This window comes from Sesamum indicum, linkage group LG10 (assembly GCF_026168435.1).
Source record: "Sesamum indicum cultivar Baizhima isolate 11 linkage group LG10, ASM2616843v1, whole genome shotgun sequence".
Classification (NCBI taxonomy): domain Eukaryota; kingdom Viridiplantae; phylum Streptophyta; class Magnoliopsida; order Lamiales; family Pedaliaceae; genus Sesamum; species Sesamum indicum.
The window spans coordinates 16,014,281-16,086,078 of record NC_142666.1 but is presented as its reverse complement, the minus strand read 5'-3'; the positions used below and the strand labels follow the sequence as shown (position 1 = coordinate 16,086,078).

At 33.7% G+C, this 71,798-nt stretch overlaps 6 protein-coding genes, 1 non-coding gene and 1 pseudogene across 10 annotated transcripts; 4 read left to right on the top strand and 4 right to left on the bottom strand.

Moving 5' to 3' along the window:
• Positions 1–2,877: 2,877 nt before the first annotated feature.
• LOC105172084 (uncharacterized) lies at positions 2,878–6,205 on the bottom strand. The gene is made up of 2 exons (XM_011093422.3): positions 3,547–6,205; positions 2,878–3,405 (listed from the first exon to the last, which is right to left on the bottom strand). Exons 1-2 carry the CDS (start codon positions 6,197–6,199, stop codon positions 3,062–3,064), a joined length of 2,997 nt encoding a protein of 998 aa, XP_011091724.1. The 5' UTR covers positions 6,200–6,205; the 3' UTR covers positions 2,878–3,061.
• Positions 6,206–12,805: 6,600 nt separating this feature from the next.
• On the bottom strand, positions 12,806–16,146 carry LOC105172085 (uncharacterized). Its single transcript, XM_011093423.3, has 2 exons — positions 13,378–16,146; positions 12,806–13,292 (listed from the first exon to the last, which is right to left on the bottom strand). Exons 1-2 carry the CDS (start codon positions 16,034–16,036, stop codon positions 12,940–12,942), a joined length of 3,012 nt encoding a protein of 1,003 aa, XP_011091725.1. The 5' UTR covers positions 16,037–16,146; the 3' UTR covers positions 12,806–12,939.
• A 2,793-nt stretch (positions 16,147–18,939) lies between these two features.
• On the bottom strand, positions 18,940–22,192 carry LOC105172086 (putative LRR receptor-like serine/threonine-protein kinase At3g47570). Of its 2 annotated transcripts, XM_088885671.1 has the most exons (3): positions 21,883–22,191; positions 19,504–20,589; positions 18,940–19,419 (listed from the first exon to the last, which is right to left on the bottom strand). In XM_088885671.1, the coding sequence occupies exons 1-3, from the start codon at positions 22,166–22,168 to the stop codon at positions 19,067–19,069; spliced, it is 1,725 nt and encodes a 574-aa protein (XP_088741797.1). In that variant the 5' UTR covers positions 22,169–22,191; the 3' UTR covers positions 18,940–19,066. The 2 variants fall into 2 exon arrangements, with proteins under 2 accessions (XP_088741797.1, XP_011091726.2); XM_011093424.3 differs by having other exon boundaries at positions 19,504–22,192.
• An 801-nt stretch (positions 22,193–22,993) lies between these two features.
• On the top strand, positions 22,994–23,066 carry TRNAR-CCU (transfer RNA arginine (anticodon CCU)). Its single transcript has one exon. It is a non-coding gene; the product is annotated as a tRNA-Arg (tRNA).
• Positions 23,067–29,247: 6,181 nt separating this feature from the next.
• Positions 29,248–32,609, top strand: LOC105172087 (receptor kinase-like protein Xa21; annotated as a pseudogene). The gene is made up of 2 exons (XR_016067901.1): positions 29,248–32,043; positions 32,129–32,609. The product of XR_016067901.1 is annotated as a receptor kinase-like protein Xa21 (transcript).
• Positions 32,610–36,763: 4,154 nt separating this feature from the next.
• LOC105171967 (Eukaryotic translation initiation factor eIF2A family protein) lies at positions 36,764–44,273 on the top strand. Its single transcript, XM_011093265.3, has 13 exons — positions 36,764–36,947; positions 37,764–38,173; positions 38,239–38,425; positions 38,952–39,186; positions 39,286–39,354; positions 39,914–40,015; positions 40,088–40,128; positions 41,617–41,750; positions 42,491–42,554; positions 42,633–42,729; positions 42,820–42,938; positions 43,818–43,840; positions 43,918–44,273. The coding sequence occupies exons 2-13, from the start codon at positions 37,782–37,784 to the stop codon at positions 44,003–44,005; spliced, it is 1,551 nt and encodes a 516-aa protein (XP_011091567.1). The 5' UTR covers positions 36,764–36,947; positions 37,764–37,781; the 3' UTR covers positions 44,006–44,273.
• Positions 44,274–47,527: 3,254 nt separating this feature from the next.
• LOC105172089 (putative disease resistance protein RGA4) lies at positions 47,528–53,187 on the bottom strand. Its single transcript, XM_011093426.3, has 4 exons — positions 50,096–53,187; positions 49,301–49,371; positions 48,650–48,747; positions 47,528–47,897 (listed from the first exon to the last, which is right to left on the bottom strand). Exons 1-4 carry the CDS (start codon positions 53,002–53,004, stop codon positions 47,679–47,681), a joined length of 3,297 nt encoding a protein of 1,098 aa, XP_011091728.2. The 5' UTR covers positions 53,005–53,187; the 3' UTR covers positions 47,528–47,678.
• Positions 53,188–57,199: 4,012 nt separating this feature from the next.
• On the top strand, positions 57,200–62,759 carry LOC105171968 (uncharacterized). Of its 2 annotated transcripts, none has more exons than XM_011093266.3 (2): positions 57,200–57,357; positions 59,801–62,759. In XM_011093266.3, exons 1-2 carry the CDS (start codon positions 57,330–57,332, stop codon positions 62,398–62,400), a joined length of 2,628 nt encoding a protein of 875 aa, XP_011091568.2. In that variant the 5' UTR covers positions 57,200–57,329; the 3' UTR covers positions 62,401–62,759. The 2 variants fall into 2 exon arrangements, with proteins under 2 accessions (XP_011091568.2, XP_088742287.1); XM_088886161.1 differs by having other exon boundaries at positions 57,218–57,357; positions 59,793–62,759.
• Positions 62,760–71,798: the final 9,039 nt, after the last annotated feature.

Sequence of the window (71,798 nt, the reverse complement as noted above, 5' to 3'; positions counted from 1 at the left end):
TATCAAAAGTATTATATTTTTCTAACGAAAAATTACATTAATACCTCTTTAAGTTAAATCAACTTATATAAACACACCCTATATTTTACAAAATTATAGCTACACTCTCTGTGTGAGTTTTGCATTTCAGATGGAGCCGTAATTTTACAAATTATAGCTACACCTATGTAAGTTTTGCATTCATCCATCTGACTTTACAAATGAACACTTCTATGACTTTACAAATTCGGATTTTTGGGTAGATTTCTTTCCTCTAAGTTCGATAACTGAATCGAATCGAATCGAATCAAAATTTAATTTTTTTAAATTTTATATAATATATTATATATTTTACTTTTAACTTACTCTTTGTCCTCTCTCTCTTCTTCTAACACGTTACTCAATCTTCAAATTTTCATTCTTCAAATACTTAAAATATGGTACTTTAATTTATATTATCTAATAACAATTTAGATCAACAATTTAGTACATTTCGATAATTTTTTGTAAATAAATATTTAACGTAAAGCATATGAATTTTATCATTACAATTTCAATCCATTACGACAAAATGCATTTGTTCACTGTATATTAGAGTTATTAGTCAATATCTCATATTTTAATTTTACTTGATGTTAAAATATGGTATTTTAATTTATATTATCTAATGACAATGTTAATCAATAATTTAATATCTTTTGATAATATTAATATTGGATTAAATGTTCTTTTGATGTGTAATTTGAATTGCATTAAATATTTTATTCACTATACATTTTATTTTTTAAATTTTGATATTTTTGTACAGGTATTTTTCCACAAAATTGGAAGAATACTAAAATTATTCATATAGATATATATAATTTTATTTTCAAAAAAATTGATATTTTTAATAAAAAATAAAAAAAATTGAACCTAACCAAGCATGTTCAGTTCGATTTTTGGTTTTAAAAAATGGTTAACCGAATTCGATTCGATTAATCAAACTGAACATTTGATTAACTAATAACAGATCAAACAAATTGAACCCATTTAGGACCATATACAACCTATAACATAGCTGAATTTAATTAAATACAACCCAGATTGAATAAAAAAATTAAAGCATTTCAAACTCAACCCAACTCAAAATTAAGTAGATTGATTCTTTAACAAAAACAAAAACTACCCGTAAAATCCATCTCTTGTCCCAAAGGAGAGATGATCCAGCAGAACCGGTACAATTCAACCCATCTCACAATGGAAGACCCATCCTCTCTTTTCTTCAGCCCATAAAGCACTCCGCGGGTTTGCATGCTACGAATAGAGATGGCAATTGAGCCCGAAAATTTGGGGCTACGGCTCAGACCTGTCTCGTTTGAGGTGAATTTCGTATTGTTTTTGATGGGTTTGGGGCCATTGGGTTGGGATTGGACTGGGTCCAGGACAAGATATGGATTTTGAATCGGATTCCTCTTGGAGCCGCCCCGGACTCGACCCGACTAATATTTTATATTTTTTTATTTTTTATTATTAATATGTATGACGTTACTATTAAAAATTATAGAATTATGAGTAAATAATTAAATAATTTTGCATATATCCAATCTATATAAGAAATACAAAAAGTAGGAAGTTAGTTAATGGGAAAATTCATAATTTAGATGACGTTTAATTTATCTTATATAATTTTGTTTAGATCGAAAATTATGTTAAGGTATTTAGATCTAAACCGATATAACTTACTAAAAAAATAAATTATTAGTTGAATGTATTTAAATTTAATTAAATAATAATTTAAGGTATTTAATTTTAATTAATAATTATTAATTAAAAGAACAATAAAAAATGTCAAAAAAACTTAAAATAACAATACAGAATGACGGGGCGGGAGCGTTATGGGACGGGCCAGGTCAGGGTTTTAAAGAAGTGGGTTGGGGCAGGGCAGGATGAAATTATTCGGGGCGGGTCTCGAGTTCGAGCAAACCCGCTCCTATGTGAACAAGAATTTTATTTACACTTGATAATCCTATTAGTAGATTGGGTTGGAATTATGGGTTTTAATTCATATAGCCGCCCCTGAGGTATATGATAAATTGTCTTAAATACCCTTGAAGAGTTTGTTTACCCTTTTATATGTTGGGGGAAATTTGATTACATTATTTTATTAGTTGAGTTGATGCGACACATTTTATTAAGAAAAAGAAAAAAGAAAAAAGGAGCTGACACAACCTTGTGATTACAAAATATTTGATATTAAAGCAAAATATGTTTTTTCTTTAGGTTTGATTTTTATGATTAAAAGTAAAAAATTAAGGTTAATATTAATTAACTATTGGTGCACAATAATTATTAGTTATTATTTTTACAAGGTCAAAATATTAACTATAATTAAAAATCATAGCAAATGTGTTGACTATAGATAAAATTATAATATTGATAACTGTGATCAAAATTTATGTTTCATGTTTTCGCATGATTTTTTAAGCTTTAGTAATTCATATGCCGGAAATAAATTAGTTTTTTTCAGTGCAAAAAATTGATTGATTGCTGAAGGAGTAAAGATTATTTACGAAAAAAGTTTAAATTCATCGATATTTAACAAAATATAATTTAAAATTAGAATGATGAAGTTTAAAATTCTTTAAATTTATAATTATTTAAATAAATTTAAAGGATTAGTGTTAAGAATTTAATTTAAAATTCATAATATCAAATCTTTCGATCTAAGTTCAACATAGCATATCTTCAACGATCAAGATTTGGATGCCTTTTGGGGCTATTAAGATAGCTGAATGCTGTAGCGGGTTGAATTGGCTTCACTTTCTGGAATGCCTCCCAATACTGGGGTTGGGGTTGAACTTTATTTCTTTTTTTAGATAAATGTAAGTTTCATTAATAAAAAGGTACTTGCGTACAATAGGTTGAACTTTATTTCTATTTGTTCTTTGTTTTCATAGCACAATTTCTGTATGATATATATTTATATCATAGCAACATACATCAAACATGATATCTTACATTAAATAGAAATTCAGAAAAGGAGATATAAAACATATACATACCACATACATAACTTGAACAAGTTCATCAGCATTGATCTCTAGTGAAGATAACAGTCTCTGATCTTATGCAATTCAATAACGACATCTGCCATCGACATTCGATCCCTTGGCGATTCCCTCGAACAAGCCACTCCTATGTTTAGTATAGAAGTTATACAATCCTTGATCTTATTGATCATACTCATATCATGTTCTATTTGAATGAGAGGATTCACGATTTCCATTAGACAATCTGGCAAGGCTGTGCTGACGAAATTGTGAAGATTTATGTACTCCATAAATGAATTATCCGTTGGTCTTCTATTCGTGAATATCTCCAGAAGAAGGACCCCATAACTATATACATCACCTTGTGTTGAAACCAAATTGCTCATGCCATATTCTACACACAAGCGTAAAAAAATTGAAATAGGGTATTTGTAATTTTTCAAAACAATAAAGGGGTATTTGTAATTATGTCAAATTTTAGGAGAGCCTATGATAATTTATCATATAATTTATTGATAAGACAAGTCGCACATACCTGGAGCAACGTAGCCGATGGTACCTCTAATCCCGATTGAGCTACTGTTTTCTTGAGTTGGACACATGCTTGAGATAATCTTGGCCAGTCCAAAGTCACCAACGTAAGCGGTCATGTCATGATCCAAAAGAATGTTACTCGGCTTCAAATCACCGTGAACGATTGTTGAATCAGTACCGCAATGCAGGTATTCTAGAGCTTGAGCAACATCAATGGCAATGTTAAGTCTCTGAATCATGGTAAGACTCCTATGTTGTTCTTGTTCTTTTTCATGGTACAACCATTTTTCCAAACTCCCATTAGCCTTAAATTCAAAGATCAACGATTTGAAATCTTCGCCCTGATAGTCTATGCTTTCACAAACACTCAGTATTTTCAACAGATTTCGATGTCTTACGCCTCTTAAAGCATTGCATTCTGCTAGAAAGCTCTTAACGGCCCCTTTAACAACATGATTGAGCACTTTTACAGCAATTAATGTCCGCCCGTCCTCTAGAATACCTTTGTAGACCGTCCCAAATCTTCCTGAGCCAATCAAATTAGCCTCCGAGAAACCATCCGTGGCTCTTATTAGATCTCCATAGGAAAGCCTCATGAATAGAGTGCCAACAGATGATGCTGTAGAAGCCACATTCTTTCTAGGCCGTCCACGCCTATAAACATACAGGATGAGGCATATTGAAAACGCAGCGAATATGCCTCCAGAGATCAGGCATGGAATCAATATTTTAAGTAGGCTTGATGAGTTTTTCTTTGTGCGAGTCATCAACTTGCAAGGGGGAAGATTCAACTCACGAATTCCTCCACACAACTCTTTGTTCCCGTCAAGTGAAAACGCTGTCCTATTTCTAAAAATGCCTTCTTGTGGGACTTCCCCTTGAAGCCTATTATATGAGAGATTCAATTTCTCAAGACGTAGCTCCGCTAAGAAACTTGGGATTGGTCCAGACAAATTATTTCTTGAAAGATCCAACTCTACCAGGCCTCTTAAAGCCTTTAATCCCGAAGGTATATCTCCTTGAAGTTGGTTCCCTTCCAGAAAAAGTTGCTGCAAGCTTAAGCATTTGCTTAGAGAACTTGGAATACGTGCGGACAATCGATTGTGAGACAAATCCAACTTTTCTACGTTTGTTAAGGATTCGACTTCAGTTGGAATCGATCCTATGAAGGCATTGTAAGATAGATCAAGTGAAGTAGAAATGGACGAAAGCCTCATAATTTCTTGAGGTATCAGACCACTGAAATTGTTGCTGGACATGTCCAAATTTAGCAAGTAGGTGCAATTACCGAAACTCTGAGGTAAATTTCCAGAAAAGAAATTTTCTCGCAAGGACAGGATATTCAATGAAGTCATGTTTCCAAATGATGATGGCAGCTGGTTCTTGAATCTGTTTGCTCCCAAATAGAGCTCTTGCAAACTAGAAAGTTTCCCCATGTCCAAAGGAATAGGGCCCTCAAGATTATTGTTGTAAAGGGCCAAACGTCTTAGACCAACAAGGTTTCCAATACTTAAAGGAACTTCTCCATGTATTTGAGTTCCCGATATGACCAGGTAAGTAAGGTCACTAGAAAAATTCCCTATCGAGCGTGGCAACGATCCAGACAAATATGGATTTTCATATATATACAGATCTTGCAAGTTCGTACAATTTGTCAATGATGAAATAAAATTTATATCATCTTTTATAGGGTTTCCTCCAATCTGTAAGACAGAGAGATGAGGGAGCTTCCCAAGTCGTGGAACCGGTCCACCAAAGAAGTTGGACGTCAAGTCTATTAATTCAAGAGAAGAAATATTCGAGAGACACGTTGGAATTAGCCCGCCAAGTTGGTTGTACGACAACTGGAGCCACCTTAAATTCGGGAGAGTAAGGCCTATGCTATCAGGTATGGATCCTTGAAGTTGGTTACAAGAAAGTTCTAATTCTGCTAGAGTAGAAATGTTAAAAAGACCAGACGGGATAGTACCAATCAAACTGTTTAGAGCCAAGAAGAGAAACTTTAGTCTACCAAGTTGGACAAGTGATTTTGGAATTTCTCCGGTCAAACCGCATGACAATAGACTCAATAGTCGAAGAGATGTTAGATTCCCAAGAAATGGAGGGATAGGGCCCGAGAGCTCGTTGTAACTCAACCGAAGAACCTTAAGTTTGTATAGAGAACTGAGCTCTTGTGGTATGGTACCAGAGAGGTTGTTATGCATCAAGTTAAGATGATAAAGATTAGGGTTTTGGGAGAGGTTTTTCGGTATTTCACCTGTGAAAGAATTATGACTCAGTTTTACAAACTCAAGTCGTCTTAAGCGACCAACTTCGTGGGGAATTTCACCCGAAAAGCTATTCTTTTCGAGAATTATACTTCGGAGATACGACAAATTACCTATATGAGGCGAAAGGCGTCCCATCAAGCCTTGGGATGTCAAATTTATTGCGACAACTCTGTTGGGGTGCCTCCGATCACATCGGATACCGTTCCACTTGCACAAGTGTGTGGTTTCGTTCCATGAACTCAGAACTCCCAGTGGATCGTTTAGGACAGCCTTGAATGACAGCAATGTAATTACATCTGTCTCATTGTTCCAACATGTTGTTGGAGGAAATAATGCAAAGCAAGAGAAGATGAAGAAAGAAAGAAGAGTGATGGGATTTGCCATAGTCTTTTTCACTGGACCTCTCGTACGTACCTGCCTTGGGGAACTCTGTGTATATTTATATAGTGCCTGTGAAAGCATATATGGTGTTTAAATGGGACACTGTTAACTCCACCAAATTGCTTGAAACTTGCTATGGTGCTTATATGATTGGCCCACATTGATGACTCAAGACAGAGACTTTGACTTAGGTTCTCAATTAGGCTTAAATGTTTTTTGAGTTACCTAATTTAGGTTATTCCACGTTTTCATTCTTTTAACTTTTTACGATAGTATTTTGATTATAAATTTTATGAATTTTCATGATTTAAGTTTTTTTGTCTTTTTTTACTGAAGTTCACCATAATTTGGACCAAAATATTTGAGTAATATTTATTTTGAATAAATTTTTATAATAATTCAAATTATTTTTAGCAGAGTGATTAATGTAATAAATATATTGTAAATGGATACACAATAGGGGTATTTTTATTATAAAACTTTTGATCATATTATAGGTGGAATTTTTGTTAAATTTTATAGTTTAGGGGCGAATGCGCCTATATATATGCTTCGGAGTGGAAAGTGTTAACCCAAAAAAAAAAAAAAAGAAATCACCAATATGTTAAAAGTTAATTAAATACATCAATAAATTTAAATGAAATTATAAGTTAAAAAAATTTAACAAACAGTACACTACTATTGACGATAAATCTGCACCCAAGTTTAATTAAATTTGAACCTATCTTATACATATTAACTTTGTAAGGTTTAAATTTTTAAAAAGTTTGATTTGAGGATTGGATAGTTTAGATAATTAATTTTATCATAAATTCTTATAGGTTTAGTAATAAGAATTTTTATTTTATGAACATTATTAACAAGGATTAGCGACAAAAAAATTCACATAAAGTTGTTGCAAAAATAATTTATGACACATATATAATGATAACTTAGTGATAATAAATAATTATTGTCATTATATATGTGCTACTATTTTCTGCCACGACGACTCTATACACTTTAATTTATATCACTAATAATATCATAGTGACAAGATCAAAATTTTAATATATATTTTATAACGATAGTTTTAAAATTATTACTGATATTAAATTTTGCTGTATAGTGGGAAAATAGAACATGTTATAGTATATGGTTAATTACACTTAGATCCCCTCCAAAAATGCGAAATTACACTTTTTCTAAAGAAGTTCCAAAATTACACTTACACCCCTCCATTAGTGGAATATTTAACGGTCATGAACCACAGTGTGATCTACTTAAAAGATGAAGGACTATTATGATATATTTGAGAGATGATGGACTAAAATGGGGAGAATTTTCTCATAACTTTCATCACTACAAAAAAGGAAAAAGATTAGCAAGAAAAACATTTAAGTGACAATTTAAATACTATCACTAATTAATGATAAAAAAAATTGTCACAATATTGAATTTTATAATTTGATTAATCATAATTATTTTGTAAAAATTATCATTAGCAAAAATTGTGTATAATTAAATTTGTCACTGAAAGGAATTATCAATTAGTGACAGATAAGTAGTGACACTAGTGACAATAATTATTTGTTATCACTGCAGATGTGTCGCTTATTATTTATAATAACAACTTTATGTGTAAGTTCTGTTGCTACCAATTATTTTATGACAAAATCGAAATTATTGTTACTCTGTGTATATTTTTAATGAGAAATTTTAAAATTATCATCTGATATTTTTGTAATTGATATTATATTTTTGTTGCAAAGTCTTTGCTAGAGGTGTTTAAAATTCGGTTAATCAATCGAAAATCGAGAAAATTGAATTTTTTTTATTTTTTTTCAAAAAAATTCGATATAATTCAGTTGGTACGATTTTTTTGGTTCGATTATTCAACTTTTAATCGAACCAAATCAAAAAACAAATCGATTATAGAGACCAAGAAAGAATAAGACATGGAAGCCCTTGACTTTTTGGGTACTCAAAAACTCACATTCATTTATAACTTTCGGTGACCATTCGTTATTTAAAAAATAACAAAATTATTTGGAGTTGTTGCTCTAAGTAACGACTTAGTGACTACTCAAAAAAGTTAAAAACTTATAAAAAGTTAAACAGGATGAATGAAAAAAAATTAAAAATTATAAAAGAATTATCCACTTAGTCCATAAAAAAATAAATAAATTATAAAATTTTTTGACACTATAAAAAATAGATGAAAAGCTAATGGATTGAGCTAATTATTAAACGGCAGTTAAAATCAAGGGGTATTGGTAATATTTCAAATAATAAAGAGATATTAATAATTTTGTTAAATTTTAGATGAGGTCTTTGTGATTTATCTTTATTTAGAATAATATTATAAATACATATTATGATATACTTCTGAAATCTACTAGATATTAGTATACGCCTAAAATTATACATAAGTGCACCACTAACTCTCCCCTGTAGATTTCAACGTCTACCACTACATAATGACGGTCATGATCAGCACATTCTCTGTCTCAGTGTTGGTGAAGGTCAAGTCTTTATAATTCACACCAAACTTCCATTTTCATTTGTTGCCCACAAATGAACTACAAAAGGTGTATTTCCAAAATAGGTATTATTGTTTTGATATATCTCCTATGTTATTCGAAGGGAAATTCTAGTTCGAATTCGATTTAGTCGAATATGAATTAATTATATGGTAAGTGTAATAAAATTACAGTGTAATTGATGTATAGTTTAAAGAAAATGACCAATTACATAATAAGTACGATACACTTGCTCTGTGATTGATTTGATTCGACCAAACCTGATTTGGGTAAGAATTTTTCATTATTCGAAATATTTACATAAGTTTTTATAAAAAAATAAAATACCATTTTACCCTTCTGTTTTTATTAAAAAGAACACATAACCCTTATAGAAAGCGGTAGGAAAATAGTATTTTATTTTTTGTTTGAGCTTATGTGAACGTTTCGAATAACACATGAAGGTAATTTGTAATTTACCCTTTGGAAATATGTATATGCATATATATATATATAATTGAAAAAAAAAAGAATTTGATATCAGGTTGCATTCGGATTCATGGATTTGGATTTGAATGAAGGATTTGGATAAATGATTTCAAATAACTCCATTTGAAAGGAATTTAAAACCCATCCATATTCATCAAAACTTAGTCCATAATTAAAATGGAATGATATGAAATTCTTTACATTTAAAACTATCCAAAAATGTCTAAAAGATTTGTTATGAAGGACTTAAAATCCATTATTTCAAATCCTTCAATCCAAATGCAACCTCATTTATTTCTAAATTAGTACGTACAGAAAATTTAATGTCTATGTGTTTTCATCATTACTTATAGAACTAAAAGTATAATTTCACTGTATTAAGCAATGTGTCGAATTTTTATTTATATTTTAGAATTATTTTAAAAATTTAATTAAATAGAGGACTTAAAATATTAAACCTCTATTTTATTGGACTAAAAATATAATTTTAACAAAATTTGAACACAACAAAGAGAATACTACATCATTATGTCTAAGGGGAAGAGTGAAAGTACACAAACTTACCACCACAGTGTTTGTTTTTATTTTCAAGTTTTCTCTGGATTAACTTAAAATATACCCAATGTTTGTCATCATACAAAAATACTTTATTTGGGTATTTTTAATTATTCTGGTATAAATACATACATTTATAAACACTCATAAATATATAAAAAATACATAATTTGACAGTGATTTGACAATTAACAGTAGTTTTTGTCTCATAAAACTCAACATTAAACGTACAATACTTTTTTAAATTATCTCCAAAAATAAATCCAAACATACTTACTATTTCTAACACATACTTATTTATCTTTGTTTTTCTCTCTTTATCTCCAAAAAAAAAAAAATACTTCGAAAACGAATTCAAACAACATGATTATGTTTGTCTTCGTTTTTGGGCCATCTCCGAGATGGCCCAAAACCGAAGCAATATTTGGCATTCAGTATTTTGCTAATTTTTGTCTCGTTTCTAGGTATTTTATAACAGTGAGGCGGGACAAAACTAAAATTTCTCTCTCTTCATTTACAAATAAATTATATACATTTTTATACATATATATATAAATATATATATAAAAGACATGATTTGACAATAAACAGTACTTTTTATCTCTTCACTACCCAACATCAAATATACCAAACTTATTTTATATTATCTCCAAAAATAAATCCAAACATACATACTATCTCTAACTTATTTTTATTTATTTTTGTTTTTCTCTCTCTATCTTCACAAAATACCCAAAAACAAGTTAAAAACAAAACCAACATTATGCATGTTTCTGCAACATCTCCCTCACCTTACCGTAGCATGCATATGTTACAATTTCACTACCCACAAAACAAAAAAAAAAAAAAAGAGAGAGAGAGAAGATTAACAACACAAAAATAAAGAAACAATTTTATTAATGACAACATAAATTTAGTTAGTTAATATACAGGTGCCGTTAATTGTTTTTATTGACAACCTCATGCATAATGTTTTATCATTAATTGCTGCTAATTTTGCCACGGACATACATTTGCAAAAACCGTCACGAAATATAAAAAAGTAATAAAAGCTTTTAACAACTTAATTTTATAATGGATTTGAACCCGTGACAAAATTTTAAAAGTGAAACTGAAATAAGATGGTTTAGTGATATTTAGGGCACTATTGGTTGTCCAGGGTTATAATCATGTAGAGGAGATTTACTGCATTGAAAGTTTTTCCTTTGTGGCTAAGAGAATTATAGTTCGAATTTTTTGGCTATTGTTTCGGAACACGGTTGGTCTATTCATCAAGCTGATATAAACAATGCTTTTTTGCACGGCTATCTGAACGAGGGCATTTACATGCTTCCTCTTGAAGGTTATGAGGTTCCAGCAGGTAAGGTATGTAAACTGTAGAGGTTTCCATATGGCCTTAAACAAGCATCTCGCCAATGAAATCATGAGTCACTTCTTAGTTATTGCTATTTGGTTTCACACAGTCATCAAATGATCACTGCCTGTTTTTAGAATCTGATGGGGCAGGATTGATTATTCTTTTGGTTTACGTTAATGATGTTCTTATTAGTAGTTCTGGTGAGTCCTTAATTGTACAAGGTAAGGAATACTTGCACCAATTTTTCACCATTAAAGACCTTAGGCATGCAAAATATTTTTTTGGTTTGGTGATCGCACGATCTTCTTCAGTTACATTAGTCAGTCAACATAAACATATTCACGACATCATTCATGATACTAGACTTGAGCATTCCAAACTAGAAGAAATATATATGTGCGTATATATATACACTACAACAAATATAACTTTTAATCATAGAAAATCCCATAGTTAATAATAAATAATTAGAGAAATAGCATTTTTCTTCTCGTAACTTCGGAATTGATTACTTTATTATCACTTTTAGTTTCATAACTTTAAAAAAATAACACTTTTTGTTCTAATGGTAGTGCATGGGACTAAAATGCTACTTTTTTAAAGTGATGAGACCAAAAGTGAGAATTTAGTAATCAATAGGAGCAAAAGCATAAAGATCCTAATAGTCACGTACTAAGCATGTGGCATTTTTCATTAATATATTTAACAGAAAGATGCCATGGGACCAAATATGCTACTTTTTAAAAATTAAAAAATCAAAAGTGAGAATCCCGTAATCAAGAGGATTAAAAATGAAAAGACCCTAAGTTGTGGGACAAAAAGTGTTATTTTCCTTAAATAATCTATACACGCTACAAAAAATTTCAGTTTTCACTACACTATAAATGATCATAACTTAAAAATTATGGTAAATCAATACTATTAATCACGGTTAGACAAAATCAAAGTACAAATTTAAATTTTAGCCACAACTAACCAATATTTGTCATTGCTTTTAGCTATAGCCAAAACATTTGTCATGGTTTTGGCCACACCTGCAGAAATAACGGCTAATGGTCGTTGCAAAGCCATGATTGATTTGTATTTGCCACGTTAATCGTAACAAAAAATTATATATTTTCTAGTGAAATTAGGCTTTTAATAGACTTTATATATATATCCTGGTGATGAATTGTTGAATTATATGTATGTTAGAACCAAAAATTTGTATTCTAAAGATAATATTATGTTATTTTATTTTATTTTTTCTATCATATTATGTTTGGTGTTCATACAACTTCTCTCACTTATCTTTCTTATACTTGTCCATTTTTTGTTTTCTTTTTCTAAAAGCTCTCCTTTCTCAGGCTTTCAATTGAAAGCAAGCTGGGGAGTGTGAACAGAAGACTAGAACAAGTGGATGGTTACTAACACCAACTTGATAACTTTCGATTTTCCAGACTACTTAGAGAAAAACTCAAGTAGTTCAAGAAAATGTATATATTTTTGTAATAATTACGACAGAAAATATATATTTGATAATTTATAAAAATATCCTCTCAAACTTAATTCAATTTATATATATATATATATATATATATATATATATTTACAATGCGTTTTATTGTGAACTAGACACATAAGAGTGGAGTGTGAGGATGATAACACATAATTGGTATAAATATTAAAACTTATCATATATTTTTAGTTCAACAATTAAAAACAGAAAGGATATAGACATTCTCGATTTATTTTTAACATGTAAGCAAAATAACAACATCAATACACTTTTAATCGAAGCAAAACTAAGGAAATAAAATACATAAAAACACATATATACACATTTTTGTTAAGAAAGATTATTAGCTCCTGTTTGCAGAGAGATAGCGATCTTTTATCTTATGCAACTCACGAACAACATCTGTCATCGACATTCGATCTCTTGGCAAATCCTTTGAGCAAGCCACTCCAATGCTCAATACAGAAACCACGCAATCTGTGATCTTATTGATACTTTTATCATTTTCTATTTGAATGAGAGGATCGATAATTTTCAATATACCATCTGACAAGGCAGCACTAACGAACCCTTGAAGAGTTGCGTATTCCTTGAACGAATCATCTGTTGGTCTTCTATTCGTAAATATCTCAAGAAGAAGGACCCCATAACTATACACATCCCCTTGAGTTGAAACCAAGTTACTCGTGCCATATTCTACACACAAGCTCAAACAAATTAAACTACAACACGAGATTTGTTGAAGTGAAAAGTATAAGGAACATAATGAAGTGATGTATACCTGGAGCAATGTAGCCGATGGTACCTCTGATCCCAATTGAGCTGCTGCTTTCTTGTGCTGGAAACATGTCCGAAACAATCTTGGCTAATCCAAAGTCGCCCACATAAGCAATCATATTATGATCCAAAAGAATGTTACTCGGCTTTAAATCACCATGAACAATAGTTGAATCAGTACCAAAGTGTAGATACTCAAGTGCATGAGCAACATCAATGGCAATATCAAGTCTTTGAATCAAACTGAGGCGCCTAAGTCCTTCTTGCTCCACATGGTGGTACAACCATTTGTCTAAACTCCCATTTGCTTTGAAATCATATATCAATGATCTAAAATCATTACCCTGGAAGTCTATGCTTTCACAAACACTCAGCAATTTCAACAGATTTCTATGTCTGATATCTCGCAGTGCATTACATTCTGCCATGAAACTCTTGAACGCTCCTTTAACAAAAGGATTAAGCACTTTGACAGCAATCAATGTCTTTCCATGATCTTCAAGAATCCCTTTGTAAACAGATCCAAATCTTCCTGAACCAATCAAATTAGCTTCCGACAAACCATTAGTTGCCTTTAGAAGATCTCCATAAGAAAGCCTTGTAAATTGGGTACCAACTAATGACTCTATAGAAGCCACATTCTCTTTGGGCCGTCTACGCCTGTAAAGAACCAGGACGAGGAACACTAAAAATGTAATGAATACACCTCCAGAGATGACAACTGCGATCAATACTTTCGGTAAGCTTGATGGGTTCTTCTTCGAGGAAGTCTTCGACGAGCAAGGAGGAAGATTCAACTCAGGAATTCCTCCACACAATTCTTTGTTCCCATCAAGTGAAATTGCTGTTCTGTTCCTAAATAAGCCTGTTCTTGGGACCTCACCATGAAACCCGTTGTATGAGAGGTTCAATCTCTGAAGATGTAGCTCAGCTAGGAAGCTTGGGATTGTCCCCGACAAATTATTTCTTGAAAGATCCAACTCTACCAGGCCTCTTAAAGCACTTAATCCTGGAGGTATTTCTCCCTGAAGTAAGTTTCCCTTCAGGAAAAGATGTTGCAAGACCAAGCAATTGCTTAAAGAGTTTGGAATAAGTCCGGACAATCTGTTGTTAGAGAAATCCAAGTTTTCTACATTTGTTAATGATCCTATTTCACTTGGAATGGACCCCATGAACGCATTGAAAGATAGATTAAATGAAAGAGAAATGGAAGAAAGACTCATAATTTCTCGAGGTATCAGACCACTGAAATTGTTGCTGGACAAGTCCAAGCCTAACAACTTGGTACAATTACTAAGACTCTGAGGTAAATTTCCAGAAAAATTATTCTCTTGCAAGTATAGGTAAGACAACAAAGTCATGTTTCCAAGGGAAGATGGTAGTTGATTCTTGAATCTATTTCCTTCCAGAAAGAGTTCTTGCAAACTAGATAGTTTTCCAATGTCGGAAGGAATAGGACCCTCAAGATCATTGTTCGAGAGGACCAAGCGATTGAGCGCAACAAGGTTTCCAATACCTGAAGGAATTTCTCCACGCACTTGAGTTCCTGATATCACCAGTTCAATAAGGCCACTAGAAAAATTCACCACCGAGTGTGGCAATGGACCACCCAATAATGGAATTTCATAGACCAAGAGCCTCTCCAGATTCGTACAATTTGTCAATGATGCAATAAAACTTATGTCATCATTAACCGGATTGTCCCCAATGCTTAAGCTGGAAAGAAGCGAAAGACGTCCAAGCCGTGGGATAGGCCCAGTAAACAAGTTGCTCGTAAGTTGAATGCGTTCAAGAGAGGAAGCGTTGGAGAGGGACATCGGAATTCCTCCACTAAGTTGGTTTTGACCTAAATAAAAGATCCTCAAATTTGGGAGAGTAAGACCTATGCTACCGGGTATGGATCCTTGAAGTTGATTTCTGTTAACTACAAATTCTCTCAGCATGGAAATATTGAAAAGACCAGAAGGAATAGTACCGACCAAATTGTTAAAAGCTAAGGACAGAAATGTTAGCCTATGAAGTCGGACAAGTGAGTTTGGAATTTCTCCTGTCAAGCCACATAAGGTTAGGCTAAGAACTCCAAGAGATGTTAGATTCCCAATGGATGGAGGGATAGGGCCGAGGAGTTCGTTTCCACTTAAGCCAAGCGCCTCAAGTTTGTATAGAGAACCAAGCTCTTGTGGTATGATTCCTGAGAGATTGTTATCGATCAAATTAAGATAAAAAAGATTTGGACACTGGGAGATGTTTCTTGGTATTGCACCGATAAACGAATTATTACTAAAGTCTACACTCTCCAGTCGCCTTAACCGACCAATTTCATTGGGAATTTCACCACGGAAGCTATTGTTTTGGAGATTTATACTTCTAAGAAAGGATAAGTTACCTATATGAGGCGTAAGGGTCCCCATCAAGTCTTGGGATCTCAAATTTATTGCGACAACTCTATTCGGGTGCCTCCGACCACATTGGATGCCGTTCCAACTGCAAAAGTGTGTGGTTTCGTTCCACGAATATAGAGCTCCCTGAGGATCATTCACAGTATTCTTGAATGATAGCAACGAAACCAGATCAGTTTCGTTGCTCGAACATGTTGCTGGAGTTGATAACACAAAACAAGAGAAGATGAAGAGGGAAAGAATTGTGAATATGGGACTTGCCATAATCTTCTCCACTGATATCTTTTAGATCTACTTGAGTTTTGTGCCTTGTCTGAATTTATACAGTCCATGCAACTGGAGATTGTAAGCATACCAGTTAATTTCATGGAAATTGCCTTAGTTTGATGTAGTTTGGTTGGATGGTTTAATTAATAAGGACCATAGCCCACCTTCACTTATGAAAGAAGACTTAGAATTGGAGTTTTAATTTATGTGTTTGTCATCATTTCTTTGTTTCTATTCGCTTGCTCCGTTTCGTTCGTGTGTATATATATATATATATATATATATATTGTAAATTTATAATTAATTTAATATTTTAAAATAGTATTTCTTAGAATTTATGTATGTGTTTTCTTTTTCTCTTTATAATTTCATTACAATTCACGGAACATATAAACAAATTATAAAGAAAATAGTATCCTATTCTTAATCTTATTTTTTCATTTTATACCAAATATAAAAATAAGATATCAAAATGATGTCATTTTTATATTTATTTCATTCCACCCAAATTCATTTATACGTACCAATCACGCTCTTATTTAATTATAAGCATGACAGTTGACTCATTATTCAGTGAATGACCATATTAATAAGTCTTGGGCAGGTCAATTTTCAGCAAATTTTATTAATTTAGTTAGAGCATATGTGAGGAAGCCGGTCGTTTATGTATTTGCCAAAGCTAAATTACTCTTTTGTCCTTTATGCTTTGAACCAATGATTATTTTAATTTGGTTCCTAAATTTTTTAAGACACAATTTTTATCTCTGATTTATACAAATTGTTACGATTTTAATTCAATTGTTAAAATTGAGATTAAAAATATTAAGAATAAGGGGACCTAATGAAGTAAAATCGCAATGATTTGTAAAGATTAGGTCCTAAATCATAGTTTGAGAAGTTTTTAGGGATCAAAATTGCAATAATTTTACTAAAATCGTGTTTCGAAAAATTTAAGGAGCAAAATCAATTTTGATATGAATTATAGGAACCAAAATTGTAATTTACCCTATTATCGAAATCTTCACAAGTACTCCCAACTTAAAGGTCATGTGTTAATATTTGAAAAGTCACTGTTTGATCCAAACCATGTTGGTTCAATACATTTATATGATTTCAAATGCAAGACTTTTTTATATTCATAATCAAAGGGTCGTGCTGATATAAATATAAGTACATAAATTTATTTTTTTATAATAATTTATGATTTGTTCGGTTTGAATATATAAAATTGAAATTAAAATTTATCCATATATTATATAAATCCAACATATTAAATTAAATATATTTAATGATGTAAGAACCGTATTCAGTAGGAAAACAAATTGAAGACCTCTTGTTCTCGAAACAATCCCATAGATGTGTAGGCATAATTGGGTTTTTTATAAACTTTATATTTTGGGTGGGGCGAAAAATAAATTAAATTACTTAATACTCAATTGTTAGTGGGCGTTGCACGTGCTCCTTTCGTAAATAATTTAATAAAAATGGGTGACGAGACGTACATTGCAATGTTTTTCAACTTGTGAAATTAAATCTACTAAATTGTAAAATAGTATGATCAAAAATCACAAATGAGTAAATTATGGATGATAAAATTGCAATATTCCCAACAATTACACATAACTGGAATAATCATCAAAGCTTGTCATATATATTTTAGTTCAACAATGAAACAGAGAAATAATAGAAATTGTTGTTTTATTTGAACATGTAGCCAAAATAACAACATCAATATATTTTCAATTAAAGCAAAACTAAGAAAATAAAATGTATGAAACACAAAGCACATATGTATCATCTTTGTTAAGAAAGATTATTAGCTTCAATCTGCATCGAGAGAACGATTTTTTATTTTATGCAACTCACGGACAACATATGTCGTCAACATCCGGTCTCTTCGCGTATCCTTTGAGCAAGCCACTCCAATGCTCAACACAGAAACCAAGCAATATGTGATCTTATTGATATTTTTATCATGTTCTATTTGAATGAGAGGATCGCTAACTTCCAAATGCAATTTGACAAGGCAGTGCTAACGAAACTATGAAGACTTACATATTCCTTGAATGAATCATCTGTTGGTCTTCTATTCGTAAATATCCAGAAGAAGGAAGGAAGAGAGACGAGGAGTAGAGAAAGACAAACTTAATAGATGCACAAATTTAGACTTTCAAAATAGCCTAATAATTATCTCATAAGTTTGTGCCAATATTTAGTTTGGTCTAATATATTTTTCAAATTATATTAACTATGAATATTGACCAACCTATTGAAAGTATCAAATTACATTTAACAACAGCTCCCCTTAATTTGACATTTCTTGCTTTATTCCAAGATATGCTCTTAATCCTCGGAAATCATCAATCTTCAATGGCTTTGTGAAAATGTCTGCAACTTGATCTTGGGTCTTCACATATTTGAGCTCCACCACATTATTCTCAATGCATTCTCTAATATAATGATACTTTGTATCTATATACTTGCTTCGATCGTGGAACACTGGATTTTTAACAAGTGCTTATGCTGATTTGTTGTCAACGCAAATCTGTCTCCTTTTCTTCATAGAGGTGAAGCTCTTTCAACAGTTTTCTAAGCCAAACAACATGGCAAGTGCAAGAAGTTGCAGCCACATATTCAGACTCACAAGTTGACAAGATCACTATAGGTTGCTTCTTTGAGTACTATGGGATAGCACAATTACCCACGAAAAATTATATTTTTTCTAGTAAAATTGAGCTTTTAATATACTTTATATATATATATATATATATAGACACAATGTGTTTTACTATGAACGAGACCCATAAAAGTGAAGTGTAAGGATGATAACATATAATTGGGATAAACGTTAAAGCTTGTCATATATTTTTTTAGTTCAACAATTGAAAACAGAAAGGAGATAGACATTGTCATTTTATTTTAACATGTAACCAAAATAACAATATCAATACACTTTCAATCGAAGCAATACTAAGGAAATAAAATACATGAAAATACATATATACACATTTTTGTTAAGAAAGATTATTAGCTCCGATCTGTAGCGAGATAGCGATCTTTTATCTTATGCAACTCACGAACAACATCTTTCATCGATATTCGATCTCTTGGCAAATCCTTTGAGCAAACCATTCCAATGCTCAATATAGAAATCACGCAATCTGTGATCTTATTGATATTTTTATCATGTTCAATTCGAATGAGAGGATCGATAATTTCCAATACACCATCTGACAAGGCAGCACTAACGAATCCTTGAAGAGTTGCGTATTCCTTGAATGAATCGTCTGTTGGTCTTCTATTCGTAAATATCTCCAGAAGAAGGACCCCATAACTATACACATCCCCTTGCGTTGAAACCAAGTTGCTTGTGCCATATTCTACACACGAGTGCAAACAATTAAACTATTACACGAAATTTCTTGACGTGAAAAGTATAAGGAACATAATGAAGTGATGTATACCTGGAGCAATGTAGCCAATGGTACCTCTGATCCCAATTGAGCTGCTGCTTTCTTGTGCTGGAAACATGTCTGAAACAATCTTGGCTAATCCAAAGTCGCCCACATAAGCAATCATATTATGATCCAAAAGAATGTTACTCGGTTTTAAATCACCATGAACAATAGCTGAATCAGTACCAAAGTGTAGATACTCAAGTGCATAAGCAACATCAATGGCAATATCAAGTCTTTGAATCAAACTGAGGCGCCTAAGTCCTTCTTCCTCCACATGGTGGTACAACCATTTGTCTAAACTCCCATTTGCTTTAAAGTCATATATCAATGATCTAAAATCATTACCCTGGAAGTCTATGCTTTCACAAACACTCAGCAATTTCAACAGATTTCTATGTCTGATATCTCGCAGTGCATTACATTCTGCCATGAAAGTCTTGAACGCTCCTTTAACGACAAGATTAAGTACTTTCACAGCAATCAATGTCTGTCCATCTTCAAGAATCCCTTTGTAAACAGATCCAAATCTTCCTGAACCAATCAAATTAGCCTCCGAGAAACCATCAGTGGCTTTTAGAAGATCTCCATAAGAAAGCCTTGTAAACTGCGTACCAACTAATGATTCTACAGAAGGCACATTCTTTTTGTGCCGTCTACGCCTGTAAAGAACCAGGACGAGGCACACTAAAAATGCAACGAATACACCTCCAGAGATGGCGACTGGGATCAATACTTTCCGTAAGCTTGATGAGTTTTTCTTTGAGGAAGTCATCAACGGGCAAGGAGGAAGATTCAACTCAGGAATTCCTCCACACAATTCTTTGTTCCCATCAAGTGAAATTGCTGTCATGTTCCCAAATAAGCCTGTTCTTGGGACCTCACCATGAAACCTATTGTATGAGAGGTTCAACCTCTGAAGACGTCGCTCGGCTAAGAAACTTGGAATTGGTCCAGACAAATTATTTCTTGAAAGATCCAACTCTACCAGGCCTCTTAAATCACTTAATCCTGGAGGTATTTCCCCTTGAAGCAAGTTTCCGTCCAGAAAAAGTCGTTGCAAGCCCAAGCAATTACTTATAGAGCTCGGAATAACTGCAGAGAATCTATTGTTAGACAAATCTAAGCTTTCTAGGCTTGATAATGATCCAATTTCAATTGGAATCGACCCGGTGAAGGCATTGAAAGAAAGATTAAGTGAAATGGAAATTGAAGAAAGACCTACAATTTCAGGAGGTATCAAACCACTGAAATTGTTGCGAGACAAGTCTAAGTCTAGCAAGTTGGTGCAATTTCTAAGACTCTGAGGTAAATTGCCAGAAAAGTTGTTTTCTTGTAAGTACAAGTAATTCAACAAAGTCATGTTTCCTAGTGATGATGGTAACATGTTCGAAAATCTATTTCCTCCCAAGTTAAGTTCTTGCAAACTCGAAAGTTTCCCCATGTCGGAAGGAATAGGACCCTCAAGATTATTGTCAAAAAGCTCCAGACGAGTGAGGCCGAGAAGGTTCTCTATACTTGATGGAATTTTTCCATGTACTTGAGTTCTTGACATCACTAGGTCGAACAATTGACTAGACAAATTGGCGATCGACAGTGGAAATGAGCCACCTAACAACGGATTTTCATAAATATTGAGCTTTTGCAAGTTTGTACAATTTGTCAACGACGAAACAAAGTTTATGTCATCTTTAATGGGATTATACGCTATGTATAATCCACGAAGACGCGAAAGCCTTCCAAGCGCTGGGATCGGCCCTGTAAATAAGTTGTCGGTAAGCTGTAGTTGTTCAAGAGAAGAAGCATTCGAGAGGAACGTCGGAATTGCTCCGCTGAGTTTGTTATACCCCACCTGAAAAAACTTCAAATTTGGAAAATTGTGGCCTACGGTATCGGGTATGGATCCTTGAAGTCGATTATAGTAAACTTCAAATATCTCAAGAGTAGAAATATTGAAAAGACCGGAAGGAATTGTACCAGTCAAATTGTTTTCACCTAAGATGAGAGAAGTTAGACTATGGAGCTGCGTAAGTGATTCCGGAATCTCTCCTGTCAGCCTACAAAATCTTAGACTCAGTAGGAAGAGAGATGTTAGGTTCCCAAGAGACGGAGGGATCGGGCCAGAGAGATCGTTGTCCCCGAAGCCAAGTGCTTGGAGCTTGTATAGAGAACCGATCTCTAGGGGTATGGGTCCGGATAAGAGGTTATCGATCAAGTTAAGATAAACAAGATTCGGACATTGAGAGAGATTTCTTGGTATCGTACCTACGAAGGAATTATTGCTAAACTCTATAAGCCGAAGCCGCCTTAAACGACCAATTTCTTGAGGTATTTCACCATGAAAACTATTATTTCGGAGAATGATGCTTCGAAGGAAGGACATGTTACCTATATGAGGCGAAAGGGGTCCCACTAAGCCCCGGGAGCTCAAACTTATTGCAACAACTCTATCGGGATGCTTACGACCACATCGGACGCCCGTCCAATTACAAAATTGTGCGGTTTCATTCCACGAATTCAGAGCTCCCTGAGGATCATTTACAGTATTCTTGAATGATAGCAACGAAATCAAATCTGTTTCGTTGCTCGAACATGTTGCTGGAGTTGATAACACAAAACAAGAGAAGATGAAGAGGGAAAGAATTGTGATGGGATTTGCCATAGTCTTTTGCATTCATATGTTTTAGATCTACTTGGGTTTTGTGAGGTGGGTGTATTTATGTAGTTCATGCAAAGGTACGTGGACATTGCAAGTCCACTCATCTGTCTGATTTAACACCTCAATCAATAAGGACCCACTTTGAGCTAATGAAACTAGACATTGATGGAATTTTTTATTTAAATTGTGATTACATTGTTGTCTCGAGATATTGTTAGCTCCATTTTTACATAAGCTTCAAGGGTTTTTGTATATACTTATTAATTAGCTGAATGCTAATTTGTTTTTGTTACTATTAATTAATTTTCTTGTAGTGATAATTGAAAATTTGTGTATTAATCACGTAATAAGTATATTATATTTTTTTGTATAATTTATTTAAGTTTGACAGAATTCAATGAAGACAAATATTTCCCAACTTTGACTTAGTCTGTGAATTGTATGTGTTTCATCCATTTCTTTCTAACTTATTATTTTTCTTTATCAAATTAAATTTCTCAAGGAAAGCAATATTTATAGAGAGATCTTGAAATATTGACTGAATTGAGGGCATGCTTATTTAATTTCTCTTCATTTTTTAAACCGGTCATCTGAGATGGTTTATAATATTTCATGGGAAAAATGCAAACAATCTCCTTATAATATTGTAAATGAACAAATTAACCCTTATGGAAATCAAATAGCGATTTACCTTCCTGTATTTTTTAGTGTATTTTTTAGTGAAAAATAGTCAGAGGGATTAAATTAAATTATAAATATTAAAGTCAAAAATATGAACTTGGGGATTGAAATATTTTAATGGGATCGATTCATTGCTAAAGAGGAACGAAAGAATGTGAAGCGCCTGTAGCTCAGTGGATAGAGCGTCTGTTTCCTAAGCAGAAAGTCGTAGGTTCGACCCCTACCTGGCGCGAACTATTTCTCTGTAGTGTAATTTATGTAAAGGTGAAATATATACATAAAGATTATGTAAATAGATTTTTTTTTTTTGTTTGTGATATATTCAGTGCAAGTGCACAAAAAAATTAATAAATATCAATAATTGAACATCATTTGCTAATAATTTTATTTTAAGGAAGATGATAATATGAAAATGATTATGTTAAAAAAATAAATAATTTTGAAAATGATTATTTGGAGCAGGAGAAATAAAACAAATATAACTATAAAATAAATAACTATTGAAAAAATAGTCTTATTACTTATAGATAATGGAAAAAATATGAAAGTTAATAGCTAGAAAAAGAAAATAATTAAAGAAGTTGACTTTAAAAAGGAAGACGCCAAAACGATAATTTCCTTAATATATAGTTAGATACGAGTGAAAAATTGTTCATTTGGGTTATATTTGACCTGAAATTTTTGGGCCTGATCTTTACAAATCTTGAAATGGAGACCTGCAAAATATACGTTATCACTGCGATATTCAAGTCAGTAAGCAGTTGCGAAAATAAAGCAATAGGAAAGATATTGTAGTAGTAAAATGCTAAAAATATTGAATTTCATGATTTTAATAATTACTGTTGTTTGACGTACAGTAACAACTTAGTGACAACATATAATAGTTGTCACTATATTGTGTTGTCATTAATTGTCTTTAATGACAACTTTATGTATATTTTTTTATCACAAAAAATTATATAGTGACAAAATAAAAATTGCTATTACTTAAATATATATTTTTAGTGATACTTTATTTCATCTTTTGAAACAAAACAGATAATTTGCTAAAAAAAATTTTTAGACATAAGGTTATTTGCTCATTTCACATATCACGGGAATAAATAACATTGAACCCAATAATTTTCCCTAAAAATCTCCAAAAATTGAAGGTCATTTGAGAGGTTTGCAAAGGATGCTGGCAGTGAACCTCTTAAAAGATTTGTGCATATTGGCATTGACCCAAATGAAACTCACATCATCACATATGCAATTATGTGAAATTTTGAAGGATTGGAGATTAGAAAGTTGTCCAAACCCTTGCCATTGGCACTATAAAATGATTTAGTGATTATGCTATTTCCTCAAGAAAGGAAGCATATGATATGGAAATTATAACATGCCCACTAAATTGATTTTACCCCAAAATAAAGTGATGTGACTTGCAACTCGATCAGAATTTCGATGCACGAGATATTGTTTGATGTGTTTTTTTAAAGGCCTTACAAGTTTGGCCTAAAAAGCACCTCATTAGGGACATAAGCCACTCAAACTCCTCATCTACTATCAATATAGAATGCCTTCCTATGTTAAGCTTCAAAAACTCTTCTCTCTAGCGATGCACCTTTTAGAACAAACCAATGAGGCTTCTAAAAAGTCAGAGTGGACAAAAGGTCCAAAAACGACAGGTTTATGTTGACAACTCGATCTCGGTACTTGTGACCATAATGTGTTTCCAGTTACAAAAATGTATGATTTCATTCAAGATTAATAAAAGAGTCGAATCCTAATAGTGCAAGTAAATTAGTCACATTATTCAAGCATATAGTTGGAGTAATCACTGAAGAACATAATCAAAAGATCAAAAGACACTACAAAAAAATGACTCAATGCCAACGAAAAAATTCAGCACCAAGTTAATTAGCAAGTAAAATTCTCATTGCTAAATAAATTTACTTGTTGACACATCCGACAACAAATTGTTTAAAATGCATATTAAATAGTATAAATAAGCAACGAAAATTTTACTTTTTAATTAGATCGACGCTTATTTCAGCACCATATTTTTTTATAGCTACCGAGAAATGCATTTTAGCATATATATATATATATATATAACATACTTAAAAATTGTAGTCACCAAAAAGCACAAACTCCGAAGCTCATCCACTCAAGATTCAAAAATGTTCCTTTCATTCCTCTTTGTTTGCACAATTATTAGCCACTCATTTGTCTTGACTTTCAATGGGTAAAGAATGATCAGAAATTGGGTGTAATTTTTCAAAATGCTTTGACTTATTGATTCATGTAGTGAGACATCTTCATTAATTAATTATGTCCCACCTTGACTTGAAAAAATAAGACTAAGGACTTTGACTTTGACTTTGACTTTGGTTCTCAATTATGTGTGTTTTATCCTTTTGTGTCCCACTTACTTAATGTTTTTTTAAGGGAAAATCAGTGCTCACAGCAATTATGTATATGTGTGTGCATGTATATATGTCTAAGTATTTGTTTCTGTTATAAAAAATATCTTTACCTATTAGAAGACGTGTGATTTTTTGTTATAGTTAATTATTATTGTTAAAAGCAAAAAATAATGGTCAATAATAATTAATCATGATCGTACTATGACTATTAGCCGTTGTTTCTATAGGTAAGAAATAAAAATACTCACAGCTAAAATTATTCAAATTTTTGGCCATATACAGCTTAAATCATGATAACTATTGATTAACGATGCTCAGATCTTAAGTTTCAACATTGATTTATCTGACGGTGGTAGAAAATATTAATTCATCATAATTTTTAAATCGTGATTATTTATAATGGTCGAGTAATTTTATTTATTTATTTATTTTTGTCCTGACCCTTTCATAAGTATTCTTCTTAATAATAAATAACTGATTAATAAGAATTAATTATAGAAATTTCTAGAACATTTATGAGAAGTTTGAGATATTTGACATGTACAGGACCAGATATCCTTTTCGTTGTTGGGGTAATAAGTTGTTTTATGGAAGTTCCTACTTCTAGCCGTATGAAAGCCGCTAAAAGGATTCTTCGCTACCTAAAAGGTTCGCTTGATTTTGGGATATTTCATTCTCAGCTAATGATTTCACTCTTAAAGGATTTTATGGGAGATATTGATGATAGAAAAAGTACAACTGATTATGTATTTTTCATGGGTGATTGTGCTATTCCATAGTGCTCAAAGAAGCAATTTATAGTGACTTTGTCAATTTGTGAATCTGAATATATGACTGCAATTTCTTGCACTTGCCATGTTGTTTGGCTTAGAAAACTATTGAAAGAGCTTCACCTATTTGAAGAAAAGGCGACAGATTTGCATTGACAATAAATCAGCACAAGCACTTGTTAAAAATTCAGTGTTCCATGACCAAAGCAAGCACATAGATACAAAGTATCATTATATTAGAGAATGCGTTGGGAATAATGTGGTGGAGCTCAAATATGTGAAGACCCAAAATCAAGTTGCAGACATTTTCATAAAGTCATTGAAGGTTGAAGATTTCCAAGGATTAAGAGCATATTTTAGAATAAAGCAGAAAATTTCAAATTATGGGGAGTTGTTGTTTAATGTAATTTGATACTTCCAATAGGTTAGTCAACATTCATAGTTAATATATTTTGAAAAATGTATTAGACCAAACTTAATACTGGCACAAACTTATGAGATAATTATTAGACTATTTTGAAAGTCTAAGTTTGTGCATCTATAAATACCTGTGATTTTGTATGACAAAAGAAATTACATAGAAATTCATCTTAAGTTTGTCTTTCTCTACTCCTCGTCTCTCTTCCTTCCTTCTTCTGGAGATATTTACGAATAGAAGACAAACAGATGATTCATTCAAGAAATATGTAAATCTTCATAGTTTTGTTAGACCTTGTCAGGCGTAATGGAAGTTATCGATTCTCTAATTCAAATAGTACATGATAAAAATATCAATAAGATCAAGGATTGCATGGTTTCTGTATTGAGCATTGGAGTTACTTGCTCAAAGGATATGCCAAGAGACCGGATGTTGACGACATATGTTGTCCGTGAGTTGCATAAGATAAAAGATCGTTCTCTCGTTGCAAGTCGGAGCTAATAATCTTTCTTAACAAAGATGATGCATATGTGCTTTGTGTTTTCATGTATTTTATTTCCTTAGTTTTGCTTTAATTGAAAATGTATTGATGTTGTTATTTTGGTTACATGTTCAAATAAAACAACAATGTCTATTTTTTCTCTGTTTAATTCTTGAACTAAAAAATATATGACAAGCTTTGATGATTGTTCCAGTTATATGTAATCGTTGGGAAAATTGTAATTTATGATCCGTAATTTACTAAATTGTGATTTTGGTCCTATTATTTTATAACTTAGCAAATTTAGTTTCACAAGTTTAAAAACATTGCAATGTACGTCTCATTATCCATTTTCATTAAATTATTAACGGAAGGAGCACGCGCAACGTCCACTAACAAGTGAGTATTAAGTAATTTAATTTATTTTCCACCACACCCAAAATATAAAGTTTATAAAAAACCCAATTATGCCTACACTTTTTTAAAATTGTAAAAAGAAGATATACATTTCGATTATTTGAATAATTTTAAATATTTTGAAAAACAACATATTCTCATTTAAAACTTAAAAAAAATACCTCAAAAATTTATAACCTCAAACGGAACAAATTATAAGTTACTATAAAATAAATTTATGTACTTATATTTATATCATTCGAACAACACGACCTTTTGATTATGAACATCAAAAGGTTTTGAATTTGAAATCATATAAATGTATTGAACCAACACGGTTTGGATCAAACAATAACTTTTCAAATATTAACACATGACCTTTAAGTTGAGAGTACTTGTGAAAATTTTGATAACAGGGTAAATTACAATTTTGGTGCCTATAGTTCAGATCAAAATTGATTTTGCTCCCTAACTTTTTCGAAACACGATTTTTGTAAAACTGTTACAGTTTTGGTCCCTAAACTTCTCAAATCATGATTTTGGATCTAATCTTTAAAAATTATTGTGATTTTACTTCATTCGGTTCCCTTATTCCTAATATTTTTAATCCCAATTTTAACAATTGAATCAAAATCGTAACAATTTGTATAAATCAGAGATAAAAATTGTGTCTTAAAAAATTTAGGAACCAAATTAAAATAATTATTGGTCCAAAGCATAAAGGCCAAAAGAGTAATTTAGCTTTGGCAAATACATAAACGACCGGCTTCCTCACATATGCACTAATTAACTAAATTATTAAAATTTGCTGAAAATTGACCTGCCCAAGACTTATTAATATTCTTGTTTTCAATCTTTCATGTATGAGATATCTAATAAATATTTATTATTTACAAAACATATCACACCTATCAAAAATCTAGAACCAATAATATTATATTTTATGATTATAATAAATATTTGGTAAAATAAATATAAGTATGTAAGTGTTTTTATATTTAAATTTAATAAAATATTTAAAAATTTGAACTATTCATGTTATATATACTATTTAAATATTTCATCATTAATATTTATTATATTTAAATAAAATGTTATTTTCTCATTATAAAAAAAACTAGTAAATATAAATTTTTATCAAATATTATTAGCAATATAAAAACAATCTAATGAGAATAGCTAAAGTAATGGCTAATCCCTAGCTATGAAAATGACCATTCCTAATACTAATTTATACCAATATTATATTTACCAATAAGCTCAAGAATGCAATTATTGAGTTCGTTGTTCATTCTTACATACCAATCATGTTATAAAACTTTTTAGAATTTCTCTTTATAATATAATCAGTTGCCGCCGAAAATGAGATGGAAATTACTTTTTTGACTTTAAGGTATAATACTTTAGTAATAAAAATTTATTTTTATTGTTTTTGAGATTTTTTTTTTAAAATATTTGGGTCTTGAGTGGTTATTAAATTTAAAAAAGATCGAACTTTTGCTATATTTTTATATCTTTTTTTAAAAAAAAATTAAACCTTCGCTCTTTGTTTTATATTTATTTATTGAATATTTATTTTGTACTTTTGCTTCACAGGAATGTAGAACAATAAGAAAATATTCCACAAAAATTACTTTTTAAAAATTGAGGAATATTTAGAGTTTTTTTTTATAATCATTCAAAACTACAATATTAAAGAGAAAATAACATTAGAAAATGATCATTCTATATATTTAATCATACTTATTATTAATTTCTTTAAATCAAATATCAGATTTTGTTATCACATCCAATATGACACATACAATACGTCAAATCAAATATCATATAATGAATGATAAAATTAATTATTATTCTATTTTTCATTCTACTTTTCAATCGTATTATACCTAATTCTATTACACGGATCAAACGACAACAAGTGAATAGAAATAAAGAAATGAGGACACACACATAAATTAAAACCCCAATTCTAAGTCTTCTTTCATAAGTCAAGGTGGGCTATGGTCCTTATTAATTAAACCATCCAATCAAACTACATCTTGAAACTAAGGCAATTTCCATGAAATTAACTGATATAAATGCAGACAAGCCACAATCTCAAGTAGACCTAAAAGAATATGGCGAGTCCCATATTCACAATTCTTTCCCTCTTCATCTTCTCTTGTTTTGTGTTATCAACTCCAGCAACATGTTCAAGCAACGAAACAGATTTGGTTTCGTTGCTATCATTCAAAAATACTGTAAATGATCCTCAGGGAGCTCTGAATTCGTGGAATGAAACCGCACACTTTTGCAATTGGACGGGCGTCCGATGTGGTGGTAAGCATCCCGATAGAGTTGTTGCAATAAGTTTGAGCTCCGGGGGCTTAGTGGGACCCCTTTCGCTGTAACATGTCCTTCCTTCGAAGCATCATTCTCCGAAATAATAGTTTTCATGGTGAAATGCCTCAAGAAATTGGTCGTTTAAGGCGGCTTCAGCTTATAGAATTTAGCAATAATTCCTTTGTAGGTACAATACCAAGAAATCTCTCTCAATGTCCGAATCTTGTTTATCTTAACTTGATCGATAACCTCTTATCCGGACCCATACCCCTAGAGATCGGTTCTCTATACAAGCTCCAAGCACTTGGCTTGGGGGACAACGATCTCTCTGGCCCGATCCCTACTTAGTCTAAGATTTTGTAGGTTGACGGGAGAAATTCCGGAATCACTTACGCAACTCTATAGTCTAACTTCTCTCATCTTAGGTGAAAACAATTTAACTGGTACAATTCCTTCTGGTCTTTTCAATATTTCTACTCTCTAGATATTTGAAGTTCTCTATAACCGACTTCAAGGATCCATACCCGATACCGTTGGCCACAATCTTCCAAATTTGAAGGTTTTTCAGGTGGGGTATAACAAACTCAGCGGAGCAATTCCGGCGTTCCTCTCGAATGCTTCTTCTCTTGAACAACTACAGCTTACGGACAACTTATTTACCGGGCCGATCCCATCGCTTGGAAGGCTTTCGCGTCTTCGTGGATTATACATAGCGTATAATCCCATTAAAGATGACATAAACTTTATTTCATCGTTGACAAATTGTACAAACTTGCAAAAGCTCAATATTTATGAAAATCCATTGTTAGGTGGCTCACTTCCACAGTCGATCGCCAACTTGTCTAGTCACTTATTCGACCTAGTGATGTCAAGAACCCAAGTACATGGACAAATTCCATCAAGTATAGGGAACCTTCTCGGCCTCACTCGTCTGGAGCTTTTTGACAATAATCTTGAGGGTCCTATTCCTTCCAACATGGGCAAACTTTCGAGTTTGCAAGAACTTAACTTGGGAGTAAATAGATTTTCGAACATGTTACCCTCATCACTAGGAAACATGACATTGTTGAATTACTTGTACTTACAAGAAAACAATTTTTCCGGCAGTTTACCTCAGAGTCTTAGAAATTGCACCAACTTGCTAGACTTGGACTTGTCTCGCAACAATTTCAGTGGTTTGATACCTCCTGAAATTGTAGGTCTTTCTTCCATTTCCATTTCACTTAATCTTTCTTTCAATGCCTTCACCGGTTCGATTCCAATTCAAATTGGATCATTATCAAGCCTAGAAAGCTTAGATTTGTCTAACAATAGATTGTCTGCAGTTATTCCGAGCTCTATAAGTAATTGCTTGGGCTTGCAACGACTTTTTCTGGACGGAAACTTGCTTCAAGGGGAAATACCTCCAGGATTAAGTGATTTAAGAGGCCTGGTAGAGTTGGATCTTTCAAGTAATAATTTGTCTGGACCAATTCCAAGTTTCTTAGCCGAGCGACGTCTTCAGAGGTTGAACCTCTCATACAATAGGTTTCATGGTGAGGTCCCAAGAACAGGCTTATTTGGGAACATGACAGCAATTTCACTTGATGGGAACAAAGAATTGTGTGGAGGAATTCCTGAGTTGAATCTTCCTCCTTGCCCGTTGATGACTTCCTCAAAGAAAAACTCATCAAGCTTACGGAAAGTATTGATCCCAGTCGCCATCTCTGGAGGTGTATTCGTTGCATTTTTAGTGTGCCTCGTCCTGGTTCTTTACAGGCGTAGACGGCACAAAAAGAATGTGCCTTCTGTAGAATCATTAGTTGGTACGCAGTTTACAAGGCTTTCTTATGGAGATCTTCTAAAAGCCACTGATGTTTTCTCGGAGGCTAATTTGATTGGTTCAGGAAGATTTGGATCTGTTTACAAAGGGATTCTTGAAGATGGACAGACATTGATTGCTGTGAAAGTTCTTAATCTTGTCGTTAAAGGAGCGCTCAAGAGTTTCATGGCAGAATGTAATGCACTGCGAGATATCAGACATAGAAATCTGTTGAAATTGCTGAGTGTTTGTGAAAGCATAGACTTCCAGGGCAATGATTTTAGATCATTGATATATGATTTTAAAGCAAATGGCAGTTTAGACAGATGGTTGTACCATCATGCGGAGCAAGAAGGACTTAGGCGCCTCAGTTTGATTCAAAGACTTGATATTGCCATTGATGTTGCTCATGCACTTGAGTATCTACACTTTGGTACTGATTCAACTATTGTTCATGGTGATTTAAAGCCGAGTAACATTCTTTTGGATCATAATATGATTGCTTATGTGGGCGACTTTGGATTAGCCAAGATTGTTTCGGACATGTTTCCAGCACAAGAAAGCAGCAGCTCAATTGGGATCAGAAGTACCATCGGCTACATTGCTCCAGGTATACATCACTTCATTATGTTCCTTATACTTTTCACGTCAACAAATCTCGTGTTGTAGTTTAATTTGTTTGAGCTTGTGTGTAGAATATGGCACGAGTAACTTGGTTTCAACGCAAGGGGATGTGTATAGTTATGGGGTCCTTCTTCTGGAGATATTTACGAATAGAAGACCAACAGATGATTCATTCAAGAAATACGCAATTCTTCAAGGATTCGTTAGTGTTGCCTTGTCAAATAGTGTATTGGAAATTATCGATCCTCTCCTTCAAATAGAAAATGATAAAAATATCAATAAGATCACAGATTGCGTGGTTTCTGTATTGAGCATTGGAGTGGCTTGCTCAAAGGAATTGCCAAGAGATCGAATGTCGATGAAAGATGTTGTTCGTGAGTTGCATAAGATAAAAGATTGCTATCTCACTACAAATCGGAGCTAATAATCTTTCTTAACAAAAATGTGTAAATATGTATTTTCTTGTATTTTATTTCCTTAGTTTTGCTTCGATTGAAAGTGTATTGATGTTAATTTGGTTACATGCTAAATAAAACGACAATGTCTATATCCTTACTATTTTTAATTGTTGAACTAAAAAATTATATGACAAATTTTAATGTTTATCCCAATTATGTGTTGTCATCCTTACACTTCACTCTTATGTGTTTCGTTCATAATAAAACGCACTGTAGATATATATATATATATATATATATATAATATATATAAATTAAATAAAATTTACGAGAATATTTTATAAATTATCAAATATATATTTTCTGTCCTAATTATTAAAAAAAATATATACATTTTCTTGCACTACTTGACTTTTTCTCTGAGTAGTTTGGAAAATCGAAATTTCTGAAGTTGGTTGTAACCATCCACTTGAATTTTTTTTTTCTTAATGCAATATCAAATAATAATATCCAGTTTCAATTGAAAATCTGGGAAAGGAGAGCTTTTAGAAAAAAAAAAAAAAGTATAAGAAAGATAAGTGAGAGAAGTTGTATGAACACCAAACATAATATGATAGCAAAAAATAAAATAAAATAAAATAATATATTATTATCTTTAAAATATAAATTTTTGGTTCCAAAATACATATAATTTCAACAATTCATCACCAGTATATATATATATATATATATATAAAGTCTATTAAAAGCTCAATTTCACTAGAAAAAAATAATTTTTCGTTACGATTAATTACTATAGTTAAAAGAAAAAAATCATGGCAAATATCAATCACGACTTTGCAATGAACATTAGTCGTTATTTTTGCAGGTGTGGCCAAAACTATGACAAAATATTTTGGCTATAGGTAAAAAGTATGGTAAATATTGATTAGTCGTGGCAAAAATTAAAGTTTTTGTTTTAATTTTGTTTAATCGTGGTTAATAGTATTGATTTACCATGAGTTTTAAGCTGTGGTTATTTATAGTGTAGCGAAAACTTAATCTTTTTGTAGCGTATAGATTATTCAAGGGAAATAACATTTTTCGTCCCACAACTTAAGGTGTTTTCATTTTTATTCCTATGATTACGGGATTCTCACTTTTGGTTCTCTAATTTCTAAAACGTAGTATTTTTGGTCCCATGGCGTCTTTCCATTAAATTTATTAAATGCCACGTGCTTTGTAAGTGACTGTTAGGGTTTTTATACTTTTGGTGTTATTGGTTATCAAATTCTCATTTTTGGTCTCATAACTTTAAAAAAATTAGCACTTTTAATCCCATGCATTACCACGGGACAAGAAATACTATTTTTTAAAATTTGTGAGACTAAAAGTAAGAATCAAGTAACCAATTGAATCAAAAGTGGAAAGATCCTAAGTTACGGCATGAAAAATGATATTTTTTCAATTATTTATTATTAACTATGGGATTAGTCATAATTAAAAGTTGTATTTTGTGTAGTGTATATATATACACACATATATAATTACCCTGAGGAGCACTTGTGGAATAACAAACTATAATTGCCTAGAGGAGTAGAAGAAGAAAATAGGGAGAAGATTTGTAAAAGTTTTGATAGCAGATGGAAGATTTGTACAAAGAAACGCTATATACAAGAGTGCAATTTCTATATATAAGTACGACTCTCTGGTACGGAAGAAGCAACACCTGAATTATCAGCTCTTCAATATGAGACTGCAACATGGTGAGTATGATGACTGCAATCTAAATAGCCAACCCTCAAGTTGGACTTGGAAAAGGATCAACCAAGCCTAACTTGGTGAGAGCAGAGAAAGAGGGTCAGGTAGAGATTTTGTGAAGAGATCAGCTAGCTACATTTTACCAGAAATGTGAGACGGAAGAACAAACCCATCCTTGTACCAATCACGAACTAGGTGGCAGTAAATTTCTAGGTGTTTAGTGAGCTCATGAAACACGAGATTAACTACAATATGGACTGCAGCCTAATTATCACATGACAAGAGAATAGGAGTGCAAAGAGGCACTTGAAAATCCTAGGGGAGGTACGACATCCACTGAAATTCACAAACAACGGCAGCAAGACTCTTGTGGTCAGCCTCTGTAGTGGAGCGCGAGACTATGGGCTACTTGTTCATCTTCCATGAAATCAAAGCAGGACCGAAGAATACACTATACCTAGTCAACGAGCGTAGAGTGTCAAGGCAACTAGCCCAATCAATATAGCATTATGCCACCATAGAAAAGGATTATGGATGGGAAAAAAAACAGATCTTTTGTAGGATCCTTTCAAATATCTGACCAAGTGGAGTGCTGCCTCCATATGCTGCCGACAGAGGCGAATAACAAATTGACTGAGCTGTTGGGAACTATGAGAAACATCTGGTCTAGTGAAGCCTGGATACAATAGTCTACCAACAAGTGTTCTGTAATGCTCTGGATTAGAAAGAACAGGTCCATCACAGGAAGTGAATTTCAAGCCTAATGGAAGCTTGCCGACCACTTATTTACCGGGCCGATCCCATTGCTTGGAAGGATTTCACGTCTTCGTGGTTTATATATAGCATATAATCCCATTTAAAGATGGCATAAACTTTATTTCCTCGTTGACAAATTGTACAAACTTGCAAAAGCTCAATTTATGAAAATCCATTGTTAGGTGGCTCATTTCCACGGTAATCGCCAACTTGTCTCGTCACTTATTCGACCTAGTGATGTCAAGAACTCAAGTACGTGGAAAAATTCCATCAAGTATAGAGAACCTTCTCGACCTCACTCGTCTGGAGCTTTTTGACAATAATCTTGAGGGTCCTATTCCTTCCGACATGGGGAAACTTTTGAGTTTGCAAGAACTTAACTTGCTTCAAGGGGAAATACCTCCAGGATTAAGTGCTTTAATTGGCCTGGTAGAGTTGGATCTTTCAAGAAATATTTTATCTGGACCAATTCCAAGTTTCTTAGCCGAGCAACGTCTTCAAAGATTGAAGCTCTGCTAATTTGATTGGTTGGGGAAGATTTGGATTTGTTTACAAGGGGTTCTTGATGATAGACAGACATTGATTGCTGTGGAAGTGCTTCATCTTGTTGTTAAAGGAGCGTTTAAGAGGTTTATGGCAAATGAAATGCAGTGCGAGATATTAGACACAGAAATCTGTTGAAATTGCTTAGTATTTGTAAAAGCGTAGACTTCCAAGATAATGATTTTAGATCATTGATATATGATTTCAAAGCTAATGGGAGTTTAGACAAATGATTGTACCACCATGCGGAACAAGAAGGATTTAGGCACCTCAGTTTGACTCAAAGACTTTCGTTGTGTTTGAATTTGTAGTTTGAGTGTTTTGTTTTATAGTTTGGAGATAGAGAGTGAAAAATAGAGATAAATAAGTGTGTGTTGAAAATAGATGATATGTTTGAATTTGTGTTTTGGAGTAATTTAAAATAAGTGTTGTAGGTTTGATGTTGAGATTTGGGAGACAAAAGCCATTGTTCATTATCAAATTATATATATTTATATATATTTTCATATATAAATATGTATATATATAAATATTTTATGATTAATGTTGTATTTTTGGGAGATAAAAATTGTTGTTTTTTTGTCAAATCATGTATGTTTTATATTATGTATATATATATATATATATATATATATATAAAGCTGAAAAACAGAAAAACACGCAGATAAGGTGTAAAAACACAAAAATAAACATTGAGTGTGTTTTATCTTATCTCGAAAAATATAAAGATACGAATCCAAACACAATTTTTGAGTTTTGATGACCTGAGACGAGATTTCAAGATCACTTTTGCAATTCAGCTATAGTTAGTAAGTGATTTGTGCCACACTCTATGTGTGCGCAATTTTTATAAATTTTGTTTAAAATAAAATATTTATAAAAATTTATTATTTAATAAAATATATAGGATAATAAGTTAATATTCAATTTATTAAAAATAAAAGAAATAAAAATTAAAAATAAAGAATAACTATTGAAGTTTAATGAGGGAGTACGAAATTAAATGGGTGGGTGCAAATTAATAAATTAATTAAATATTAAAATTGATATATCAAAATAATTGAGACATTAATCGCCCATCTTCAATTATATATATAGTATAGATAAGACTGATTGATAATTTAATGTATAATTACTTTAAACTGTTAATTTCAAAGTTCAAAATTTTTACTTAATGTAATATTTTAGAATTAATTATTATAAGATTTAATTAGATGAAAAATAATCTTTTATATTAAGTTGAAATTAAAACTCCAAGGGGTAAAGTGACATTTGATATATGAAATTGGAGAATTCTAATACTTACGTTGTTCGTCATATAAACCCTAATTATAATCGGGTAGGATTTTGAACTTCGGGTCATCAATTTGGCACCGGCATCTTCACCACCCAGAGATTTCAGCTCGCCGAAGGCAATTCCCCGCCAATTTCTTGCTAGCCTTATTTTTTTCAGGTGAATTCTATGGTTGTACGCATACTGATGTATGTATTAATCTAATGTAGTTCATGTGAACGGTTAAATTGATGTTCTTAAAAATCAATGGAAAATCTGCTAAGCATTTGAGAATTCAGATGCTTTGGATTTCAAATCCAGTTTAAGGATACAAGAAAGATTTTTGGTGAAATTTTTGTGCTGGCTGATGAAATATGGTTTGTATGGAGTATGTTCTGTTTCTAGTAAAAATGGCGCATTCTTGTATTTTAGTTGTTTCGGGTTAGAAAAGTCCAATCCTTTAGTGATTTTCCCTGTCTAGTAAAAATGGCGCATTCTTGTATTTTAATTGTTTCGGGTTAGAAAAGTCCAATCCTTTAGTGATTTTCCCTGTCTGAAGCTGTGTTCGAAAAGTTCATTGTGGTTTTGACAATACAGTTTCTTACTATGATGGGCTAGGATGTATAGACAGATATGGAGCTAAAAATGTGATCAAGATTTTTGTTGGGTTTTTGCTTCTTTGATGTCTTTTTGTTCATCTGGATCATATAGGTTATATTGGTGACTGAACCGTGTGCAGCAAATGATTTGCTTGCTCTCAGTATTTGGTCAGTTGAATGTTTAAATCAGAATTAGATTTCCTGACTTTTTAGCCCCACATCAGAAAATAATTAAGATGAAAATTTAAGTTGTGCTAATATTTTCTATGAGAAAGAACTGTACTCCTGTTACTTATAAAATAGTATGCCGTGTACCAAACATTGGATCGTATTGTGTATTTTTCTTTTGAATTTTGAGGGCTTCACTTATGAATTGTTAATCCTTTCAATTTCACAGAATCTTTACCGCCTTCTAATGGCAGTCGCAGAGCCGCCACCCTTGGACATTTTAGTGAGAGATCCAGAGGGATTTACTATCTGGAGTGGGCCTCCATTCAGCAGTGGCGAACCCAGTGTGAAATTGAATAAAGTACCATGTACGAGTACAAAGTTCAGTGAGGATGGGTCAAAACTCATGGTCATCAGATCTGACTCTGTTATTAGCATCTATGATTCCAAGAACTTGGTAGAGATAAGGTCCTTACAAGTACCAAACCTTCTTGCTGCTAGCATATCTCCCTGTGGGACTTATGTTCAGACCTTTCAGAAGTCTACATCTCCACAGGATAAGAATGTGGTTGTGTGGAAGACAGAAACTGGTGACTCTGTTTATCAAGTATTCCAGAAGAACATGACAAAAACAACATGGTATGTGGTAGGATTTTGATTCTACAGTGCTGAAATATTCGTTTAACTAATTTTCCTATTCTCAGGCCCTCAGTCCGATTTAGCTCTGATGAAGCTGTAGCATGCCGTTTAGCAACAAATGAAGCACAATTCTTTGACCCTGGAGACTTCTCAAAAGGGATTACTCATAGGCTTAGAGTGCCCGGAATAGCTGCATTTGACCTATCTAGAAACCCTGGATCTCATGTGGCGGCATTTGTTCCAGAATCAAAGGTTTTCATTATACACTTTTGAAGCGATGATTGAGTTAGGAAGTTGGTAGCACAATCCCACCGTTTATCTTCTAATATACTTCTTCCATGAGTTCATGATTAGCGTCAGCATCAAGAATATTTGAATGTTTGAGTATCCATTTTTCTTTTTGTGTTCTGTTCTTTGAACTCTAACGAATGATGGAATCATGAATTACCTTGAGGTGCAATTTAACACAAAGTTTCAACAAAAACGAATATGAAATCTGAGATATTGTAGATTTTAAGTGAGATGGATAAATGTAGTGACTCTATTATTTGTGAGGAGGTTATCTGGATCTTAAGAGCTTTGAGGTTTATCAAAATTATTGCAAGATTCTGAAACCATTGAATGTTGATTTTGTGCAAAATTGTTTTAAGTCTGTATGTGTGATGGATTTCACCTTTCTGATTTTAAGTAGCAGCCTTCTTGACATGATTCACTGTTCTATGCTATTTTACATAAGAAGACATAAGTATACTTCTTTATCTCAATATATTCTCTATAGGGGATGCCAGGCAATGTTCAAATATTTGCGTGCAGAAAGGAGTTGCAGAATCAACCTGTTGCCCGAAAAAGTTTCTTTAGGTGTTCATCAGTGCAGCTGAGCTGGAACAGTGGTTCCACGGGTCTCTTGGTTGTTGTTCAGTCAGATGTTGATAAGACAAATCAAAGTTACTATGGAGAGTCAAAGTTAAACTATTTGACTACTGATGGAACTTATGAAGGATTAGTGCCACTTCGTATGTGTTATCTTCTTTTTGTTTTTCCTCAGCTGACTCAACATGGTACATTTTGCTTTAGTACTAGTTAGCCCCAGATAATCTTGAATACTTTGGCAGGTAAGGAAGGGCCTGTGCATGACGTTCAATGGTCTTCCTCTGGTAAAGAATTTGCTGTTGTTTATGGATGTATCCTTGTTTTCTTCTGTACCTAAATCATGCTTGATTTCTCCCATAGATGTAGTGTGAACATATGAAAATGCAAACCTCTTAGTTTTAGTAGAACAAAAAGGTTTGGATATCAATCACTCATATATTTGTTTGTTACTGAAGGAGATTACAGTCAATTATATAGTGTTTTGTTTCCCATTTCTCTTTTCCTTCTTCTTTTTGAGTTAAAATTTATTACCTGTCTTATTTCAAAGGCTTGAGGTATATAACAAAAGAAGGTGAAGATACTTTATGGAGCTGGAAAAGCTTTTGGTAACAAGCCACTGAAAGTTTCATCTTTCTAAGAATTATGGGGTGGTAGTAACTGTTTGTTGTATCCATCAAGGCATGCCAAGTATAAAAGAAACTTGGTGCTTCACCTCAGGATTGTTCTTAAGTAATAACAGAAAAGAAGAAACGTATGAGGTTCTCTATTCTATAGATTTCTAGTTAACTCCCTACATATATTTAACCATGTATACCTCTATATTGTTATTCTTGTTTTCTATGATTGTTTCTGTTCCTTGACCAAGTTCAGTTATGCCTGCAATGGCGACGATATTTGACAAAAAGTGCAATCCTTTACTGGAGCTTGGGTCTGGCCCATACAATACCATTAGATGGAATCCAAAAGGAAAGTGTATCCTTATATAGAAAAGAATGTTGTGCTCTCAGTTGCTTATTTCTTTCTGCCCTTAACACTGCTGTACAGTTATATGTTTGGCAGGCTTTGGGAACTTGCCTGGTGACATGGTATTCTTTCAAATGATATTTTCATACATTTTCTGATAATAATGGTTGTTTGTTTGAAATGCATGCTCAAATCTTGTCCTGGGGTAAATCATGCTCAGATAGTTTCTGCCTTAGGTCAACATTTTTCTCCCTCCTTTTTCATTTTCAATTTCTTAATTTTACCGTTAGCTAAAATGCTTAGTTTTTTTTGTTTATTGCCACTAGAGTTCCAAGATATGTTGAATAAAAATACTCAAAAGGCATATTGCAGTTATGGAAGGGTAAGTAGTCATGGCAGGGGGGAATTGAAATAGAACTTGGGCAATTGCATTGAAAAGATCATAATTTACAATTTGGTAAGATGTTACTATGTAGCAGATTCGAAAATTTATAATGACATTCATTTGGAAAATGCACTATATATTAGGTTTCGCAATTAAAAATGTTGCATGAAGTCCAATGTACATAGGGTTGCGACTCTGATATTAATGTATGCAATTGCTTTCGAAGTAGGAACTTGTAACTCAGTTCAATTTGGGGCAATTATCCTGGAGAATGTAATGTAAGACACTGAAAGAACTTTTCTGTAGATGTCATCTCTTTTCCAAGATTCTCCGTTACTGCTTTGTTTGGGAGTTAAATGCTCAAAGAAACCATAAGATTGTGAGTAAATGTGCAGGGCAGTGCCTTGTCGTGATCTGTCTGGGCTATGACCTGTTTAGTCCACAGAAGTCATGGAATCTATGTGCACTTACACTCCAGTTACCAGCAGTATGGTTGCTGTGTTGAATTGAGTCAATCTGGAATTTCAAATAAGAGTTCCGTTCTCGCACTGCTCTTGTCTGCAATTCTAAGGGTCTCTTTGGTTCTGCTTCTGGTTCCTATTGTGTCTTTGGTACTAGGGATCTTATTCTAGACAGGAAGAGATTTCTTGGGTTATGAAAACAAATTAACACCAGAGTTACAGAAAAAGATGGTTAATGGTAAAAAGTAAATAAAAATAAAAAAAAAATATATACCCGACCTAGCAGAACCACCAGCTGTGCCTGAGTTTAGATGGGCCAGACTCTTCTTTGTTAGAGCTGCTCTATGACCGCATATTACAAATATGATTCTTTATTTACCATATTTTCTAGTGATATGAAAAATAATCACTGCAGGGAACTAGGTTTTAAAGGCACTTGTCTCTGTATGAGTCCCTTAGTGGGCTCGGAAAAGTTCAAAGTAGGATCTATTCTGCCCCACGAATATAGTTAATAAAGAGCTGTTTTTGCCATAATCATTTATGGTTTGGATAGGTAAATCTGCAAAGCTGCTCCATCATCTCCATAATCTAGAATTAATGTCCTCAATTGCACCTTTTGTCCCACTCTGTAATTTTCATCCCGTTGTTATCAACCTAGACATGCCATGAGTCTGGATATGCAAGCTTATTGCCATGCTGGAATTATCCTTCCTTCCTTCAACATTGTTAGGCCTCAATGACATCTATTACCTTTTCCTGTTCAGGCATTCTGGGACTATTTGGAAAAGAAGAAATTGGGAGCTACAAAAGCTGAATTATCAGTGACAAGTGAATGGTCCCCAGATGGGCGGTATTTTATGACTGCCACAACAGCTCCAAGACTGCAGGTTGACAATGGGTATGCAGTCTTCTTTGCCTCCCATGAATAACTTGATCATATATGACTGAATGAAAGTCTCTTTCACAGCTTTAGTTTGCTTGACACATCTAAACTCGTACTCTCAGTAAGAGAAGAGTTTATCTTGCTCTTGCTGAAAAGTTCATAAACTATTGCTGGTTCATGCAACAGCTCATTTTGCAAGTTTGGCGATAACTTCTGCCTGACTGGGTTTATTGGATCTTGAATTTAGTTAGTTACCTCCGGAAGTGGACTAAGTGTAAACATGTAGCATTTTCTTGTCATATCATTATCCCCTTTAATCATTCATAATAAAAAGAAATATGTGTTCCATAGCATGGGGTGCTGACTCAAAATTGACTTGAGCATGATGATGCTGAAAACTGAAGACTGACATATTGCTTTGGGGTATTAATACATGCAGCATAACAACTTTTGTTGGGTATCTTCTTTATATAGTGAAATTACAAAATATTCTTCTTTATGTAAGGCGTATAAGATAGTATTGTAATAGTTCAGATAGTAGTCTATCTGAATCATATTATTGCACTTGCTGTGCTACCCACTGAATAAAGTCAACTGGTGAAGCAAGTGTGCTTGTTACCACATGATATTTTATTTTATTTAAAAGTTCTGGTAAGTGATTTTGTGATCACTCGGCATTTGAGTTTTTATAATCAACCAGTAACTCATGTGAGCTGGTCTCTGGACTGATGATTTGCAATTTTCTTGTTTCGAAGGATCAAAATCTTTCATCATAATGGCTCGTTGTATTTCAAGAGGATGTTTGACAAGTTGTTCCAGGTTAATACCTTTCAGTTTGTGTTTTGTTCGTGGGATTAATTTGGTTTAGCTAGCTGACTTCACCTCTTGAGCCAACAGGTGGACTGGAAACCAGAGTCACCTGATAAGTTTGGCGATATTACAGAACTTTCGAAATCTGTTGACTCCTTGAAATTGGAAGAAACAACAAGACAAGGTGTGTCATTTTACTTGCACTTTTCACCAAACACAATTTGATTTTGAATTTTTGAACTTAAGGAAATTTGAAATGGAACTGATGTCCCAGGCCAAGGATCCAAAACTACTCAGGCTTCCTCAAAAACTGCTAGTTCCAACCCTTCAGTACAAAAACCTGCTGCATATCGTCCGCCTCATGCTAAAGCAGCAGCTGCAGTTCAGGCAGAGGTAGTCTATTCAAATCAATTAAACCTGAACACAGTTACTTTAGTATCCAAATTAGATTACTGTTATGCAACTGAACTGCAGTATGAAATCTTTTTATGGTTTTAATTGTTGTACGAAATTTACCTATTCATAACCTACCTGCCTCTTTTTGCTTCTGGTGAGTTAGTTAGCCTCTTACTGTCCTGTTCTTGATCATCTTGAGTCTAATAGAAATGATTAATGGTTAGGTTTTCGAAGTGTACAGAGTTTGCTAGACTGATTGGTAATTAAAGATGAACAGATATTCAAAACACAAGGTCTCAGCCAATGAGTCTCCAGGAATGGTCTTTCCCCTCAACTATTTGGCTGCTAATTACGGAATGACTATTTCAAACCTACATTTATTTTATATGGTCCAAAAAGATATGCATTATGGGCTTTGTCAAATGGGAAGTACCAAAATTCTTAACAAAATTCGGTTAAATTTGATTTGTCATTGCGTCAATTGGAAGTCATTCAAGTGAAAAATGTGTTTCGATAGAAAAGATAGATGCAGGATGATAAGTGTTAATGATATATGTGATCGTAGTTGTTTTGTCTCCTGGAATCATGTTCTGTTGGTGTCCATCGGACAATGGAGATTTGGTTCTGATATCATGGATAATTCATATAATTTAGGCCTAGTCTTTAATAGTACTCAAGGGCTCTGCTTCTTGTTACTCTGTGACAGAAAGTTAGGACTCTTAAGCTACCTACGATGTTTTTGGTTGCACAATTATGCATAAGACCAATTCAGAGGCCAAATTCATAAATTATACAGTCACAACACTATTATGCCTTTTCAGTTTAATTTTTTCTCTCTTCAATCAAATACTGATTGTTAAGTTTTCTTCTGTGCAGCTATTCGGAGTAAGCCCTTCCGGGTAAGTCTACTTATTCGTTTTACTCCCACCCTAAGTCCTTCGGTTTGTACAGACTCTAATTTATACATTAATTTCAGAGAAATGAGCAAGAACGCACTTAAAAACAAGAAGAAAAGAGAGAAACAAAGGGAGAAGAAGGCCGCGGAAGCTGCCGGTGGATCTTGATTGTGCGCGTGCATGTGCCAAACTGTCCGATGAGCCATTTTCAATGGTATAAGTTTCAAAGCATTCATGTGTGTCCTGGTGGTGCTACTGCAATGCTATTTCAAGAGAGGTGGTCTAATATTGTTTTCACTGAATTGAGATGCATTCTTACTCTCTTCCTGACATTTTTGTTTCTGGTTCTGTCTTAGGACATGGACTGATACATACTATATATTGACTGATTAAGGAAATTATGAAGAGAACTTAATGAAATTTGCCAGTTACTTGAGTTGTTTAAAGCCTTCAGTAAGAACTGGGCCTTATGTGCTTATTATATATGTTTGTTATGGTAATAATCTATGATGCGGAAAATATGTATAACAAACATATATATAACAATTCTTCTTACAATAAAGGCCAACTTGCTCCAGTTGTTTTGTATATATATATATAGAGAGAGAGAGAGAGTATATACAGGTCAGGAGAGAGCGATGTAATTATTCTTAATTCTTATCGTTATTAATTTCAACAAGTATTGGTGTCTCGACATACTTAATTGCTTCCCTGAAGACATCAATTAAGTTAAACCAGTCGAACCCACTTAAATTTTATGTCGATATATATATATGGTAGTTGAGAGAAATATAGATGTCGTCCAACAACATTTATTAATATATCGTAACTCTTGCATTAAAATTTCTCATTCAACATATTTCATATCAAATCATATCCATATAATAAACTTTTTGTTAAACTAGAAATATACAATAATAATTTGATCTAAGTATATAATATAAAATATAGGATAAATAGTATAAAATCCTCCTGTGTTTGAAAATTTTAGTTATAAATTCTCTAATATTAAAAAAATAGGCAAAATTGTCTTGTATTTTTTGATTAATTGCGTTAATTTTTACCTACTTAACTATTATACCCTTCTTAATTTCAAGTGATTTAAAAATGTATTTTTTATTTATATTATATATGTAATTATATATATATATATATCATGCATATAATCTAATATATATTATATACACCGGCGGCAACATCACTGTTGCATAAGGGTGCGGGAGCGACCTCACTGTCTCCTCCTGATTTGGGCGACCGCCATCTCCCAAATTTAGGGCGACATTGCCCTCACGATGGTTGTCGCCCACTTCTCTGGGCAACCGTTGTCGCCAAGCTAGGGAGAAGGGGAAGTGGCGAGAGGAAGAATGGGAGGGAGACAGAGGCGGAGGAGAGTGGGGGAAGAAGACGAGCAATGGTCTTTGTTCTTTATTTCTTTACTTATTGATGTATTTTATTGTTAGTATATTTTTTTATTTATATAAATTATATATTTAAAATAAAATGGAAGCATTCTTTGAAGAACTATATCTTTAAATTTTTTAGAAATTTAACTAAAAAGATGTACATTTTTTAAATTTAAAATAATAAAAATATATTAAAATTTTATTTTAGATACATATAATGGTCATTTAATTTGAATATTATTTATATTAAATAATATAATTTTAAAAAATTGATATAATTTTTTGGTACTTTGAGTTAATTAATATATTTTATGAATTATTTCAATAAAATAATAATTTAATTTAGTCAATATAATTTATAATTTATTATAATATATTTATACAAATATTTATTCAAAAAGTGAATGTTAGTATATTAATTTTTGTATTGTGATTTTTCAATTTAAAATTCTTAACTTTTAAAAATTTTATATACTTGTTAGGCATTTTGATATTTAATTAATATATTCTATTAATAAATATAATTTTGTAATATATTTAAATTAATTAATAATATAAAATTTATAAAAATATATTTATATCAAAGAAAGGGTGTAAGAGTAACACACACTTAAAAAAACCTCAATAAAGGCAAAGAACGAAGCTCAGTCACACAATATCAGCGTATCAAACATTGTTTATTACTTTGTCATAATATATAATACAGGAAAATCTTTATAAATTAATAAATTCTCTAAATAATAAAATCTTCTGGTCCCGACATGGCCCTTTGTAAAAATTCATCAAATTCGATAAGATAATAAAATAATAATTTTTTGAAAAATCCCTTAAATATTAGGTCCCATTAAAACTCTAAATTAATAATTTATAGATATTACAATTATAAATATTAAATATGAAGTCTGGAATGCTCTACGCATTTAATCATTCATAGATAATTTTGCCATGCCTTTTAGATGAGAAGACATGGTTGGGTGTTATGAATTATTTTATTTTCATATTGAAATTTATAGAATATATGTTTCATTCATCATGCATGAATATATTTAATTGGTTATAATAGTTATTTAAGTGCAACGAATTAATGTAAACATGTATATGTTAAGCAATTTCAATGAATTGATACATGCGTCCATAATACAATAGTTCATTGTATACAATGAATTAATATTATACATGAATATATTTAATTGTTACAAAGAATTGGTTGATGCATGAATATAATCAATCAAACATATATGAATTCATTTATTTTCAATACATATGTATTAAATTTGCTGCATTTAAAAAGTCTCTCTTTTAAGTAATAAAATATTAATTTATCGATAAATTAATAAATTAATAAAATTTCATGGTCCTAAAAATTATTAATTTATAGAGGTTTTACTGTAGTTAAATAATTCACTAAATATATTTATAATTTTATAATCGATCACATCGACTTTAGTAACTAATGGGTGTCGAATCTATAAAAAATATTATCCTACTAAAAACTTGTGAAAGTGATGAGCAAGGTCGAATAGAATTCACAGGGATTGATTTTAAATTAATTCCTTGAAGAGTAGAATTAAAATAGAAATGAGGGGGTCTTTGATTAAAAATTTAGATCTAAAACTAAAGAGATGAAAATAATATTTCAAAGAAGAATAAATATGAGAAGGATATTCCAGTTAAAGACAGAATCATACTTAATTTTATAGTTGATTATAGATGCAAAGATGACAATCATTCATGATAGATAAATTGGTTATGGCCATTGGTACGACCTAACAACCTCACATTTTCTTATCTTGTAGGTAGTCAAGAAACGTCCGTTAACTAAATATTTAATCAGTAAACAACCTTGGGAACATTTTCGGAATTTAATTTACCGACAACATTAAAAACTAGAAAAGCTTAATTATAATCAATAAATTTCTATGAGAATTTATTTAAGTTAAATTGTAGATTCCCCACAACATAATCGAAAACTTCTATATAATCAATTATGTTGTGTTACCACTAATTATTGAATTAAACAAATAATTATGGATTTGAAAATCAATTGATTAGGCAAATACTCTTGATGATGAACAATGGCCCTATCACTCATAAATCAAACTATTTATAATAAAAATATAGAGAATAATACAAATATCAATATAAATGAGAGTAGAAAACATAAATTAGATCTACGACACATAAGAATTAAGCATTCACTAAGTTTTCAATCGAAATTAAAATAACTAGACTAGCATGCTAATGAGAGGACAAATAGAAGAAGAAAATAATAGAAAAACGCAGAGACTATCCCAAAGATGAGAGATTAAAAGTCCAAAGGTGTTCATATGGTGAATTATATCACATATATATATACTAACTAGTTACCTAATTCTACTAGAATTAAAAAGGTAGGTTCCTAATTGAACTAAAAGACTAAAAGAAATAAAATTATTATTCTAAATAAACTCCTCCAGCAAAAGGTGTTTATCATTCATAAAAAAAGTAGTCCAAACAGCTCCAAATTCTTGCAAATAAACGAGTTTGAGTCTTTTCTTTTCCAGACGAAAATCTTTCAGATAGGCATTGGCACGCCTAGGTGTTTCTTCAAATATGTCCAAATTTCCATCTTGGTTCTTTTCTTCATTTTTCTTCCATTTTTTCATAATAGACGAATGCTGCAAAATAATATTCAATTAGGAACATTTTAGTCACAAAAGAGGTCAAAATATCACATAAAATAAGGACAAATGAGGTCCTATCAGTACTTAGATGAACCAAATAAATTGGAAATCAAGAGCATATGTTCAATTTAAAAACGATGAAATCGTATGGATTATACCGAGTCAATATTCCAATGACGATATAATATGATCCAAATTATTTGATAATTTTCTCACTCAATTCAATGTAAACAAAAAATACAATTATTCCTGTCGCATATCAATATCTAACAAACCATTACAACAATCATACTCTAATCAATGATACCAAATACACTAAATCTAACCAATACCTATTATTACAATAGAAATACGACTTATTATTCAGTGAAAACAACACACCAACTATACAGTAGAAACAACATTCCACGCATAAGGCAGGATTCAAACCCTTGACCTCTAAGGTCATGGGGCCTCAGCTTTGTCAATCCAGAGTTATACTTCTCTTCATTCATAATTTTTTAATACAAATTAAGTGAATTTTGACTAATAGAAGAATTTATTCGTTAAACGAAAACAAGCGTCAAGGATAGAACATGTACTTTCTCAAACCATAGGGTTCTATGTATAATTATATTAAACCTTAAAAAAGATAGTGTAATTTATCCCTAAATTAAATAATCTTATAATTTATTTTCAAACCAAATGTCCAAATATAAGACGAAGGAGTTAAGTACAAGACTCAAGAGTACTGCCTGAAATCATACCCATCCAGAGAAGCCCGTTGGTCTTCCCTTCGCTTCAAACTCTGTACCCTCAGCACCAATCTGTCTCTTCATCTTCTCACCTTTTTCTCCTTCTGGATCTATAAGTGAAAAATGAGTCCTTATAATTTAAACTTCAGAAATAAGATCCGTCTCAACTCCACAATAACAAATCTCATGCAGATTAAATTAAAAAAATCAACGGCAGTAGCATCCAATCTAACTAGTGTTAAACGATCACCTCATCTGAATATTTAGCACTGGAGAGAAAAATCATTTAAATATGTTTATCATTCATTTCAACTTTAGGAATGTGAAAAGTATTTAGTATACATTTAGGACGGAAATCAATGTTCTTTCTGCAATTCTTTGTTTATATGATTTGCGCTCGTTCAGAATTATTTACCATGCAATATATATACATCTCAATTTTCAAAATCTAAAGGGAACAGATGCGTTTTTCGTTTTGTATGGATCTTGATGCGGAAACAATAGTATGTTAATGATATATTTTATTTTTGAATGAAAATTACAGTTGTATTTTTCTTATAGTTGTTTAAAATTGTTAGCGATGGCATATCAATACATTGAGGAAGAACATGCATACAAAACTAGGATCAGAAACAAAGAGTTGAGGTAGTAGGTGGTAATAACCTGTGAGCAAAAATCGTTCCGACTCTGGATGCGCGCGGACCTTCTTGGAAGTCGCATCCTGTTCCAGCTCACTGTGGAAAATATACACATATACATCATATACTTATGCATATGATACTGGGGACATCTTATACAATTAGCACTTCTTACAAACCATTGACACTAAATCAGTTTGTGATTTGTGACATTAATTTTCACAGAATCTAACCCTTGTTTGGTTTTGTTTTCATTCTCAATTTTCAAATTCAAGAGAAAAGATGTGTTTTTGGTAACGTATGGATCTTGATGCGAAAATAATAATGTGTTTGAATTAGTTTATCATATATTTTCTTTTTGAATGAAAATTAGAGTTGTATTTTCCTTTATTTGTTTAAAATTGTTAGCGATGGCATATTAATACATTAAGGGAGAACCTGCATGCAAAACGGATTCATATTTTCGCATTTTCCTAGACAAGATAAAATATACCCAATGTTTATTTTTGTGTTTTTATACCTTATCTGTGTGTTTTTCAACTTTCTATATAATAATATCTATATATTTATATATATATATATATATATATAAAATATACAAGAGACATGATTTGACAACAGTGATTTTTATCTCTCAAATCTCAACATCAAACCTACACCACTTAAAATATTTTAAATTACCTCAAAAACTAAATTTAAACATATCATCTATTTTTTAACACACATTTTACTTATCTTTTTTCTTTTCTCTCTATTTCCAAAACACAGAACAAAACATTCAAAACACTATGAAAGAGTTGAGACACTAGGTCGTAGTTACCTGTGAGCAAAAACCGTATTGCGGATACGCGGCTGACCTTCCTGGAAGTCGTACCCTGTACCAGCTTTTCCCAATATGACAAAAGGGACATGAGATATTAGTGAACGGTCCTCCTCCAATTGCATTTCTAAATGCCGACATTCGCTGATGAACAAGTATTCCAGTTTATGGAACTTTTTGAATTGAGCTTTGGAAATATAAAGTACGGGGCACCTATTAATTATTAACTTCCTGAGGCTATAGAAAGTACTCCCATATGAGTACAGAGTTTTTAGTTGAGGACAATCCTCAATAGCCAACTCCACTGGTGCGTTGAATGCTCGGGCCAACGTAATGTACTGTAAATTTTCACATTCTATGATATGTAGCTTTCGCAGGGAAGGTAAACCCAAATGTATAGCGGTGATGTTACTACAGTGTAAAATACCCAAATGTTCAACGGTCCTTAATTCCTCAATAATTGGAAAATATCCAGAATCCTTGAGGTAGAAGAGTATGAGTTTCTTGAGTGAACTCAACCTAATTAGAAATCTCATTCGAAACCATGCGAGTTCCACTTCTTTGATGAGAAGCGAGGCAAGTGATTGAAAGTTAGACAAGGAATAAAAGATGCGACTATTGGTATTCCAGATAATCAAGTTGGGTAGAGAGGGAAGAGATGGCAACACTTCAAGTTGAGGACAACCTTCAATGGTCAGTGTTTTCAGGCTACGGAATGCAGACCCACCAGAAACCTTAGGAAGTGACCACCTCGACAACCTGGGCATATCATAAAGCCCAAGTTGTTCTAGTGACAGAAAAACATCAGCTGATCCATATCCGTAGAATTCTGGTCCAATGTTCTTAATGTTCATCATACCTCTCAGCTGCAGCTCAACGAGGAACTTTAGTGCACCCAGTGATGGCAGTTCCTCGCATCCACAATCATTAATTGAAATCTTGGTCAGATTAGACATGCATGCCATCCAATTAGGAAATTTAGTGCCCATATATCCTGTTAACTCAAGAACTTTAAGTTGTTCATTTGGTTGCAAGTATTCCAATATCTTGAAACAGTTTTCAGAATTGCGACTCCAGGATAATCCCAAATGGTGAAGATTCTTTCGATCTAGCCTTGCATTTTCAGCTTCTCTAATCCCGCTTACATTCTCAAGATTTCTGATCTCTAATCTGCCCCTGAGCTGGTCTAACCACTTAAGTTCTCCTAAGCGAGCACAATCATCATCTTTGCCCAAAACAAACAGTGGCATCAAATTAAGAGATATAAGGAGGCCAATTCCAGATGGCAAGGCAAGCAAGGAATCACACAGCAAAATATCTAAATGTCGCAGACGCATCAGATCACACATTCCCTTAGGTAAAATTTTGAGCAAATGACACCATGATAGATCTAGTGTTTGTAATCTGGAAAGGTTTGTGATAGAATCTGGTAGTTTTTCAATGAACGTATGAGAGAGATTCAGGTACTTGAGTTCCTTTAATGCAAATATATCATCTGACAAATTTTGAATGCTGCTGCAACTCAGATCAAGTGATTCCAAATTCTTGAATTCAAGAAGTGAACCATCTAGAGTGCCTCCCAAATATATAGTAGGTGCTAAGATAAGAGTTCCCAGGTGCTTTGTATCATACTCCCCGGCTGCTGGTAAAAGGAGGGAGAGTTGACCGGCATCTTCATCAATCGCACCAACTACCCCTAGCTTCCTTTTGCAGATAACTCTAGCAACATCCTTTGCTATATCATGGATCAATCCAGGAATCTGGAACTCCACAGTATCACCATATTCATTGCAAGTCATATACATGAAAAATGACCTGCAGAGCAACTGATGGAAGTAAGCAGCACCAATATCCTCCGGGTTATTGTTTCCTGGAGATGGCTTCACAAGGCCAACAGCCATCCACATCTTAATGATCTTCTCTTTGTTAAATGCATACCCCTCGGGGAATATTGCGCAGTATGCAAAGCATTGCAATAAATGCTGAGGAAGAGCCCAAAGAGTCAGCAAAACTACAATTGATGCAGCCCCAGAAGGCATTATCTTATCATCTGACAGATTTATAGAGCAAATCATGTCACAAAGCTCCTTTTCATATCTCATCAAGCTTCCCACAAGTTTTAACAAAAGGGGAACACCCTGGCAAAGGGCTGCAAGATTTCCAGCCAGGGGATTCTCTACGTCTTCTGAGGAATCAAATGCGAGATCTCTACACAGAGACCAACCAGCATGCTCAGATAGTCCTCTCAACTCAATTGGTTTTCCGCCCATAATTTTTCCAACATCATAGCTATGGCTTGTAACTAAAACCTTTGACCCCAGACCCACAACATTAAACCATTTCTGGTTCATGTGTAGCCAGGAACCTTCGGCCATGGAATGTATTTCATCAAACACAAATAAACACGTTTGCCATTTTAAAGTGTCTCTTACCATTTCATCCAAGTCCTCCAAGTCATCCAGCGGGCATGAAATACCAGTGGCAGATTTTAGGATTTCTTGAGCAATATGCTGCAGCCTGATTCCCCGCCCGGCCACTTTCACCCAGGCTCGCACTTCAAACTGCTTCTTCACAACTTCTTCCTCGAAAACTAGTTGAGCAAGTGTTGTCTTTCCGATTCCAGGGATGCCAATAATGGGGATTACAGAAAGCTGAATCTGTTCCAATTTTTTGTCCAACAATTTGGACAAAAGCATCTCCTTCTCATAATCCCTCCCGAAAACTTTCTCGGTTTTAAGAATCGGCAAGATCTCATGCTCGACTTTCGATTCTATTCCAGAAGCGCCAACTGCCGCATGATGTCCTGCTCTCTCCTCAAAAACAAACCGCAGCAAATCATCATCAATTCTTGATTCCTTCCTACTCCACAACAAATGGAGGAACGAGCTTGCAGTTGCAGAAGTTTGCATATCTTGACAGGTGTTGGGTTGTAGGATTGGGTGTGTGAACTTTCACAGAGATAGAGAGAGAGATGTACGAGGGAGATAACTTCTGCCTCTCTAGTCTCTATTAATCAACAGCCTAAACAAGTCAACTTTGGGAACAACCACTCCGTTCCGACTTCATCAACAGCCTAAACAAGTCAACTCTTGGGAACGACCACTTCCTTCCGAACAAGTCGTATAAAAAAAACCATACTGTGACACGATGAAAAAAAAAGTATTAAAAAAAATAAATTATAATTATAAATTATAGTAAATGTGTAAAAGAAAGGTGAAAGGGAAACATGGACCAGTGAGTAGTTAAAGAAAAAAAATAAAATAAAATTGTGAGATTATTAAAAAGTATTTGAAATAGTAATCCATCAATTTTTTTAAGGGGAAAAAATAAAATAAAGAATAAATTTAAATATTTAAAAATTGGTACGGCAAAAAATTTATTTTAGTATAGATAATATAGATAGTATAGATATAAATTTTCTTTTTTTATTCCTGTTTAAGGGAAATATTTTATTTTCAAATCCATTTAATTAAAAGGTGTTCATATATAATCCCATACTTTACAAATTCCGTATATTTGGTCTCAACATTCAAAATTTTATGAACTCTGGTCCTCTTTCAAATATTCGGATAATAAAGTTGCGATTGACACACACACACACACACACACACACATATATATATATATATAGCAGAATAATAGTGAACTAAAATAGTTTAATTTTGATCAAATACCTTTTTATGGTGTTTTTAAAATTTTTAATTATTAAGAAAAATTTTCATTGGTTAGAAACATTATTTATTCAAATATTTTAAATATTTATAATGTATTTATCCAAATTTTATTTTCAAGATTTTAGTTATTATATTTAATTATATGAAAATCTTATTGCTAAAAATATCTACTTTATATTTATTCAAAATCTTATGTCCAATAAATTTTATTTTATAGTTTATTGGTTAATTTAACTTGTTATCTATATCTACATGTATAGTTTATGCGTGCGTTTTTAGCACGAGTCCGATAGACTTGAACTTGAGCGATGGGTCCGGACTGACTAAAAAAAGAGTTTGAAAGAAAAAGACCTGCAAGCAAAATATTAGCATTCTAACACCTAAGTTAGTATTGGATTTGAAGAATAATAATTTGAAATAATGAAACGTATTAAGAGAATAAAGCGTGATGATGAAAAACTAAAGCAAAATCGTGTTTGACAGTGCAGTATGAATGTAGCAGAGTGATAGCCAACTTTCAGCCTGTTGAAGGTATCCCCTGCCTGGGAATAAGATCTCTATTTATAAAGGAGTGTCCTCTTTCGTCGAGGAATTGATCGTGCTTTCTATTCCTGGGGTAAACAGATAAAATTAGTCGAGATAAGACATTATTAGACCTTATCTTTTAGTGATTTTGCTGTTAGAGCCATTATTTAGGTGAGGAAGAGAATCCATGTCTGATGAGGACTCCTGGCATAAGGGTATTCGTGGAAGGTCCAAGTGCATGCCACATAGGCTTCAAAGAGGGACGTGTATATGGAGGCTGAGCCGGTTGTCAGTATTTGGGCCATAATATTGAGCTGTGTTGAGTGGGCCTCCTCCACCCGAGCGACCGTATTTATGGAAGGAGGACTTGGGCCTTCCCGCTCGTTTTTGGGCCATAACTCTTTGGGCCGCACCCATTATCTAATCCCCTTTACTCTAAGGAGGAGGGGTGCCCTCAACTCCTTTTTAGAGAGGGATCCTTGTCTTCTTTGATCGGGAGGGGGATTCCTCTACACACTGAGAAGGGATCCCTTGAAATGACTTCCTTCTTTATTTTCTCTTTTCTACCTGTGAGTATCTTTTTTATGCCTGTGATTGACGAGCATTGATAACTGCCCTACCACGCGCGGGTGCGGTTACAAAACTGCCCCATTATAGACGGTTACCGTGGTGTATCCTTAACTCCTCCACCACGTCTTTAAATAGGTATTGTTGCCTTGTTTCTTCTTCTTCCCTTTTTCTTGAAGCATCAAGGGTTTCACCTCCAAAAACTATGTAAGTATCTTACTCCTTTCTCATTTTATTTTTTGAGTATTTTCCATTCAAAAACATGTCTCCTCCGGCGAGTCAGTTCGTTTTGTGGCTAAGATTTTTGCAGATGTGATCCCTTAGAGGCCACTTCAAGGGAGATAGGCGGTTTTCCACCCATTTTTCCTTGTGGCCAAAGGAGGAGTCTCTATCAAGCAGCCGCAGCAGCCTGTCGTCATATAGATGAGGAGGACGTGGGTTATGAAGCGGGAGGGAAAGAGGGAGAAGGTTTTCCCCTGGGGAGGAAGAGAGGGAGATCTCCCCTTCACCTTTGGAGTGGGGGTCTTCTATTCTCAAAATTTCAAGGATAGACCAACTGATACGAGAATATCATGTCCCTCCTGCCTTCATCATCTATACCCCCCTGTTCTAGGATTCGTCCTCACCTTCTTCCTCCCAACTGTTTATGCTTTTCTTGGCATAGTGAAAATTAGGTTTACATTTTCCTATTCCCTCCTTCTCCTATCATATCACCTTCTACATAAAAATTAGATTTCCTATAATAGGAGGAGTGGGGAAAGTTGAGGGGACCAGCTCTAGTTCCACAAATGCTATATAGAGAAGGTCCGAAAGAACACAAGTGAGGTTTAGAAAACGTACCTATGGTGGAGTCTTGAAATAGACGAGAAGAACTCTACATTGATAGAGGAGAATATTTCGATCAAGGATGACCAACCGAGGTCCTCAACCTAAAATTTTACCCGTATCAAATATGTTAGTTTAAATGAAGGACAAAATGCATAAAAATCCCCCTATGTTTTAATAAATCTGCAAAAAAAAAAAAAAAATCCTCCTATTATGAGAATAGTCTAAAAGCTCTTATGTGTTTTGTAAAACTTAGCTCAATTGCCCCCTCTCTGTTAAATTCAACTAACGGTGTTAATTTTTTAGAAAATAACCGTTATACCCTTTCTTAATAAATATTATTTCTTATTTTGATGACCGTTGGATCTTTTTTTATCGAATATTGATCGTTAGATCTAATTAATTAATCTCAATCGTTAGATTTTTAAAAAAATAAAAGGTCCAGATTCAACAAATTATTTAACTTATATTATGTATAAATAATTTAAAATTTTAAAGATACATTATTATTATATATTGAAAAAAAAAAAAAAACTCACCCACCCCTTACCCCCGACTCACCCCCACCATCTCGTGGCTAGCGCCGAAAATTATTAAAACCCTCATATCTTCATAAAATTATTTAACAAATTGAGTGAGGTTGGTCTCGTTAGAATCGTTTTGAAGAGACGAGTCTGATGGTGGTGGTTTGAGATCGAGATTCGATCGAACGGAGACGAATTGACGGCAAACATGTTCGACCTTCGTGGCTTGAGCCCACTCTCTCTAATTGACGAAAACTCAAATTGAATGTATGAAAATGTTCGTCTTGAAGAGGATTCTAATAGTACCATTGGCCGTTGGAAATCTATCCGGACAACGCCGGAAATTTAAAGACAAGTTCCCGGCGAAATAGGGGCGAAATCGTAGTTTTTCTTTCTTTTTATGAATTTTTTAATTAATTTTAATTATATTAATTAAAATATGTTTTAGTTATTTAAGAATATTTTAAATAATTATAATAATTAAATATTTTGGCTAATTAATAATAATTATTGCAATTAAATATATATTTTAATTAATTAAAAATAATCTTAGATTTAATAATTAACAATTATAAAATTTTTGAATTTAAATATAATTTAATTTAATATTTAATATTAAATAAATTAAATATAACTTAATGTTTCAATTTAAATTTAATATTTATTTTTTAGGATAAGAAATGGCAAAAGAATGACACAAAACAAGTCAAAATACCCTTTGTATGTTATATAGACCAATAGAGGGGTATTTTAGTTCAAAATGTCGATAAATATGAACGTAAATCGCAGAAAATGACTATCAAATGCAGTATCCGCGCGTCTCCTCACTTTCCGTTAATTGCTAACAAAATAAATTTTTTTTGTTGATTAAAACAAAATAAGCGGGAATTTTTAGCCTATTCTAAAACAAAAAAAATATTATTTAAAATATAAGAGTGTTTTATGCAATTTTTACGTGTAATAAATAATCTTCTTCCCCCATTTAAAACCCACAAAGAACGGCGAGTCCTCCACGTCTGTCTATATTATCAAAATTCAACTGCCAAAACACTGGTTTCTCTGTTCTCTTTGCTTCTCTCTCTTTGGACTTTACGTGTCTGCTGTCGGGGTTGTCTGGCCATGGAGGTACCGTTTCCCAGCTATCTCGGTGAGATTTTCTCTCATGTACTCCTGTTAAAATCAAAATTGGCCGATGCTTTGCTGAATGCCTTGTGATAATAGTCGTGCATGCCTTTTATTTTTATGTAATTTCTGATAGAATCTTTATGATTTTCGTTTTGGTCTTATCACTTTCCCCCGCAAGAAGTTTTTCTTCTAAAACCCAACTTAGACGGGGTGGAGCGTGCTTTTCGTGTAATTCTTGCGAGGTTAGGGTTCAATGTTTTTTTTTGGGAAATTGTTTTAGGGCTTAAACGTCCAAAATTAGGTCATGGGATCTGGCACCTCTACAATCACAACCATCTGAATCTGGCGGATCGGATACACTCTTAGAGCTCGTTTAATTTGTGTGGTTACATGTTTGGTTTCTATTTCTAAAGCCCGCTATTAGTAGTTAGCCTGCTTACGATAAGAATACGGGGTATAGTGTATCCCACCTCATAGGCTCCTACAATTTTCCATTGACTAGCAGGTTTGGGATAAATATGTTGGAAAAATTGCCCATCAATAAGGCACAAGAAGATTAAAAACACATTAATGCCTTTTCCCTCTCAAATTTTTGTGGGATTGAAAAGTATGTCGTGTATATATATATATATATATATATATATATAGTTTGTATGTTGGTATTTATTAAAACATAGTCACCCTTTTGAAAAATGCCATACATATACGTATTTATGAATTTGAATAAAAAGAATACTATACATATTATTTATAGTAATATTTCAATTCAAGAAACAACAAGGACTTTTATCTTTTGTGACTATTCACATACTGTGGGGTTTATACGAAAATAACTTTGAAAAAGTTACCTTTATTGGTTTTTATGCATTACCATGCTTAATAATCCCTTCAACCAAACACAAAATTGGATTGTTATATAGAGTATCACACATCACAATATGTCAAACCAAACAACAAATAATAGATGAAGGGATTAGTTATGTTCCATTTCCTATCCCACCCAATGTCTCAATCCTATCGTGCCTAATCCCATCACACCAACCAACTGAACTCTTAAGAAAGCTCATAATAAGACTATAAGAATAGCTCAACAGGGAGGAGATAGAGAAAGTAGAGCCTTTTCTACTCCTCTCTTTGTTCGGAATTGTAGGTTCCTTAGAGCTCAGTGGCTACGGGAACTCATTAGCTATAAGCTTAGAACTCATTAAATGCTAGCTTTCCAAGTCTTCAGCCGTGCCTACAACAACTAATGATATGTAGCATCCTTACTGAATTCCTTTCTATGTCGGAATGGTCGGGTGTGAAAGCTTCTTCATTTTTAAGTCCCAGTAGGAGGAGAAAAATCCTAATTAAGTGATTTTTTCTTTTAAATTCTTTTTGAACGTTGATGGTTTCCTATTTCTAGTCTTATATAACTGAAGATGGCCATTTTGGCGTTTTTAGTTGCCTGGTAGTATTCTAGTCTCGCAGTATCAATTTACTTTTTTCATGAACATAGGATGTAAAAGTTATGTGGTCTTATTTAGATGAGGGTGGAAAATATAAGGTTCCTTATTTTTTTTTGGTATAGAAAATTAGAAACTAATTGCTTCGATTGAGGGGGTTGCAGACAGTAATTGCATTAACTTTGAAGATAGTTACTGGAGTAAATCTAATAAAAAGATGGCTACCTTGTGATGGGGAGCTGCAACTTGCCAACTTAAAATATGAATCATATGCAATCATTGAGGAGGGAGTTATACTCCATATATTCTTAGCTCAAATTTTCTGCTCACAAAACCATGCTAGCTCCATTTTCTGGCCCCATATTTTTTCATTGTGCATTAGTGCGCTCTTGATTCGAATTCATAGAATTACGATTCAGAAACAAGAATCTAAACATAAAGTGTTTGTGTGATTTATCCAACAAAGTTCTTGCCCTGATTTTTGTTGAATTGAAATTGACTAGCATACCATTGATATCAAGTAGCACTCGAGGTGTGAACTGACTTTGGAGGAAAAGGTAGTTGGATTTTGGTCTAAAGGGGATAACTTCCATCATGTAAAGTTCAGGATAATCCTGTAAGAGTAAGAAAAACTAAATTCTGCTCAGAAAGTTGTGTGGATAAGGTCTTAATGTGTCCTTTCATCACAAAAATCTCATCCGAACTGCATTGGAGAAATTTTCTGATAATTCATTTTGAATCTCATTCAAAATTTGTTGCTTCAACTCAAAATGCTACTACGAATGCTAAACTTCCTTTTTATACGTTCTTTCTAGTTTATTCAACATTTTATCTAAAAAAATCCCTTGTAAAAGAAATTGCTAAAAGACTCCCTTGTGGGGAAAAAAAGGATGAAGAAAATTCCCCTCCCTTGAGGGGTGCATAATATGCGCTATTGTCATATCATTTTTAATCATTTTAGGTAGAGGATTACATTTATACCTCATATCTGAGTTTTCATTCCTGCTGCAAGTTTTGCAGATAAATTTGTTGAAGTGTTCCCAACAGCTTTCAAGGCAACTAGTGTTAACTATGTTGAGGACTCTCAAAATGTAACAGAATTTATTGAAAAGCTTTTTAGTCGTTTATCCGTCCTACTTTTTCACATTGACAAACAGATGAACAAAGTACTTATGCAAGGGATCTATTTACCTAAGAAACTAAGCCAATGGGCAAAGGAGACAAGAGCATTGAAATGTCATGTGAGTGATCTCTTGCAACAGCAGCAGAACAGAAATGGTAACCCACCAAAATTGGACGATTTGAGAGAAGTGCGTGTCAAAATGATCAATCACTTAAAGAAATGTCCCTCCAAGGATGAATATATGTATGATAAACCAACCCCCTTCATTATATTGACACATGAATCAGGATTAGATAAATCAGGAACAATGTCGGAGCTGAAATACAAGACTGAACAGAAGTTTTACTCATATTCAGAAGGTAAGAAGATGGAACTTACACAGGAAAAAAACGAACAAACTGTGCATCCTTCAAAAGGTGAGGATGTCTTACAAGACCAAGATGCTGGGATGATATTTTCTTCTGCAGAGAAAGGCTTGCTAGCAGCTGATTTAAAGGAGAGAAATGATTCTGTCACTGTTGTGGAGAAACTAGGAAGTGAACTTATGCCCACTTCAGAAAGTATACAGGGTGGTGAAATCCTCATGGAAGGATCTCATGATGTGGATGATCAAGTGATTTATGCAATCCATCCAGACTCGACTTCTACATCTGTTTCAAAAGCCCCAAGTGAAATTAGAGAAGAGGGTGTAAATTTCAGGGACACGGAAACAAAGATGTCTAGCACTATGAGTGGTTTTCATTCACAGCAAGAAAGTAGTAGATTGTCTATGGTGATTCAGGAAGTGCATGAGATACCCCTGACAGGAGCAGAGAATTTACCTGAAGAGCAAATAAAATCTATTTCCAGTTCTTCTAAGGCTGAAAGTAGCAAAGAAAATATTCCAAGCCCCATATCTAATATATATAATGAGAATACTTCTGAATTCACTGGCGAGATGTCCGAATTTGCGGACATGAAATCAAAGATGTTGCACCCCTCCTCTTCACAAGAAATACTGAAGGAAGATTATTCTATCATTTTGGAGGGCAGTCATATAAAACTTAAACTGGATGAGCATACTATCTTGATTGGGGATCATCCATCATCAGGACCACTTGAAAGATCCCAGGTTACTTGTGTGAGAAACTTGTTGGAGCAAGATTTACGTGAGCTAGCTGAGACACCAGGCTACTCGAATTCTTTGCTTTTGTTCCTCCAAAGAAACAGAAACTTAACTCTTGTTCATTCCTCATTTTTTAACAGCATGCCTGACCTTCATTTTCTGGACTTATCTGATACTAGAATCAGGACCTTGCCCAGTTCACTTTTCAAGCTTTCAGAACTTAAGGTGATCATGTTGAGAAACTGTGTTTCTCTTGATAACCTTCCAACTGATATTGGAAATCTCAACCATTTGGAAGTGCTTGATCTTTCAGGCACTGAACTTTACTACCTTCCAGATGAAATAGGTAAACTTAAAGGCTTAAAGCATCTTCATCTATCATTTTATGGACCTGATGATGAAAGTGAATATGCCCATTTGCCATTGAAACTGATCTCTCCCGGTGTGTTATCACACCTTGAGGCACTACAAGCACTGGGCATTGTCGTGCACCCTGAGGATCACAGATGGAGAAAAAGTGCTGCAGACATAATGAATGATATTGCTGGGTTGGAGATGTTGACTTATCTTCAATTTTATTTTCCAGAAGTAGAAATTTTTCAAGACTTTATTCGAAAAAGCTCCTGTTGGAAGGGCCACATATTGAGGAAGTTCAAGTTTATTGTCGGCCATAATGTGAAGCGAATTGTATCACGAGTCCCAGAAGAAGTGGAATCAGCATTCGATCAAGGAGGTCGGTGCTTGAGATTTGTGAATGGTGATCATGTGCCCAAAGTGATTGAAGGTGTACTTTTGCATGTTAGGGCATTCTACTTGGATCATCATAGTAAAATCCAAAGCTTGTCAGAATTTGACATTTCTAATTTCAAGGCATTACAGTTTTGTGTTTTGAGAGAGTGTCCCAAACTTAAGATGATTTTGGATGATAAAGCAACTGAAGGTGAATTTCCGTCTCTAGAACATTTGGGAGTCTACTATTTGTGGGAACTGGAATGTATTTGGAAGTTACCTTCACCTCCGCAAAGCTTGCAGGCGCTCAAATATCTAACAGTTAGCACCTGCCCGAAGCTGCGTTTTATACTTTGGGAATCTATGCTTCAGTGTCTTTGCAACTTGGAGAAACTTGTTGTGGACGATTGTGAATCTGTCGAAAAAATAATTAAAGAGGAAAAAGAGACAGCCAATTATGGTGCTACTGTTCTTCCTAGATTAAGAAAAGTGGTACTTCGCTACTTACCTGAGTTGGTTAGTCTTGGAAATGGCCTGTGTATTTCAGAAGAAAACATCAGTTCTTATGGTTGTCCTAAGTTAGTATTGAATTCTCAGCCAAAAGAAAAACCAAGAGTAAAGCATAGAAAGTTTCTGAGTGCTTTGAGGTTTCGATGTTATTGAATTACCGTTCACAAGGACAAGTCCATTCATATCTGAAGTCCATGGAAGGATACAATCAGAAATACATGACATTCACTTAGCTGCATTTCAGGAATTGTGGGGTGGGCATCAGTCTTGTAAAATCCTTCAGCAATCAGTGTGTTGTATTTGTAAATTGTAAATATGTTCGTTTCTTAGTTTTCTGCCAGTACAGTTTAACTTGAACTATATTGCTCAAGGAGAAAAGAGTGTAATTATCTGAAAATGCAGTTTTACAATTAACACCACATTAAGAAGTACAAGAATTGTTTTGGCAATGGCAAATTCTGAAATCTGAGTCTGAACCAAGTTTAGTTTTTTAATCCCATCTTTTGAAGCTATTTTTGTCTTCCATAGATGTACATTAGTGTTCATGCTTGAAAGATAATTGTATCTCAGGTTGCATTTGTATTCTGTTGTAACGGATGTTTTCAGTAGATGTGTAGGCATTTTTGTTGCCTTTTGTAAGATTATATAATCTATACTTTTGGGAGGTGTATGTGTAATTTAACAAAAAGTAGTGGTGGTTTGTGTAAATAATTTTGTCATTTTTGGTAATGTATGTATAATTATCCAAAATATGAGCGATCTCTATAAACAAGCTATAGATTACAGATTGTACATGTTCTGTCTCTAAATAAGAATTAGTTAAAAGAACTAAATTTTATCAAAGCAGAACAATAATGGTTTCTTAATAAAAAAATTAAAACTTCATTCTATGCAATATTGGTCGAAAGTAGCAACAAAATAGCCGATGGAGATACGATTCTCCAACATGATTATAGTGAGCATTCCTAGCGAGAAAATTGTTAGGAATGACTAATATATCCGTTAGATTAGGATTGGATAACTCCAATTGATTTTATCTACTTAGTTAATTAAGGATTAGATAAGTCCATTTGATTTTATCTACTTAGTTAATTAAGGATTGGATAAGTTCAATTGATCTTATCTACTTAGTCTTGGCACTATAAATAGGCATGAGTTCTCCTTCATTTAGACACCACAAAAAAAACTTGAGAAACTCTCCTCTTCTAGCTCGTTTCTCTTCTTTCATTTCTGAGTTTATATTTCGTTCGTTGTTCCAAGCTTTCTTCCACGAGTGCGCGTGTAAGAAAGTAATAGCTGTGTTAACCTTGGGGAGCGATCGGTTTATACTATCTGCACCACGGTAGTACCGAAATTTCGTTTTCAAGGCAGTAGTTTTCCACGGCACAGTCTTTCATTTTTCCAACAAAAATGAGCTAAAAGCATAAAAGTATTTGGTATTCGTAATTTGCTGAATTACTTAGAAAATGAATAATATAATCTAAAATATAAATAAATAAATAAATTTTAAAGTTAATTTGTTGGGAACAATTTTAAATATTTTTTTAAAAAATTGATTTACTTCGGCCCTGTAAAATTTAAAACGAATGGCGCATAAGTAAGATATAAATATGTACTAATCCAAACATTCAAAACAAAAAAAATAATAAAAGTAAATACTAGAATATTCCACAAAAGAATCACAATTTTATTAGAGAAGTCCATTGAAAATTTGAAAGTGCGTGATTTCGATTTTGTTTTTAATATTAGTATTAGATTAAATTCTTTTTATTTTTACTTTTACTTTTATTTCTTTTTCCTCATAGTATAATGGAGGTAAAATAATACTAATAAATGCAATTTAGGTTTAAATTGCAATGACAATATGTGCTATTTTAAACAAAAAAGTAACAATTTGATTAAAGTAAATAAAGTACTGTGAGGTTATACTAAATAATATGAAATACAAATATGCAATTCGAAACCAAACACACTATATTTGCACCTGTCGCAAATAATAATATTATACGCCAAAAACTAATAAAGTTGAAAAAGAGTATACACATTAGAATTTATCAAGAATAGTGAAAAAATTGTAGGATGTCACAAAAGTAAATTAATTATTAATAATAAAAAATATCCACAAATAAAGCCCTAATTTTTATATAAAAACTAAAAAATACGGGACTTTGTTAATTTTATTTTAATATTGAATCTTTTATATATTATATTTTACTTTTGTATTAATTTGTAATGGATGTTGAATACATCAAAAATATTAATCACTGGAAGCGGGGGCCCTCTTTGAAAATTTTGGAGTCTGGGTCCGTCCAACGCTACCCCCCAACATATGGTCCCTCATGAGTTTATTGAACATGATGTTCTCTGCAAACAAACAAAGAAATTAATAATTCAAGAAAGTACAAGAAAGATGATGCAACAACAAACAAAAACAAAGAAATACCCAAATAACCTCTTAAAGGTTCTGTTTGAGGGACCAAGTCAAAGTGCCCTTGGCCCCTCGTTAATGAGGGACCGATAGTTATAAGGGGATGCATTCAACTTAGCCAGCAAGGAGGACAAAGCTGCAGTTCTTGGCCCTACTTGTATAAAGGGTGGGGGCTCTTGGATCAACTGTCTAGGGAAAGACCAAGCACGAGGAGGGAGGACATAAAAGTAGCTATTTTTCTAATATTTAGGAGGATGAAGAAGCGATAAGAAGGATACCCCCTTTCGGGGAACAAACAGAAAAAACCTTTTTTAGTCCGCTTAAGGTGATAACACTTAGCGAAGACGTGTGCGTGACAACATGACCATTAAAACAAAAAACTATAAAAAAAATCCAGCTTAAATTTTCAAGGAGTTGGGACCTAATTGGTTCAGAGGAATCTGAAAAAGACAGGCAACTTCAGAATACAATAGGAGAACAGGGAAACGCAAACCTCAGTGTAGCTTTGCAGTGAAGAAACATAAATAATTAGGAGGATGATGGAAAGGATGACTGATCGAGGAAGGAGTATATACAACGAAAGAAGGGGGGGACGTGAAAAATTCTTGTAACAACTGGTCTATGGAGGAGGTTTTTAGAGTAGAGAACCCCTAGTCTATCGGTGACTGGGGAACCCTCTCCTTTTCCTCCTCTTCCTAGAGAGACCTCCTCTCTTTTTCCCTAGGAGGAGATCTAGACACCTTGTCCTCCACAAAGGAAGACCCAGTCATCCTTTCCTCTTCTACCGGGGACCTTGGTTCTCTCTCTTTTTCAGGGGAAGAACCCTTACCCTCGTTCTGTCTTATCTCCTCATTAGTTTCCTCATATATCAGACGCCTGAAAGCAGTTGTGGCTTGTCTCAGGCTCCTCCTTTAGCCCCTGGCGAAGCGAGGTAAGACAGGGTTTGTCTTCCTGGAGGTAGCTTAAGAGGGACCATTGCTCAAAAAGGTTTTTTTTTTAGAAAATGCACAGATTCACTAGAAGAAGACATTTGAAAAGAAGACGAACCCTAAGGAGAAGGGAGAAGAATACTTACAAGAAGATGAAGAAAGAAAACCCTTGTGCTTCAAAAGAGAACTTTTGAAAGAAGAGGATAGAAGAAGATCGTGATTAGCCAAAGATAATGGCTGAAGAAGTTAACCCCATGTTCCTCTAGTAACTGCTTGGATGAGAGCAGTTACCACCCGCGTGGGAGGATGGGTTACCAGACGTGGCTTCAGTGGTTGCCCAAGAGACGTTGCCCTTGCTATAATTACGGTTATCAAATCAACCTGACAAAAGCAGAGATACACTTTTCCAAAAACTACAGAAGGCGGCAAAGAGGAATAGGTACCAGGGAGAACGGATCCCTTCTTCCCACGCTACAACCGCTCCTACACTAAGGAGTTAAGAGGCATCCACCCTGCTTAGAGGGAGAGAACTGAATGATGTGCATGGCCCAAAAGCACTTGGCCCAATAAGAAATTCACAGCCCAAGTCAGGCCCATTAGCCCATGATGAGGGCAGCCTGTTGGAAGATTATCAAGTTCGGCCCAAGAGGAAAGCCCATTACATTGAGTTCGGCCTAAAAGGAAAGCCCAGTATACCAAGCTCGACTTAAGAAAGAAGCTCCGTACAAAGCTTACTGGACACAGGCCTACCTTCCAAGAGATTCTGGACTCTTTGACCTAGAAGGACTCATCGCAGAATAGGAGTCCTCACGTAAAATGAGTCCTCCTCCAATTAAAAATATGCTGATCAAGCTAGAGATAAGATGAAATCGTACCTTACCCACAATCTTCCGCCTTTTTTCTCGGGGATGCAAGTCATGTACGTAGTCCCCACGAAGGGGGACTCATTCTCTATAAATACAGGCAACACCCCTCAACAAGGACCCCCCTTCAAGAATCTGAAAATTATCTTGCTATTTCGTTGCCACTCTCAACTCGTACTTTCACCATATTTTGCTTACGAAATTCTTATTTTTATCTCAATTTCTCTTACAATTTATTTCTTCAATTATTTGGTCTTAAATCCGAAACTAACTTGAGCGTCAGAGAGATAACGTGTTGTTTTGCAGGTCCGATTTCTCAAGCTATTTTGTTCAATCAACCCAAGTCCATTGTTGGGATCCAAGATCGTTGGGCCTGTTTTAAAATCGCACGCATCAGGTATTATAATTTTTGTATTTATTCTTAGTATTTACTTGAACTTAAATTTTTATTTTTGAATTATCTTTTTTGTGCTCATGTTTCATGGATTGATTTGTTTGCCTAATTAATTCATGATTTTTCTATTTAAATATTCACATTTAGTTAAAATATTATTTTATTTTTAAGTTTTTAATTTTATTTCAATCTAATAGTCGTGATATCTTTACTAAATCATTAAATGAATATATATTTTTATTTAACAATAGTTCATCAACATATGTGTTTTTAAATTCAGTGAGAAAAAGTTGACTGTTAATCTTCCATTTTTCCCCTCTGGTTTAGATGTGAAGATACGGTCATAAACTATTTGCTTAAATTAATTTATATATTTTATTTAGATTAAGGTTTTTCGATATTTTTCCTCATCCATTTCAGTTTTTAGAAATGTTTATTTGTAATTTCATATTAATTTTTCAATCAGTATATTTTTTTCAAAATATATATAGATATTGTCACTATCTACTTATTTCTTAATATTTTTAAGTTTTCTTGATTATACTTTATATATTTTTTTCTTGATTGTTCTCTTGGACGTGATAAGCTTTTTGCTTTAATTAATTTTTTTTTTGTGACAATTCTACTTAAAAGGAGAAATTGATTTATTTATCCCCATTCAATTATTTTGTATTTAGTGTTGTTAAATAATTTTACTTTTATATCTTACCATTAGTTTACCTTTTTTTTTTTTTTCTTCAATGCTTTAATTTGTGAGGGTAGGCATATATATTTTTATTTGAATCTTCAAAAAGTAAATAGAATTGATAAGAAGATAAAATAAAATTATGGGTAATTAATGCTTTCAATAATAAGGGAAGAGGAGTGAGTACTTTACCATAGAAAACTCGACCAAAAAAGTTATTCATTGAAAATTTTGATTGTTTTACAATATCTATGATAGTTAATTAATGAGTGTGAACCCAATTATGTATTATAAGTTATTAGTATATATATATTGATTTTATATATTATTGATGCATTAAAAAAATGTACGGGTCCAATTGATATAGATTATACTCAAAGATTGGGTTGAAGCGAATACAAATTTTGGAGAAAAACAATCGTAAGAAATAAAATATAATGAGAAATCGTGATAGGTAATCAATTTCGTGGAAAAAATCGTGTTAAGAGTACAATTCAAATACAAAAGCAAAATTAGAGAGTGATTTTTCAAATTCTGGAAGGAGTCCCTGTAAAGGATTGAAGTGTCCCTACTGGTGGACTGAAGGTACCCCCTCTTGGTGGACTGAAGTTGTCTTTGTTAAGAGGTGCTAAAATGAGAAATTGTAATAAAAATTAGGATTTCGTGAGTAAAATATGGTCAAAACACGAATTGAGAGTTGCAGAGAAATAGCAAGATGGTTTCTAGCTTCTTGAAGGTCTCTGTTGGGGGATGCTGCCTGTATTTCTAGAAAAAGAGTCCCTCTTTGTAGGAACTCTGTAGGGAGCTGCATGTTCGATAAAGAAGGCGAAAATGGGGATAAGGCACGATCTTATCTCTTCCTTGACTTGAGCAGCACGTCTTCGGTTGTTGGAGGACTCTCTCCATGCGATGACTCTTATTCTACAAGGAGTCCTTCTAGGTCAAGGAATCCAGCTTCCTGAGGGTGCTTCCTTCCCCCAAGCCTGGGCTTGGAAGGTAGGTTTAAGGTCCAACAAGCCTCGTACCAAGCCTCCTTCTTTGGCCGAACTAGGCTTCCCTCTTGGGCAGAGCCTGGTGCACTGGATCTCCCTCTTGGGCCCAAGGGCCAAATGAGAGGGGATGCCTTCAACTTTCTTCCTTTGTCAATCTGTTCTTTCTTTTTTAAGGCACAAGGCTGACTATTAAGTGTTTTTGGGCATCTCATGATTGTGGGCCTCTCATTACTTAGGCCTCCTAGGATGTTACCGGCATCTCATTTCTTTCTTCTTTTTGGATCGTTGGGACCTCTTTGACCAACATATTTTTATGCACATCAATAACCCCTCACCCTAATAAGTGGAGATTTTGACACTTATTAGAGTAGAAATCTTCAGAGATGGGGTCCGAAGGATGAACTTTTTTTTTCTCCTTCTTTTATTTTTGAATTCCTATAAAGAATGTTAGTAGTATAAGGATGCTTAGAATAAGAAGAGAGCTTATTTCGCACCTGTATGGAGCAGGAAGGGTGCCTCCATGGAGGAGGTTTAACGGGTGCCTTTTGTGTCTACTCCGGTGTAGGGCTTTATTTTTCTACAAGAGAATGTTCAATGACAAAAAGACATGTATATATTATAAATAGATCTTGCACGAAGCAAACTTATTGTGTCTCCTCGGAGGAAGGCTTATTTTTTAGAGGGGCCTTCTTAGAGCAAGACTTCAAAACCTCACTGGAGGAAGAATAAGGTGTTCACTGGAAATAGAGCTTAAATGCCTCCGCTGAGGAGGGCTCAAGTGCCTGCACAGGATAGTGCTTACAAGACCCTCAAAAAAGGACCTAAGTGCTTGCCCGAAAGAGGGCTGGGGTGCCTATGTGGGAAACACAGGGTTTTTAATGAGAGGAATGTCTTCGTCGTGAAGTCATTACAAGCAAATGTATGTTACACATTGAAGGGTAATAAATCTCCAAAATTATTAAAAAAAATACTTCTTGAGCGAAGTTGGTATGTAAAGATTTATTTGCTGAGAATGATGCTTGCTTAAGGGCAGGGCTTATTCTTAGAAGGCGTTCGGGAGCAATAGGTCCACGTCCTCTTGTTCCTTGCATTTTTCACCAAGGACAACATTCTTGTACTCCCTAGCCTCATCCAAGTTGATGTATTTTTCAACTAGCGCTAGGAGATTGTAAAAATTGTGACGAGGCTTCTTACTTACAGATTTAAAGAAATCTCCATCTTGTAATCCCTGCGTTAAAACACAAATTAGGGTATTAGATGTTGCAGTAGGGACCTCTAGGTGCTCTTGCAGATCCGTGGTTCCCTTGTGCTCTGGTAGGTTGGGCTTTTTCCAGTTGAGGGGAGTTTGTCTGTCATGATCTCCTCACTGAAGGGGATACCCTGCTGCTTCTTCAAGGGCGTTCGTACGATTTGGTACTGGACGTCTTAGAGGCCTTTTTGTAGGCATTCCAGACGTGCGATCTACTGAGGAGGGTCATCCAGCTGGATTTGTGCAGGGGATTCCTTGGTCTTTTGTGATCGGTAGTGTAGGGGCAGGGGATACACTTTGACTTCCTTCCTTAGGGGCATCCTCGTCGAATGGAGTTACTGCATGGGTTGGGATTAGTGTCGCTATTTGCTCCCGTATGGCTACCGTGATCATCTGTTGTATGGTCCATAGGAGTTTTAGGGGGAGCACCCCTGAGGGGGTGTCTGAAGAGGGACTATGGTGTGGAGGCTCAGTTAACGGGTCAACAGGTCTGGAGGGTCCTAGAACCATCGCTCCACTAGCGGGGGCTGCCCCGCTGATGGGGGATACCCTGCTGGCAGTTGCCAGGGGGTTCCTGCAACAGACTTGCAAAGTCTGATTATTGCTAGGTACCTCCACAACCTTTTGTTTGCTTGTGGGATTGCTGAGATTTTCTATGGTAACTCACATCTTTAACTCAAGTTCACAGACACCACCAATGATGCGTTCAAAAAATGCACGGGTCTAATTGATATGTACTATGCTCAAAGCTTGGGTCGAAGCAAATGCAAATCCTAAAGGGGGACTTGCAAAAAAGGCGTTAGTACTCCAATGCCCAAGTTAGTATCGACTTCAGGAGAAAAATAATCGTAAGAAATAAAATATAATAAAAAATCGTGATAGATTAAGCAATTTCGTGAGAGAAATCGTGCTCAGAGTGAAATTTGATTGTTAAAGCAAGAATACAGAGTGATTTTTCAGATTTTAAAGGGAGTCCCTGTATAGGGATCGAAGGTGTTCCTGTGCTAAACTAAAGGTGTCCCTCTGGTAGACCAAAGGCGTCCTTGTTGAGGAGTGCTGAAATGAGAAATTAAAATAAGAATAAGGATTTCGTGAGTAAAATATGGTAAAAGCTCGAGTTGAAGATCTGTCTGTTGGGGGATGCTGCCTGTATTTATAGAGAATGAGTCCTTCTTCGCATAAACTCTGTAGAGAGCTGCATGTCTGAGAAAGAAGGCGAAAATAGGCACGATCTTATTTTCTCCTTGACTTGAACAGCACCACTTTAGTTGGAGGAGGACTCCCTCTATGCGAGGACTCTTGTTCTGCAAGAAGTCTTTCTAGGTCAAGGAGTCCAACTTCTTAAGGGTGCCTCCCTTCCCCTAGGGCTGGGCTTGGAAGGTAGGTTTAAGGTCCGGCAAGCCTCGTACTAAGTCTCAAGAACTGAACTAGGCTTCCCTCTTGGGCTGAGCTTGGTGCATTGAGCTTCCCTCTTGGCCCGAGCCTAGTGTATTGGGCTTCCCTCTTAGGCCAAATGAGAGGTGGATCCCTTCAACCTCCTTCCTTTGTCAATTTGTTTTTTGGGGGGCAGCCGCCAAGGCCGACTATTGAGTGTTCTTGAGCCTCTCATGACTTAGGCTTTCTAGGATGTTGGGGGCCTCTTGTTTCTTTCTTCTTTTTGGATCGTTCAGGCCTCTTAGGCCAGTCTATTTTTATACACATCAATTATGTTCATAGCATTTCGAATTTTTAATTTGTCAGGGATAACATGCAATATTAAATCAGGTAATAATAAATTAATGATTAACCTTTAGCAAAAAATGTGAAGAAAAATATAGATCTTCTAGGTAATAATAAATTAATTTGGGAGGGATAATATACAATATTTAATCAGGTGAAATACACTTTTCCCCCTTGAATAATTCTTGATGTAACATATATTCTCTAAAATTAAAAAATATACTTACCCCCTACAATTAAATTTTTGGTCAAGATTACCCTTATGTAATATATATATATATAGTTCAAAAAA

Bases quoted from the DNA above. Each gene is read 5' to 3' on its own strand.
- LOC105172084 (XM_011093422.3), bottom strand. From the start codon at position 6,199: ATGGCAAATCCCATCACTCTTCTTTCTTTCTTCATCTTCTCTTGCTTT. The intron at 3,406-3,546 runs GTATGTGCGACT...GCTTGTGTGTAG, and splicing joins CATCGGCTACGTTGCTCCAG to AATATGGCATGAGCAATTTG.
- LOC105172085 (XM_011093423.3), bottom strand. From the start codon at position 16,036: ATGGCAAGTCCCATATTCACAATTCTTTCCCTCTTCATCTTCTCTTGT. The intron at 13,293-13,377 runs GTATACATCACT...GCTTGTGTGTAG, and splicing joins CATCGGCTACATTGCTCCAG to AATATGGCACGAGTAACTTG.
- LOC105172086 (XM_011093424.3), bottom strand. From the start codon at position 22,168: ATGCAAAAGACTATGGCAAATCCCATCACAATTCTTTCCCTCTTCATC. The intron at 19,420-19,503 runs GTATACATCACT...ACTCGTGTGTAG, and splicing joins CATTGGCTACATTGCTCCAG to AATATGGCACAAGCAACTTG.
- LOC105171967 (XM_011093265.3), top strand. From the start codon at position 37,782: ATGGCAGTCGCAGAGCCGCCACCCTTGGACATTTTAGTGAGAGATCCA. The intron at 40,129-41,616 runs GTATTCTTTCAA...TTTCCTGTTCAG, and splicing joins GGAACTTGCCTGGTGACATG to GCATTCTGGGACTATTTGGA. The intron at 41,751-42,490 runs GTATGCAGTCTT...CTTGTTTCGAAG, and splicing joins AGACTGCAGGTTGACAATGG to GATCAAAATCTTTCATCATA.
- LOC105172089 (XM_011093426.3), bottom strand. From the start codon at position 53,004: ATGCAAACTTCTGCAACTGCAAGCTCGTTCCTCCATTTGTTGTGGAGT. The intron at 48,748-49,300 runs GTTATTACCACC...TTTCACTTATAG, and splicing joins GGAACGATTTTTGCTCACAG to ATCCAGAAGGAGAAAAAGGT. The intron at 47,898-48,649 runs GTATGATTTCAG...ATTATTTTGCAG, and splicing joins CAACGGGCTTCTCTGGATGG to CATTCGTCTATTATGAAAAA.
- LOC105171968 (XM_011093266.3), top strand. From the start codon at position 57,330: ATGGAGGTACCGTTTCCCAGCTATCTCG. The intron at 57,358-59,800 runs GTGAGATTTTCT...CAAGTTTTGCAG, and splicing joins ACCGTTTCCCAGCTATCTCG to ATAAATTTGTTGAAGTGTTC.